This window comes from Pleurodeles waltl, chromosome 10 (assembly GCF_031143425.1).
Source record: "Pleurodeles waltl isolate 20211129_DDA chromosome 10, aPleWal1.hap1.20221129, whole genome shotgun sequence".
NCBI lineage: Eukaryota > Metazoa > Chordata > Amphibia > Caudata > Salamandridae > Pleurodeles > Pleurodeles waltl.
Window position 1 is genome coordinate 640,713,463 of NC_090449.1, and position 72,089 is coordinate 640,785,551.

The following is a 72,089-nucleotide window of genomic DNA, read 5'->3' on the forward strand; positions in this document are numbered from 1 at the left end:
ATAGGCTCGTTGATAGCCCTGTAGACCAGGCTAATGTCTCTCTCAAGCAGCATATGTCTCCCATCCTTTATCCCTTTTCCCATGTAGATAAAGAGGAAGAGAGTTCCACTTTGTCGACATCTGAAAAGCAAATGATCTGCTGCCCTGGGAAGAGTTTCTTGATCAACGGGATCTTGAGAAAATAAACAGAGTTCTGGAGAGAGAACAATGGATGAACAAATAAGTGATGAATGCAAGGCTTAAAATATGTAAGGCTTGAAACCAAATGCATAGACTTTTGTAATGAACTTGTATCTTCACTGGAAGCCAGTGAAGTGAGCACTGAAGATCTGAGATAAGACCATAATAAGGAAGGTTAGCTAGCAATCTAGCAGTGCAGGTTTGCACCAGCAGGAGTAAGTGAAGCTGATAGTCAGTGAGACCCAAGCATAGGTCATTGGCATAATCCAAGAAGAAACTCATCAGTTCCTGAATGACTGGGAAATGGCCTGAGATAGGAATAAAAAGCAAGATTTCAGGATCTTGAGTTGATGAAAGCAGGAAGCAGTCACTTTATCAATTTGTGAAGTGAATTATAGAGTCATCCACAATAACTCATAGATTTCTGATAGCATGAACTGGAAAAGCACATGAACCAAATTCAGCCAGCCAACTATTGTCACTCCAAAGTGAGAATGGATTACCTAGAATGAGCACCTCTGTTTTTTCAGAGTTTAACTTTAAGCAGTCTGCCACTCCTTGTATCCCTGAAACAAAATTGCTTGTTTAGAGTCCCCATTACCATCACATCTCAGTAATGCATAGAGGATGCATGATTGCTGATGGTTCCACATGAAATCTGAAAGAAGTGACTCATACAAATCAAATCTTGTCAGATTCAGAGATGATGTCCGGAGGACACCATAGTTAACGGTCACAAATGATGATATGAAGGGTGGCATGATTACTGTTTGCCTCCTCCCAACAAGGAAGGAGCTGGCCTCTTGAAATCAGTTCCACTGATTCCAACATCCACCAGTCAGATTAACAGCTGAAGATGGGAAACTGTACTGAAGCCGGGGGTACGGCTGAGACCCTGTTTGAGAAGCATCAAGAACATAATTGTACAAAATTAATTAAATGAGATGTTTGTTCACTATTTTCTCTTCAACCTTAACTGCAAAGGGCAGAAGTGATATAAGGTGAAAGGTAGATGGGGAAGAAGGATCTAACAATGTTTTTTGAGGAGTGGGACAACACATGCCAATATGAAGGAACAAGCCAGTGTTGAAAGACTAATTCATCAAATGACAAAAGGCCTTGTGAGTGTTCGGAACACTTAAATTTGTAATCCCAAAATGATTATTATTTTAACAGCACGCCCAGGGATAGATAGGTCGGGCTGGTGTTCAACCTCAATTTCGTGAGGCAACATGCCCTGATACAAGGAACCTTTCAGTGTGTCAAAATACAATCAATTAGGTAAGGACTCAGTAAGTGAGTTATTGGGCAGAGATAGAAATTTATATAGATTTACTGCACACATTCAAAAGGGACAATACAGAAATTATAAGGTGCAGACCCAGAAAGAATCAATGCCATTAATGCTCTCTCAGTAATAGCAAAATACAGAACTATGAACAACATCAGAATTAACCTTTTTCAATGGGCAGCAAAATAATAAGAAAATGGACAGTATCCCTATTAGTATGAAAAAGTCTTCAGGAAAGCTCTGGTTTACCCCCCAAAACAAGGGGTTTATGTAAAGTGTTTTTACATAGCAAAGTAATATTTTCTGCAAACTGTTTTAGAAAATCATAGCAAATATTTAATAAACATTGAATTGTCTTACCATTTAAGAACTATCCCACTTCATGAATATTGATTTTGCCCACTCTATGTTAATATCATCTGGTGATGGCAGGATAAATTAGTTAAAATATGTTTGACCTGGCCATTTTTACAGGGTCAGCCCAAAACTTTTTTGCCTTCCTCCTCCTATTTTTGTTGGACCCTTTTTGTTGACGTTAGGACTCTGGGCACTTTATCACTGCTGATCAGTGCTAAAGAGCATGTGCTCTCTCTTGTAAACTTGTACGACTGGCTTATACCTGACTGGCACACTTAAGTTACCTGCAAGTCCCTTGTTCAGTGGTATGCCCATACCCAAGGCCTGTAAATTAAATGCTAATAGTGGGCCTGCAGTGCTGCTTGGCCCACCCACAGAAGTAGCCTTTCAAACCTGTCTCAGGCCTGCTAGCACAGGGCTTGTGTGCACAGTTTACTGCCACAGGGACCTGGCATCTAAGTTTATTTGCCAGGCCTGGAACACGCGTTTTACTACATATAAGTCACCCCTAAGGTAGGCCCTACCTAGCCGTATGGGCAGTGTGCTATGTATGTAAAAGGCAGGGCCTGTGCCTAGTTGTGTGACCTGCCCTGGTAGTGACAAACAGCCTATTTGGTTTCTCACTGCTTTGAGTGCTGCCTTTCTCATAGGATTGTATTGGAAATGCCTTACCTTATGTCTGGGTGGTATTGTCTGATCTATGAGGGGTAGCGTAGGCATGTTTGGTATGGTTGTAATGGTAGTGTGAAATGCTGCTTACTGGTGTAGGTGTATTTTGTATTACCATAATAGAAATGCCACTTCTAGAAAGTGAGCATTTCTCTGTGCTTATTATTCGGGTGTTTTGCAGCTTGGCTCCAATCCATGTTTGGGGTAGAGTGACAGCTGGACTTGTGCATACTTTTGAGACACCCTGGGGCATATTTATACTCTGTTTGCGCCGCATTTGCGTCGTTTTTTTTTACGCAAATCCGATGCAAAACTAACTCCATATTTATACTTTGGCGTTAGACCTGTCTAGCGCCAAAGATCTTGGAGTTTGTGTCATTTTTTAGCGTGGACACCTTCCTTGCGTTAATGATATGCAAGGTAGGCGTTCCCTTCTAAAAAATGACTCCGAGGCATGTGCGCCGTATTTATACTCCCGGGCAAAAATGACGCCCGGGAGTGGGCGCGTCAAAAAAAATGACGTCCAGCCACTTTTGCGTCATTTCTTAACGCCTGGTCAGGGCAGGCGTTAAGGGACCTGTGGGCTCGGAAGGAGCCCAGAGGTGCCCTCCCATTCCCCCAGGGACACCCCCTGCCACCCTTGCCCACCCCAGGAGGACGCCCAAGGATGGAGGGACCCATCCCAGGGAACTTAAGGTAAGTTCAGGTAAGTATTATTATTTTTTTTTTGTGGCATAGGGGGGCCTGATTTGTGCCCCCCTACATGCCACTATGCCCAATGACCATGCCCAGGGGACAGAAGTCCCCTGGGCATGGCCATTGGGCAAGGGGGCATGACTCCTGTCTTTGCTAAGACAGGAGTCATGTCAATGGAGGGTGGGAGTAAAAAAAAATGGCGCTAATCGGGTTGAGGCAGATTTTTTGCCTCAGACCGACTTGCCCCATTCTTTGACGCCCAAGCTCCATTTTCCCCTACGCCGGCGCTGCCTGGTGTGGGTCATTTTTTTTGACGCACACCAGTCAGCTCCGCCGGCTAACGTCATTCCATAAATAAGGCGCCCGCATGGCGCTTTGGAATGGCGTTAGCCGGCGTTAATTTTTTTGACGCACAACTGCGTTGGCGCAGTTGTGCGCCAAAAAGTATAAATACGGCCCCCTGTACATAGGGAGGTTGGAGGTGTCACAGAGGTACATCTGCATATTGAATGGTCTTCCTGGGCTGAGAGAAGGAGAGGCGGGGCACACCTGAATTTGTAAAGCCCTTGTTGCCCTGCTGCCTGGTGGCTACTGTGTGGTACAAAGGACTCATCAGGATCGCTTTTCTGCCTGTTGCCCTGCTGCCAGTGCTCCCTGACTTGAACTTCCCTGGCACTAGGGGACTGCCAGGAGGAACCGCCACTGTTTACTCTGGTGTGCTGGCCTGCCTGCCCCCTTTTTGGTGCCCCCTGCAGGGCCTCCCGAGGAGCCCTGCATGGGGGGGAGTGCTGTGTCCCGCTTCTAGGGCCTTTTCCCAAAATTAGTGAAGGAGGAGCGCTCTACTTTCCCCTATTCCTGACCCCCTTGTTTCTTTATTCTCTCATCTTCCTTTTGGGAAGGTGCAGTGCACCCAGCTTGGAGAGTGCATGAAGCACGCTGGACAGTGTTGGGGAGAGCCCACGAGACTCCTTTAGTGAGGTTTCCCTTCCCCTGGCTCAAGAGCAGTAACAAGGAGCCTCTGGAGCCGCGTGGTCGAGCGCGCCCTTGGTGGTGCCCCGGAGGCACAAGCAGGCCGTCCTTTCTGGAGGGAGATCCATGTTGCGAGCCTGGGAGGGCTCAGGAAGAGCCCAGGAGAGGTGGAGAGACGTCCCGCCTCCCATTATGACCCAGGACTGGCACAGGAAGCTGCCTCTCTACCCAGCCTCACAGAGAAAGGCTTCGGCAGCGAAACGTGGACCTGGCACTGGTGAGATCGCTCCAACGGCCATGTGTGTCACGTGCGGCTCGGAAAGACCAAAGGAGGTCTTTCCCACCTGCAGGACTGGTGCCTGACAGTCTCTTCTCCCACGAGGTATCCAGGGAGGATTCCTCGCTGATTTTAACCACTGTGGGTCCATTCCCTCTTCTTTGCCTCAGGGGAGGGGTAGCACCACCGGTGTCGGGTAGAACGTTTGCCACATTAGCATTCTTGGGAGCACAGGATCTTCCAATTCGGGACCCGTGCATCACCTAAATTGGCAATCTGTACAGTAGTGGTACTGTCAGTATAGGACCTGAGTCCTAAGGAAACGCCTCCATGCCTTGCATAGCTATGGTGGTGATACTGGTGATCTGCCATTAGGGGAATATTTCATGTCATGTGCATTCCAGATGATTTCTTATCGTGTTCATTCTGACATGTAGATCCCTGGTGGTAATGAAAACCAGACCATTGCATGTATTGCAGAATAACCAATAACCTTTATTTTTACCTGACTACTGCTTAACTTCGCAGTCTACCAGTAACCCAAGTAATGTTCTAACAACTGCTTGTGCAGCAGGGTATTACTGATACATGTTGTGTTTGGTCTACTAATGTTGTGTACAATACAGTTTATTTATAGATAACTTGGTGTTGTGTTTCCTTTGTGGTGGGGATAGTGTGTCACATGTGTTGTGTGTGTTGTGTAATCGCTTTACACATTGCCTCTGGGATAGGCCAGACTGTGCGTGCCAAGCTAGCAAGGGGGTGAGCAGGGATTGTCTTGGGTATGTAACTCCTTTTCCCTGACTAGAGTGGGTAGGTTCTGCCTGGCTTAGGTGCATACCCTAGCCAACCAGAAACACAATTTCTGACAAAAGAACAGCAGAAAACTATTGTGAGTGAATGCAGAACATTGAGCTTGTGGATGGAACCTGAGAAACAGCAACATTACTGTGTCCATGTTGGAAAGTTCTGATTGAGAATAGTCAAAACAATGTCAATGGAAATACACAAACCTGGCTCCGCTTGACTGTGTGTTGCAGAAATGATAAACAGTGACCAGTCAGGAGGAGACATCCATTTTGAACAATCTGGTGTTGAGGCCAAACTTAGGCCTAGTTTACATAAGCCAGGAAAAAGCACTTTAACACATCATAGAAAATTTGTTTCAAATGCAATAACACAATGTTAGTGTGTACATGTAATTTCGAGAATAAACCCATGTTCTGCATATTGTTAATGATGCACAAAAACTTTAACAGCCTCTACTATGTATTGGGCTATCAGATAGAACAATCTGGTTTAGCAGAGATCATTTGCAGAAACAGATTTAACTGATTTGAACAACTGTATCATCAAATCAGACGTAAAGGAATGAAAGAATGGCAAACAACAGACTGGATCTTCATGCTTACCTGGAAACAACCTGGAAACAACATAGTAAATGTACTGGGGTTTTCAAAATCTTGATAGATCATTTGAATCTTTCCAATAAAAAGTAGAACAGGAATCTGCCCTTATTTTTAAAGTAGCACCTTTGTCCGAGACAAGTTGCCATTTGAGAATTGTTTTACAATTTTAAAGAAATTAAGGGGGTCATTCTGACCCCGGCGGTCATGGACCGCCGGGGCCAGGGTTGGCGGGAGCACCGCCAACAGGCTGGCGGTGCCCCGCAGGGCATTCTGACCGCGGCGGTTTGGCCGTGGTCAGATGTGGAAAACCGGCGGTCTCCCGCCGGTTTTCCGCTGCCAATGGCATGGGCACTGCAGGGGCCCCCGTAAGAGGGCCCCACTTTGTATTTCAGTGTCTGCTTTGCAGACACTGAAATACGCGACGGGTGCCACTGCACCCGTCGCACCTTCCCACTCCGCCGGCTCCATTCAGAGCCGGCGTCCTCGTGGGAAGGTTGTTTTCCACTGGGCTGGCGAGCGGCCTTTTGGTGGTCGCCCGCCAGCCCAGTGGAAAACCCAGAATCACTGCAGCGGTCTGACGACCGCGGTGCGGTGTTCTGGCGGGGGTACTTTGGCGGGCGGCCTCCGCCGCCCGCCAAGGTAAGAATCACCCCCACAGTTAGGTATTATCACTTGACAGAATTCAATTGGCATAAAATTCTGAGCTGGCTTTGTAAGCCGTACATCATATAGCTCAGGGAAGATTTCCTTCCTACAGCTGTGGGATGGCGGTGGTGGAGAAATGGTGTATTTGCAGGTGTGTGCGTGCATGCATGTGTGTGTGGAGGTGTGCAGTTTTATTTCCTTACTGGACCTCTTCTGTATACACAGGGGCTTTCCTGGTGCTGTATCTACCTCATAATGTGGAAACGTTTCCATGTTGTCCACATTATACCTGTTCGTGTGTGTTAAAAGAAAGATTGAATGACTCCTGCCATACTGCACCTGTGAATCCTATACTACTGCTGTTGTGCTTAATCTGTACAGTGCATCTTGTAAAGTCTGGGCTGTTGCTACTGTGCTGTACTTTGAGAAGGACTTACCCTGCTACTATCCATCCTATATCTCTTATGTTTCTGAGAAGCCTGCACTGCTCCTTCCTGTACTGTTCTAACTTATAGGGTGTATGTTGTAAGACTGCACAGCTGCTATCATGGTTTACTTGCATATGTGAGAGAAGCCTGTTCAGATGTTGACTGGTGATGTGTCTGTAGAAGAACTGATAGCTATACTCTCTAGCAAAGTTATACTGCCTTCCCGTTTGACAGTTCTACTATTTTGGCTGCTATGTCTCGATAGTGATTTATTCATGGTGTTATATCAGGTTAATATTTTGACACAAATGCATTAATCACAATTGGCTACTGTGTTCCATAGCAAAGTACCAGGTTTACTTTCAAATTTCCATCTAAAAAAGTGATTGCGTATAGTACACAACAGTATAACATTTACTCAAATTCTACAACACTACCAGCCCATTGGAGCTGAAAAAACATAAATACTCTTATTAGTGATGTGAATGGAAAAGAGGTACCAGTAGCCAATCAACAGAACAGTATGGCATAGTGATCTACTTCTCAAATAGGGAATTAAAAGTCTCCTTTTCTAAATGTTGAGGATTCCAGGACTTTTAACATTTTCAGGTCTTGGATTTAGACTGCGCGCATGCACTGTCTCGAATGAAGACATGCTGTATCTACATCATGGACTTTAGCCTGCCCACAGCCTTCCCATTTGCTGGCACCATTGTCGCTCCATTTTGCAGTATCCCCATTCATCAAGGGTATGCATACTTCATGGCTTTTCTGCTGTTTAGCCCTCCAGGAGAGCACTGGCCAACTACTGTTCACTTACGGGTGGCCATTTTTTAGCTATTGTTTCAGAACTACTGTTTTATTTTGGGTTTCAATGGGGGACCAGTCCTGCTGCACATTAGGGGGCATATTTATAAAAATGTTGACGCACATTCAGCGCAAACGTTGCCCCATATTTAAACCCTGACGCCCGAGCCGGCGCAAAAGGTAGATGACGCTATGTGCGTCAGTTTCTGGAAGCGGCACCCCGCCCTGCGTTAATGACATGCAGGGTAGGCGTTCCCGTCCCAAAAACGACGCACACAGTGGTGCGTCGTATTTATGCTTCCGGGCAAAAATGACTCCCGGGCCGTAGGCGGAGCAAAAAAATGACGCAAAGCACGAATAACGTGAAATTTTAACGCCTGGGTCAGGGCAGGCGTTAAAATGGGGCAAACACACCTGTACTTAATCAGAACACACAGAACAAACAACAGAGCAGCAGAGCAGCAGAGCAGCAACAGGGAGACATGAAGGTGCTTTTTCTTCAGCGTGCACGTAGACGCAGAGCCCTGCAGCAACAACAGCAGCTACAACAACAACAGCAGGGACCCCAAAGACAGCGCAGAAGGCAGGAGAGGATATTCCGCCCAAGAACAACCCTGCATGGCCTCAGGGAACGGGACATCATCCAGAGGTACCGGTTGAACTGGCAGGCCATTCAGCAGCTGCTGAGAAATATTGAACAGCAGTTGGCCCCCACTTTAGTGACTCCCCGCACTATCCCAACAGAAACAAAGCTGCTTGCCGTACTTCACATGCTGGCAAGTGGCTCGTTTCAGACAACTGGTGCCCTGGTTGGTGGAATATCACAACCATCATTCTCTGCATTCCTGCCTAAAGTACTGGATGCCATCATTCGCATGACACCCCGCCACATCTGCTTCCCAAACACACTGCAGGAGCAGCAGGAAACTAAACAGGGGTTCTACGCCATCAGTGGCTTCCCGCACGTCCTTGGTGCAATCGACTGCACACACGTACGCCTTGTGCCACCTGCTGCAACAGAACACCTCTACCGCAACAGGAAGCACACACATTCAATCAACGTGCAGGCCATAGTCGATCACCAAGGACTGATCAGCAACATTGTGGCTAAATATCCTGGGAGTGTACATGACGCATTCATCTTCCGTCACAGCACCATCAACCAACACTTCCAGGATGGACGATATGGCAATGGACTACTTGTTGGTAAGGACAAAAAACAAACTCATATACACACTGCACAGAAACCCTCTAGGACAAACAACACATACACCACAATAGCAACACCTAGCCAGGAACACACTGAGGTACTCACATCACTAGCCATGTTTCAGAAGTCACCATTGAACCTGTCACACATTGGAATTTACTCTACAGCTTAATGTGAAGACATTAATGACTGTGGTTGCCCAAATGTCACCTTGCAAATTGGAAGTCTCACAATAACCTGTACACTAATACAATGCATAAGTTTAAAGGTATGGGATGGCCTGGGTATGTTCATATGAACGTTTCAAATACACTTTCATGTTTCAACTCTGCATGGAACTATCATCACACCCCCAGTGAGGACACACGGACACCTGTATCACAAGTCACAATGCTAGGGAGGGCACACTGTACTGGAAAAACAAATACATACTGCTGACAAACAGTTAGCCAACAAACACTTGCTCAGCCAAGGAAAAAATCTCAATGCCAAAGTTTTCACCAACAACCATAGGTCGTCACATTAGTACACAAAAGAGTCACAGACAACACAAGACAACTACTGCCATCAAAGATCCGTACAACAGTGCCTCCTACATCTAATTGATCCCATTCTGTGTTTCTCTTTCAGCTGATCAGGGGTATGGCATCCAGCCTTGGATAATGACACCATTTGGGAACCCAAATACTGCTGCTGAGCGGGCATACAATGACGCCCACAAGAGGACACGCAGCATTGTGGAGCGGACCTTTGGGATCCTAAAGTCAAGGTTCCGCTGCCTTGACATCACTGGCGGTAGCCTACTCTATTCCCCAGAGATGGTTTGTAAGATCATACTCACTTGTGCCATATTGCACAATATATGTGTAAAAAGGAATATTCCCCTCCTTGAACTGGACCCAGACATGCCTCAGGATGACGAAGAGGAGGATGCTGGCCTGCAACAGGAGGGGGAACAACCTAACACGGCAGCAGGAGTGCGTAGGCGCCAACAGCTTGTCAATCATTTTTTTTCTTAATGTATCATAATAACTTGTATTCCACACTTGTAAATAAACACAGATAACAAACACCACATCATGCTTTGGCCTATGCATTTCTGACCATCTTTAGTTTGATATTGCTGAAGAAGAATGTCGTCTCATTGAGCAATAATGCTATAACAATCATGACAACCAAAATTAACATCACAAATGTATGCACAGAGGGTAGGATGTGACATGATACATTAACATACACAGAGGCCAACAGGAGTCCAAATGTGGCAATTACACATGCCGGATCCAAACACCTGAGACAGTCTCTCACCCAGCCCAAAAATTTAGATCATTTGAAAGTCACATCACACGTGTTCAGAGACAGGGTGGGACCATCCATGTGTACGTGACCATGTCATCAATGGCTTCTCTCAAGTGTGTGATATGAGCAATACACAATTGGAACAACATTAGCTGCCACTAACTCAGGAGGAGACCATGAAGTCACAGTGACAACATACACCCAGACAGGTGATAGTGGATCCACATTCCAACACACATGTACACATATGTCATACAATCAACCTAATATCTGAAAGTAGACCATCACAGTTGTGTCCCAGTTTGAACCTAGCAGGAAGAATGTAACATGCCACTAAACCAGGTAATGCAGAAAGGGACACAGACAACAACTAAATATTTTTCATCAGCACATCAGGAACGCTGAGAGTCTTGCAAACATAGTCATTGGAAAATGGTATGCAAGTTTGCTCCAAATCATCATTACTGCAAACGTCAAATGGGCTAATCAGATGAATGAATGGTCAACAGTCATTCATACCATATGGCCTTACATTAGCCTGCTGCTGCAGGTTTGCCATAAGATAATAATTAAAACACATGGATACAGTAGCTATTCCGGATGGTCAAATCCTAGGGTGCTGGGGGCCTAAGTCCACCTCTACCGCCACCCAAACATACAAGAATCTTGTACTTGTGAACTAAACACATGCATGAGGCACATGTGTGGGCTACATGTCAAAAGTCCAACACAAATCAGAAACACAAAATCATAATGGGACATGGTTAGCCCCATAAAAACTGTAAGTGACTATTGCACTCCCTGTTAGGACTACAGATAACAGCATCACCATCATAATTGTGGACACATTTTGGAGAAGGAATACATCATGGTATCCCATCCATCATTTCAAAATAGCCATCAGCAATTACCCAAAATATGTTGACAAATATGGTCAATACATTATTTACTGTATCCTAAACATTACAGTGTGAATGCCTTCTATACATACAACAACGGACATGTGTCATATCCAACCACAAATGTGTATCACATAGCACGTTTGACCATGACAAATCACCTTCCCCAAGTTAAAAACATGAAGACATATAAAAAAAAATTGGTCAAAATTCTACGCATACAGCATGGGCGTCATAATTTGTTCACATACATGAGTGCACAGAATGCAGAGTCAAATATAACTGTATCCAAAAGTTTCACATATTTACCCATCAAAGTATAATTTACATCATATATTTTTTTGACTCAGCATCATGTGCACTCTTTTACGTGGAAAAAATATGACGCCCATGATGTATGCGTGGTAAAAATGACGCAACATGGACAATATGTTGGTCATCTCATGTACATTAAAAAATTATTAATATTCATATCATATTTTTTGACTCAGCATCATGTGCACTACTGTACGTGGAAAAAAATGACGCCCATGATGTATGCGTGTAAAAATGACGCAACATGGACAATATGTTGGTCATCTCATGTACATTAAAAAATTATTAATATTCATATCATAATTTTTGACTCGGCATCATGTGCAATGTTATGCGTTAAAAAAAAATGACGCACAATTGTGTATGCGTGAAAATATGACGCATAACGGGAAAATAAAAACGGCGGCCATTTTCTCAAGGAAGTGATGTAATAGGATATCCTGTTTACAAAATCTGTACTGGGAGTTAACTTTCACTTTCACTTTGCAGTCTCAGATTTATCTAGACTGTGTGGTTGTGTGAAAGGTGTTGTCCTGTGTTTTACTGCTTTTGTGTCCTGTGTACCTTGTATTTTGTCTTTTTGTGAATCTATTCTTGTTGCATAACATTGTCTCAGTCTGTTTAGTCTAGTTTTGTCTATTCCTGTTTTTGTTTGTATTGTCTGTGGGAGTCTGTTGTGGGTAGCATAGTTTTTGGGGTTAGTTGGGCTATTTTTCTCCTTTTTCTTTTTCCTTCACACCTCTACCTTTCCCCATTTCCCACTTTTACTTTCTTATTTCATTTGTAAATTACTCTTGCTGTCAATATGTCAGGTAGGCCTCGCCTGTCCAGGATGGGTGAGGATGAATTGGGGGGATTCATATGGCTAGTTTGCCATTTCCTCCCACTGATGCTGGAGGCTGGGGGCCGTGTGATACAGGGGTATCACACGGAGGCAAGGAAAATCCGGTGGGAGAAGGTGCGCCATCACCTGGTCCGGGTCTATGGGAGCATGCGCAATGTCCATCAATTGAAGCACCGCTGGGCAGATCTGATAACCAGGGAACAGGACCTGCTGGACCACCTGGGAATCAGGATTGGTGGCCATGTTGGTGAGTACAAATCAATTACATGGGAATAATAGAAATCTGTGTGGGAACATGTGATGATTGTTACCCAATCTGCTAGATAAGTAGCTGACTGTGTGTAATGCTAGGGAAACCTAGGCCCATGTTTATACACATATATCCCCATTTTCACGCAAAAACAGCAGCAACTTACAACAAATATCTGTATTTTGCAAGTTTGCCCCCTCTCTGCGTGACAACATGATGCAGATGCTGCGCTACAAAGGTATACATATGTGCCCTAATGTGTATTTGTTGCACAATGTGTATGAAGACCAATGCTAGCAGTCAGATGGCTCATTTTTTCAACACATACCAGATGCCTGTAGCTGTATGTAATGTAGTGTTGCATTTGTGTCAGACAAGCAACACGTTAACGGCTCTATTTGTACTCTACAGGTCATAATGGCCAGTGAGTAAGTCATGTAGAAACAACATACCTACATATGTAGACGCCATAGCTAGACAGAAAATTTGAAACCCATGATGATGCTATACATGTGTGTTGCCTTCACGTCACATGAAGTTAGATAGGTTGTCCACAGATATGTCACATGTGTGTGTGGTTGCTGTGTGTTGAACATGTCCACCTAGCCAGTTTGATTGTGAGTGGTCATGCAGTCCTCATTGAACCAGTTTTGGGATGTCTCTCTGGGATGCACATGCTGAGATGTATGGATAACATTATTGTTGGGGCATACTAATGGAGGGTTAACTTGGACGACACCTGACTGTCCTGGCCACTGCATGTGCGTAGTAGGGTGTGTAACTGTAGCAGGAGACTCATCCAATGTTAATGTTGAATACAAAGTCATCCATGCAGTATGAGCATGTGGGAAAGTGTATCATTACCATGTCATATTCACACAGTGTCATTGTAACAGAAATTATTTGTCAGTTCACCCAGTCTGAGTATATTCTGCCTTTCATGCTTTACAGGTGGACCAGCCCCGTACACTGTGGGAGAGGTGGCACATTTTGAGGACCCCGATACCTAGAGTGAGTGTCGCCTGAGTGCTATTTTCATTGTTTGGTAATGAAGCATGATGGACTACTGTGTGTTCAAGAGAATTCATGATTTGATGCGCTGGCCGTTGATTGGCATTGTTGTGTTAGTGTTATATCAAATAGGACTTATGTTTCTGTAAAGCAATACCTAGCCATCTCTCAGATTGAGGGGCTGTAGGTCAGTCCAGTTGGGCCGCAATGGGGAATGGGATGACTCATTTGGAATACACTGGTCAATGTAAGACTTGGTCGGGGACTTGGCATGAACTGAGTCTGCATATCAGACTGACAGTCTCCCATATAGCTTAGGCACATGGCTTTGATGACAAGTGCTTCTTCCTAGTTGAGGATGGACTGTGTACACTGTAGGTTGGATCTTCCGGGGGCATGTACTTCCACAAGGTGAACTAGAAGTGTGTATGACTTGAGTGCAATGGCCTAGGTGTTCTGTCGAATCATGAGAATGGGTGTTCTACCTCCTCTGTGTGTGTTGTAAAACATGCCTCACTGATAGTATGTCACGTTGGCCTAAGTCATATCATTTGGACCTTGGATGTGACAATGTTTGGCTGACTCCAACGTGTTGCTAGCCATTCATAGGTGTTGTGTGTGAAGGAACATACTTGTTGAACTTTCTATACACTCCTGGGTGTGCATTGAACATGGGATTGTTGGCTGTTCTTCCCACACCACCCTCAAAGACTGGCATGTTAATGTGAAACAGGGTACCTAGGACTGTAGCAACCAGTATGTTACACGTACTTGACACCTTTTGTGACTTGAGTTAGTACCTAGGGCCAGATGTTGCAAACTGTTAACAAGTTGCAAATGTCATAAATTTCTGTTTGTGAGTTGCAAACGTCTGTTTCCTATTCCGGAATGTATTTGGTGATTATGAACATATTTGCTAAATGCTTTTCCAAATCCAAAATATGAAGGGGTTTTCCAGACCTATTTGCAACTCACAGTGGTATGCAATTCCATCTGCAACCGAGTACGTGGTTGCAAAGTGAGTCGCAGTTATCATCCACTTGAAGTGGATGGTAACCCACTTGCTAACTGGAAGGGGTCCCCATTGTAACCCTTCACCTTTGTGAGTGGACCTAAATAATCCTGTACAAAACAGCCAGTGGTCCAAGGGACCACAAACTGACGTGAAATTATCCAAGATTGAAGTTGTTGTAATTTATTTCTAAGTGCAGCTCATTTTCCTTTCAGGTAAACGGCCTACACTTGGGGAAAAATAACCTGCTTTATTTAAAAGCAGTCACGGCCATGGAGGTCTGCTGTTCCCAGCAGGCCTCCATCCCCGTGAGTGCCCATAGTCGCTAAGGTGGCGCAACTTGGAACCCACATCATTGATGTTAATGAGGTGGGTCTTAGCGACCCCTTAGCGACTCGCAGACGGTGTCAGAGACACCGTTCTGCATTGCACATTGCTAGTCGCATTTTCCAAATTCCTACATCTGGCCCCTAGTGTAGACATTTGGTTATGGCCCATGGGTTCAATCTTAGCACACAACTAATTCCAAATGGCATTGAGTGAGGAGTGTGATTGTTATCACATAGAGTGACATATGTAGTGAAGTCAGTATGCGGAAGAGGTGCTGCCATGAAGTCAAATGCCTTAGGTATGATTTGGATGAGTAGTTTAGGGTGATGTCATCCATCATGTAGAGACATGGATATGCTAGGTGTGATATGCCCTTATGTATGCATGCTTCACATGTACTTCCTCTGAGCCCTTCCGTGAACTATGTTGTGACAATTGCTGCAACTAATACATTTCTAGTAATGTACAAATAACCCATTGTGCTATTCCACCCAATGCAAATCCAAAGGTAAATATTTGCCTTTTCTCTTCACAGCTGCAAATATGAGTGCCGCAGATCGCAACCATTTTGAGCGGCGTGCCATGAGATACAGGCACATCCTGCAGGTGCAGTTTGGGTATCGGAGGATGGGCCGCAAGTACCAATCTGATCGGGCCTCCGGGGCGTGGTGGGCCACACCACAGGCTCCCCCGACATTGCCACCAACAACCACCAACAGCACATCCACCAGGTCTGCCCAAGTGGACCCAGCAACGTCTGCAGCAATGGACCCTGCATCTTTCTCCAGACCTGGACCCAGCCGTGTGGTGGTAGCAGGACTGTCCCGTGGCCAACCAACTCCTGCCACAACATCTACCTCCGCCGGCACGCAAACCAGCACAGACCCTCCTGTGGACCCAGCTGCCTTCCTGGCATTGACCAGAAAATTGGATAAGTTAGTGAAAAAGGTGGACAACCTGAGTGAGGACATGAGTTACATCAAAAATAGAGTCCGCTCCATCAGGCGCACACTACGGAGGGCAAACCTGTAGCACGTTTGCCCTCTTGAACTTTTACCCCTCCCCTCTCACCTCTTTCCTATTTTCTACTGTTAGTTGGGTTTTGGGGATTAGCATTAGGATAAGTATAGGTAATTAGCTTAGTTAGTGTTAGGGAAGAGGGTGGGGGGTCCTTATTCTTTCTATCTTATTTTTTTGTGGGGGTGGGTGGGTGTGATGCAATGTTGGGATTCATGTTGAAAAAAAAAAAAAAAAATAATTAAAACAAAAAAAAAATCAGAAAATTCCAAAAATATATATGTTTGTTTAGGATAGTATAGTATGTGTTTAGGTTAGTTAGTGTTGTCCTGCATGTGTCCTGTCTCATAATGGTGGGTGGGGGGTTGATGTTTAGATCGTTTCGTTACATGTGTAGAGTAAGTTTAGCTTAGGTTAGTTAGGGACAGTTGTGGGTAATTAGTAGTCAGGTTAGATTAGTGTAGGTTTACCTTTCCCTTAGTTGCCTCTTGTACTACTCGATTGAAATAAATATATAGTTAACCCTTTACATGATGCGCTAGGTGCTACTTTATCATGGCCTTGACATCAGTGTAGCAGAATGTTTTAGTATGACATTTGTGTCCTATGCTCACCATCCCCAGGAAATGGAGGTTTAACATCCCAGCTACCCGTGTGCTAACTTGTTAAGTATCCACCATTTGGGCGACCCACCATTGGTAGTGTGCATTGATCACCAAGGTTTTGTTTTGGTATGTATCCGACTTCACAAAGAGTGCTTCCAGACTTGTTAATGTGGGTAAATTGATAGGTCGGACAGCAGTGTGAAGTTCAGGGAGATCTTTGTAGATGAGGAGTTGTTCACACTCTTGTATTGTTGCTTTCATTGCTGACCTACATCATGTGTGTACTGATTCAGCATGACTTTACTTCATGGAAGCATACTCCGTAAGGGTGATTGATGCAGTGTAATTTGTTCATGATTCCTTACATTATGCGGCATTAATTCTTATTTAAGTATTGCATGGTGCCTACATTTCTCAGCCACCATTTGTTCTCTGGAATAGCGATAGATGGTGCATCATTCTGTCCAACACAGCATGATTGTGTGTGCTTAGTTCCTTCATCAGTGATTTTACTCAGTATGGTAAGGCTATGATGCAATCCTGGCCACTGCACAGATGTTTCAGTATACATGAAATCAGGACAGTAGTATAGAGAATCGACATGGTTGCCACACAGCCACTTTGGAGTTAGGTACTGCACAGTTGAAGTGTGAAATGACACAGAGACACAATAGGTGTGCAAGTGCTATTTATTTATAGGTGTTGTAGTGCAAATTGTCCATTCACCATATTTGCTGAGTCCGTTCTGGTGCATTCTTACATGGTGATCCTACAGAAGGGGTGTGGATGATGCTCATGACATGCTGGGGTGATGTCACAGACAGTGCAGAGGGACAGGAATTGGCAAATAGTAGGAGAGAGACATTCACTGGCAATGGGGACAAGTCATACAGTGGATTGCCAAACAGTCATTGAGTGTAGTTGTAGTGAGACTGGCCTTTGACAAAACGTAGGACCTTGGTCAGAGTAGGCCATGGTGCAGGGACTAGGGCTTCCGGGTACTCTTCCGGGTGAATGTTATCTGTTCCATGTCTTCTTCTTCTGATGTGTGTGTTGCCTGGTGTGTCCTTGTTGTTGTTGGTTGTGAAGGGGCAACACACACCTCAGTGTTAGAAGACATGGAGGCAGACATCCCGGGGGCTGCTCCCTGTGGAGTTATGAAGGGCAGTACAGCAGCAAGGAGGGCCTGCTGGTTTTTCAGAATGGCAGCCACATCACGATGGTAGGCAGCCAGGTCCGCCCTGAGGGGTTCTATGTTGCATTCGTGCACACGTTGACTGCCTTGCAGTTGTAGTTGTTGTGTCAACTGGATGACAGCTGTGCAGATTTCCTTCTGTGTTTTTAAAAGTTCCTGCAAGAGCGATGTTCGGGCTTGCATAGCAGCTGCCTGATCAGCAGTAGACATCATGCACAAACGCACCCCCTCAAGGCTGGCTGCCATAGTTTGCATCCCCACCCGCACCTCCTTGGCCAGCTCCCGCTGTACCCCAACGACGGTTCTTTCGAAGTTGGTGCCAGTGTCGTCAGAGTCCTCAGCTGTGTTGGAGCTGGCAGGTCTTACAATTGGGGTGGCGGGTGGTTCTTCTGTGGTGGCTGCTTCTTCTGTGCTCCTCCTTGTGACTGAAGGTGGGGTTTGAAGGCTTTCAAGGACCATTTGAATGGTCTCCTGTGGGATGTTTATGGGCTCGTCATCCATGTCTTCAGGGAACTCAGGGACAGGCATATCGGCAGGAGATCCGTGTTCCTCTGCAATGAAACAGGGTACAATTAGTGTGTCTGTGTTGTGACAATTTTGCACTAAGATACAAGCCTTTGGATGCCTTAACTTTGTGCTCTGTGTTTGTCTTGGTATCTGCTGTCCGTCATAGGGCATTGTTGTAGGCCTATGGCCCACCTGTGTGTCACATGTATGATATGGAGCTATCAGACATGTCTGCCTGATCGCCTCTAGGTGTTGCTTTGTAATTGTTTAGGAATAGGCGTGTTTTTGTCCTACTCCTCCCTCGGTGTTTTACTATTGGTGTGGAGGGACATTTTGTTGGGTGGGCTCTCATTATCCTACATGTGATTACTGGCTTTCTAGGCAGCAGGATAGCTAATGGTGTGGGGGACTAAGTCTGACCCACTTGTAAATAACTCAGTCACCGTGATATTTCTTTTTGCTCAGACTAACTAGCAGTGCCTTTGGTCTCCCACAGCAAAGGAATGTTTAGACATCCGAGCGCCTGACATCTTTGAAACTTTTCAGGGAAGTGGTGGTCACTCAGATCCTACACAATTGTCTCTTTTCCGGTATGTTCCCATACACAAATGACAAAGACAGTATTTGTTTAATATTAGGTTTAATTGTACAACTGACTTGTTGATATTTAGGTGTGAGCCACAATAACCCAAACAATACACACTGTTAGAATTGAAATAGTCCGCAGGAGAGTAATACATTAGTACACAGCTATCATGGTGCCTAACAGTTTCTACTCTCCCTCTGCTTGTTCTATGTATAGCACAGCATGTTACGTTTGGAGCTTGCCTGTCGGAATCACTGGGGAGACATCATCCCTCATATCAGAGGAATGGCCTGTGATCTGGTTGTGCATCAGCAGCAAGGCAGGCAGCATCTAGTTGTGTTTCTCAGTTTGGAAACTCCCTCTTGCGTGTCTTGGGACAAGGAAGTGATTTTATAAGTCATATGTCATCGTGATGACAAAGTTTCCCTACGCAGGAATGCCAAATCTTAACCCCTACCACATCTATCATCAATGTACCAGACTGTATCCTTGACTGGGGCACAGAGTGAATATGGTCTGGCAAATTCCAGTGCAGAAGTAGGCAAAACAGTGTGATTTGACTAATTTACGACACCCTAGGACTGGCTATTTGCTATATTAACTGATAGGAAGGCCAATGAGAAGCATTTAGTGCAAAGTGCTCTGAGGCTCTTAGATGTGAGCAAATGAGTAAAAGTACATTCAGGGTAAGGTGCACAAAGGCCTACAGCCTGAGGCTAATGCGCAATGTATACGTTACACTTGCCACAATACACTTTGACTGACTGTGGGTGTTGTGACTGCCCTGCCAGCACACTTGCCTCTCAGGACCTGCCCTATACACTTTTTATTCACATTGCATGAACTGTACATGTTACGTGGCATTACCTATGCATGTTAATGTTAGGATGTGGTATGGATGTAAACATTGTTGATGTTTGAAGATGATGTTGGGTCATGTGTGTTTAATTGGATTGGCCTGTTTATCGTATGTAGGTCCTATTTGGTTGTCAGACTTTGCAGGTGTGTTTCAGTGACCAGTTGCCTGTGTCCCCTCCTCAGGTGTTGTCTGAGCAGTATGACATTAGTGATGTAGCCTTGTTAGCCAGAAACGTGAGGGACCCTGACGTATGCAGCATGTGTGTGTCGTTAGTGCTGTGTGGCTCCAATTGCTGTTTACTTTGGCTTATGTATGTGTCAGGTATGGACATTCGGCATTTGAGTATACTGGTGCCTTTGTCTTATTTCTATGAATTGGTGCGGATGTTATCCTCACCCCCTAATTTGGGTATGTATTTTCCATGGGGAGGTTCCTGCCATTTGGTACTGTAGCTGCACAGAGATGAGAGGTGTTATTGTAAGCTGTTGTGGCAGTTACATTGCAGTTGTTATTTTGGCTACTGGATTACTGATAGGGACCTAGTTGATGTGGGATAGATTTTACAAAACAAGTGCCTGGATGTGAGTTTGAGGTAGTTGCCTTCCCACCTGTCGCTGCTTTCCCTTGGCTCTATTGTTGTCATTACAGGATGTCCCCATGGGACTGTTGTTGTTGCTGTATTTTGTCGTGCCCCAGTTTCAGTCTGTGCTGGGCATGCCCCCCTGCTGTGCCCCTTTACCCATCCCAGTTCATATATGTGCAGACTTACATGCATTGTGTAGTAGGTATTTCCCCCCCTGTTACAGTCTACATTATTGCAATTTAATTCCCCATGCGACTTACCCTGCATGTGCGTTGTGTCGTGGTAGTCTGCGCTGTCCTGTCCTTGAATCCCTGTGACGATCTCCTCCGGGATGACGGCTGCGACCATCTCCTCCATGTGGTCCAGGGCCTCCTGTTGTGCTGGACTCCCCCCTCCAGTCTGCATTGCTGCCTTCCTGTTCCTGGCCATTTTCTCTTTTGTCCTACGTTTGCAGTCATGCCAGCGTTTCTTACACTCAGTGACTGTGCGGCGTTCTTCAGCCACACTGTTGATCTTGTCCACTATTTGTTTCCATATGGCCTCTCTCCTACTGAGTGGCAATTTAGAGGAGATGAAAAGTTGGTGCTGGTGTTCCGTCACCTCTTTCACCAGGATTTCCTGCTCCTCTTCACTGAAGCGACACTTTCTTTTTAAAAAAAAAAATTCCTGGTTCCTGTATGGATCCTCCTGGCTGGTTCCTGGTCTGCTGTCATCCTCCTGGGGTCTGTAGTGGCCTCTGGGATCCATTTTGGCTCTCCTCTGCTGAAGGGCAGTTTTTGCGCAAAAATTTAACGCAATAGCGTGAAAAAAAACAGCGATTTCCGGATTGCACTGTTGTAAATCGACCCACAGTGATGTGCGTCGCCTTTATGTTGGTTTCCTTTACGACGGAACGCCGCTGTGTGCGTCACGAAATAATGACTCCCACCTGTTGGTTGCGCCGGCGTACGTCAAAGTATAAATTTGACGCCCGCACGGCGCTTCAAAATGGCGTTAGACGGCGCAAATTTTTTTGACGCAAAACTGCGTTAGCGCAGTTTTGCGTCAGAAAGTATAAATATGGCCCTAGGAGTGCTATTGTTAGTGTCGCTTGTTTATTTTGGTTTCAATGAGTGACCGGTGCTGCCACACATTAGAAGCACTATTGCTCCTGCTGCTCAGTTTGTTTCATATGGCTGCTTTCTTTTCCTTGTAGGCTTGGATGTTTAACTTTGCCATTTGTGTTTTATGAGCTGCACCATTGAGTCTGCCCTCTGTTTGTGCCTCTTTGCCCATTTTCTGCTCATTTCTTGCCCTCTGTTTGTGCCTTTCGGCTCATTTCGTGCCCTCTGTTTCTGTCTTTCTGATCATTTCTTGCCCTCTGTTTCTGCCTTTCTGCTAATTTTCTGCTTGCTTCTTGCCCTCTGTTTCTGCCTTTCTGCTTGTTACTTGTCCTCTGTTTCTGCCTCTCTGCCTGTTTCCTGCTCATTTCTTGCCCACTGTTTGTCGGCCACCAGTTTCTCACACCCCCACCTGCCCTCCTGTTCACCACCCCCACTACCCTCTCGTTCACCACCTCCAACCCATTGCCAAGGGCAATAGGTCCCCAATTGCTGAGAACTATTGGCTTTGGCAGTGCTTGTTAACTATACCCCAAAGACTACCACACGGGGAGCTGATCTTCTGGACAATATGTAAAATTCAAAAGAGTTTTGAGGGAGTCATAAATTAGAACTTTCCTTTCCTTCCCCATCTTCTCCCAGTCATCTTCCCATTTCGATGAACGAAATAAAATATATCTGGGAATCTGCCACCTCTAATGCATCCTTCCCGGCTTCCTTTCTTTCTTTCTTTAAAACCTTTTAAAGAAAAATCGCTGCCATTCTGCAACATCTCCTCACTTCTCTCAGAACCTCCCTCCTTCATTTAACTTCAAATGTTGCCAGGAATCCTGCAACACCCCACCATGTGCCTTGGTCTCTGACCCCTAAGCACTAGGCTTTCTTCTCCATAGAATGCAGATAGTATCCACCATGCTGGCAGTCACTCAGTCTGTTCTACTGATGAGAGAAGACCTGCAAACTCACCGGTACCACAGGGTGAGGAGCAGCTCTCATATGATGAATTTTTTGGGAGGTTGGCAGGTCTGTGAGGATAGCAAAGATGCTCAGCATTTTGGTACTGTTATGGGGCAGCCTGGGGAGAGGGTGACTTAACAACACCCCGTATCACCCACAGTTCCACAGAGGTTCAGCCCAGTAGTCATGACTTCACATGAAGACAAATACAGCAATATGATAATGCACAATATCCTAAGCATATGAAATGATTTAATAGGCAATATAAACACCACTGGGCATATTTAAGAAAAGTGACACTGCACACAGTGCAGAGCAACTTTTCTTGCACCCCTTAGCGCCCCCCTAACACCATCATGTGTGCGCCATATTTAAAATACGGTTCACCATGGCAGTAGTTACGGGACTAGCGTCAGAACTTTTTACGCTAGCCTGGAGCTTTGCAGGATTAGCGTAAAAAATGTTGACGTTAATCCTGCAAAGCCCATTGAGGCCCATTGTAATCAATGGTGTGCCTCCTTTTAGTGCCTGCTCTGAGCAGGCGTTAAAAGTGCCAAAACAATTGACGCAAAAAATCTGTTAGATTTTTTCGTGCCATTTTTTTGCCCTCCCAAATGAAGGAATGCCCCCTTTGCATATATTACACCTGCCTTAGGAATAATGTAGTGCAAAGGGTTACAAAGTGGCGCAACGCATGCAATGGCCCACATTCGCGTAAAAAAAAAAATTACGCTAATGTGGCACAAGGAGGCTCTTTAATATGCCCCCTAACTGATGATGAACAACGATCGGCAAAAATATATTCTAATACTAAAAATATATGCGGCAAAACAAACATTATAAATGTATAACTGAGTGAAGCACTAGATAAGCGTGGAGTTAACAGCATTCTATTTTGTTGAATTGCTCACAGATCAATAGAGGCATCAAGAGCCTGATGTTTATTGTGTTGTCAGTAGAGTTAGTTGCCAAAAGCCAACCCCATTTGTGAATACCAGACCTTCATTAGCTGCCACTTCTTCTTGAAAAATTATAAACATTGATTTAGGGATGTGTGAGGTGTCTATTTACATTAAGCCTAGCTAATTAGAAAAATAAGAGGCAAGTGCCTAATCTCTCAAAATGCTATTAGGGTACGCTTATCACACTCAAGGCTTAATCACTGAACACTTAAAAATAATTCAGGAGCATGCTAGATGTCCGGTGCAGGTTGCCAATTGTTCGTTTTGAAACCAAATCAGTTACAGTGGGGGTGACACTGAGGCAAATATAAGGGCATATTTGTGGGGATTTGGCGCAGGGCAGCGTAGCAAGCCACCTTGCTGCCCTGTGTCAAAGTGTAAGAGCACAAATGTGTCCTATCTATACCATACAGCAAATTCCTGTCCTTTCCCCCTGATCTGACCATTGTGCAAGGGTGTCTGCGTTGCATGCAGAATTGTTTTTGTGCAGGAAGGGACACCTTCTTGTATAAAACCAATCCTGGGAAGGACACATAGAAAGAGGGATAAATGAGGAGGCATAAAGATATTTCTTCTCATTGTGCCTCCCGTGGGGAGGCGTAAGGTTTGAACGCATGCCCAAGGTTTCAGGTTCTTGTAAATCTGGGCATGCATCAAAATCCATGGGTGTTGCATGGGGACACCCACCGCAATGCCCATAGAATGTTTCCCTGACACACAGTAAGCAATACAGCGATTTGGGCTGCCTTGCCTCACTCTATATTTATGAGGCCATTCAAAGCCATGCAAAGTGGCTTTCGTGTGGCCTCATAGATATGATGTGGTGGTTTGTGCTGCCGTTGTGTCATAAAAAGCGATGCAGTAGCAGCGCAAGGGGCTCATAAATATGCCTCATAATGTAAAGCAAATGAGAAACATACTTATGCTCCACAGAGAATATGAGACACAGTGTAAGTACGATATGGATGTTCTTATCATGGCAAAATGTTGCCGGGGTTTTGAGAGAGATGCCGTAGGAATATTGTAATATATCAAAATAACTTGCTGCTGAGGTTTAAGGTCCTGAACTAGGGAGTAATAGGCACAAGCCACTTGCGTGGGCCTATATAGATGGGAAGGCTTTTAATTATCAATAGAATCTAAGGAAAAAGGTCGAGAATGTTATTGTGTTATGTGATCTCCATAGGAATCTGAGTATTTACTGAAATTAAATCACAACAGTGTTTTTATAACATAGTTTATTGTTTTAGAACAACAACATAAACAATACCAAACAGGACTCAGGCCACAAGGGCCATACGTTCATGTGCCAGGAAATACACATAGGAACAATGAGAGTTGCAGTAGCACAATATATTTCCCACTCCAGTGATATAAGGATTCCCTTAATGGTGAAAAGAGCGAGTCCCTCTTGTGTACAGAAGTCATGGTCAGTACATGGGTCCTTCATACCGTGCCCAAGGAATTCATAGCTGCTCATATTTCTGAAGAACCCTCTGTGGCTTGAATACCAGCTTTTCTATTGCCCCAAGTGGTCCATTCCCCTAACCCATTCTTGCAGCTGTAGTGCTTGTTCATACCTCCAATGCCCAGCCATGTCTCTCTTAGCCACGAAGCATACAATAGCAATAAATGCATGCATGGCTCAGGACTTCCCAACTTTGTCCATGATCTCCAGCAGTACAATTTTGGGGTCTAGAGCTAAAGGCCGGCCCACCACTTGCCCAATCCAGTTGTTGATCGTTTGCCAGTACACTTGTGCAATAGGGCAGTCCCACAATACATCTTAAAGGGAGCCCAGGAAGTGGTGTCACCAAGGACACTCAGGCCACAGGACATGCACCATATGCTAGAGTTGTGCCAGGGAATTTTGGATCCTGTGGAGATACTTAAACTAAATTAGGTGAAATCACATGGAACTAGCCAGCATTCTGGGGGCCATTTTGCCTGAATCCACCCCTCATCATCCAGGGCCTGCACATCCTTCTCCCATCTTGCCCTAAGGGTCATCAGGGGGTACAGAGTGTAAACACCAGAGATTTATAGAAGTATGAGATACTCCCCCTTCCCTGGTCGCCCGTTACCAACTAACATTCTGGCAGAGTTAAATTCCAAGAGGGTGCCCAATCTCTCCCTGTATCCCTCCAGAGTATTGCAGAGCTGAAATTACCTACATAAATGAGAGGAGTGTAAATGAAACACAGCTGCTAGCACTTGGAATGACCATATGTGTCTCTCCCCCAGGGGTCCTCCGGCATAGATATACCTATAGGTCTCAAGAATAATACCCAGCAAATTCCACCATCTCTGACAGCCATGTCCCATGCCAGAGGGGAATTGCCTCCATAAGGGTACCTTACCATTTCATGTGGCAGAGGGCTGCATACCAGCACTGAATGGGGATCTGGGTGAAGGTGGCAGTGAATGAGGGGGTGACCTTCTATATAGAAGTATAAGTTAGGGGTGCAGTAGCTCCAACTCCAGCCTATGAGTGGGGGTCTCCTCTATCTGCTTGGAACCAGTCACTAATATTAACCAGCTGTGAATCCCAATAGTACAATTTAACATCGTCCAGCCTAAGCACGCCTCAAACGAGGAGAACCAACACTTCTCAAAATAAATTCGGGGTGTTTTTTCTGCCCAGAGGTAACTAGTTACATGTGCCTGTAAATTTGTAAAGAAGGTGGATAGTAACGGGTGTGTGTAGTGCTGTAAAACATACAGGAAACAAGGAAGGGACACCATCTTAAAGAGCACATCTGGTCCTGCTATTGAAAGGGGCAACCTGGACCATTCCTTATGTCCAACTGAATTCTGGCCAGCAGTGGGGAAATATTGAGTTCCCAGTACCTCTGTTGGGTGAGGGTTACAGTCATGCCTACATAGCAGAAACTATCACCCACCAACTGCAAACAAGAATCTACCCCTCCCTTGGTCCACCACCCCTCGTTTGGGCACCAGTGTCGACTTCACAATCCTCTGCTCCCCTTCCACTCAAAGACCCTTAGGGCCCAGATTTACCAAATAGTCATACAGCGCAGCAGTAAAAAATGCTGCGCTGCGTGAGGAGAAAGCAGGAAAGTGCCATGTTTACAGAAATATGGCTTTCTCCTCCCTCCTCTCTAGCGCTGGTGCTGATTTTAGTAGCCATGTGCCGCACTCAAACCTTTGTGCAATAGTGCAAAGGTGTGGACGTGAGTGTAGCATAGGTTTTGTACTGGAAGGGTACCCTCCTAGTATAAAATAGTATGCTTAGACACATTTTAAAACTTTTCCTATGTTGTATGTGTGCTGCACAGTGCAGCACGCATGCAAAGTCAGAAAAAAAAGGAGAAATTAAAACATTTCTCCTCTTAATGCCTGCTTTTAAATGGCATTAACTTTTGGCACTATACCCGGTCTACTATTGTTTGTAAACAGCATTTTGCATCACAAGGAATAGGTGGCTCCATGGGAACACCCATGTACTACCCATGTAATGCCCCACTGGTGCTACGTAACACAAAGCAATGCTTTGCGTTATTTTTAGGGTACTCCATCACCAGTGCGAACTACAAGGGGGGAAGAGTGGCCGCCCTGCCGATTGCTCCGTTTCATAGAAAATTTCTGCAAAAAGGTACCATTTGGATTGACCTAGGCCCACAGGTCCATGTACAATAGGGACACCCACTTCCGGGACCTGGGTCCAAAGGGTCCAAAGCGCTTTTTTCAAAGCATAGCAAGGAAATAAGGCCAATGCACTGTATAGAATGCCCATTGTATGACAACTAGGAGAAGGGCAGTGTCTCCAGACAGTACTTCAGAGTGGGTCAATGCCAAATGTAGTCGACGAAGGCAATGCCTATTACTTCTGCCTGGAATAAAGCCATTTTGGTCAGCGTGCCCTACCGATTATATCACCCTGGCTAGGTGCATGGCCAACACTTTAGACAGAATTTTCACTTTGAGGTTAATTAGTAAGATAGAGTCATATGACGCACAGTCCAATGGGGGATTTTCAGGATTAAGAATAACCTTAATTGTTGCACCCATGAGGTCCCAGCAGAGCCTCCCACGATTGTAGGTGTCCTCCCACAACACCAGTAGATGTTGGATTAATGAGGAGGAGTACTTCTTGTAAAGCTCCAGCGAAAACCTTTTCAGGCCTGGGACTTTCCCAGAAGGCAATGAGGAGATTGCCTGTTGTATCTTCTCAGCAGTGAGTGGAAGACCAAGATCTCTACTCTCCAAGGCAGAGGGAGTTTGCAATGGCTAATCTTAGATGATTGAATTGTCCTGTTCTAGAACAGGCGGTTTCTGGTGAGCGTACAGGACCCGGAAATGTGAAGCAAATCACCTCACCAGTAGGTCCACCTCCCTCAGTGCCCACTGCATCTGCAGCTCAGCTACAAGGCTGCACAGGTGGTCGGCTTTGCCAGTCAGTATGTCAGCTTTCCAGCCTTGCTCCCCAAGGGGTCCCCCCACACCCAGTGCACCACAAGTCAGAATGTCTTCTTAAGCAAAATGGCCAGCCCCTAAGCCCCCTAGTATAGCTTGAGTGATAGACTCAAATATCCAAGGCACCTTAAAAAGGAACAGTTGGTCCCCAGTAGCTGCGTTTCTTGGGGCATGAGAACCACTGGATGGTGCTGTTTGGCATAAACCAGGACCACCCCTGTTTGATCTTATCATTAAGGCTGTTCACATTCAGATTATTATTGTACATTTTCCTGTGGGACCTGCTACTGTTTTTGTGACCATTGTAACTGATGATGCAAGAAATAACATGTAAGAGGGACCTGATTGGGGTCCAGCAAATCAGGAACTGTTGGGTGGAGGGAGTGCTGGCTAGACTGGCAGCAGGGAAGACAAAGGAGGCAGAATACTGGTACAGAGCTGCCCAAGATCACACAGAGAGTCAGAGGGCAGAGGGGATCCAAAGGGGAAGCTCTATTCAAGGGAATAAGAGAGATAAGACTCTGAAAGAACAGGCATGCAAGAGGCACTGTGGGGCACCCAGTCTAACTAACTCCCCAGGATGAACATGCAGTAAATATCTATCTATCTATCTATCTATCTATCTATCTATCTATCTATCTATCTATCTATCTATCTATCTATCTATCTATCTATCTATCTATCTATCTATCTATCTATCTATCTATCTATATGTACAATTTCTCCACACATCACTTTTAAGGGGGACAGTGGCTTAGGCTTTTATTCCTAGAGCAATATACAGGAACGCGTTTCGGCACTAAATGCCTTCCTCAACCTGAATATTTATATATTGTACCTAGTTAGTTATAGGTAGGACCATATTTCCATAGAAAAAGCATTTTTTGACTTGCCTTTGTGTTTGGCACCATTTGTTGAATCTTCAAACATTTTTCGAAAAGAAGTGTTGTGGTTATTCTTGTGCATGGAAAATTTTGGGGTGTTCCATCAAGCGAGGGCTGAAAAAAAGTTGTGTTATCCTTGTTAATTCCCATAAGACCCTTAGACACATCTACAGCCCGAACCACTGGACGGAATAACACCAAATTTGACAGGAAGCTTGTGTTTGGTATGCAGATCACGCTTTCGCTTATTTGGTGTAAATCCTTTCAGGAGTTTTTGAGAGATCAATGGGAAAATAAATTTGTATGTCTCAGCAATGTCAGTCAGTCAGTCAGTCAAATAACTTTATTCGGCAATTGACATTAAAGTGCGAACCAGAACACATTTACCGATCTATAAATAATATAAAACAAAAATAAAACTTAAAAACCATTACTAAAAACACTGCATAAGCATCCAATCTGAAACCCCTTGACATAAACAGATAAGTATACTAAACATGATTAAAATCACAAAATCAGAAAGTACAAGTATTAGCTTAAAATGATAAACTGTACATGCATGTAAAAAAATTAAAATAGAGTAGGCCTTTTCCTAATACTTAAAGAAGCTGTAACAAAATCTAATACATGATGACAAATTTGAATATCGGGCAATCTCTGAAGATATAGTAGAGGTTCCTTGTAGTGAATGGGTCTAAGAGGACGTAAAATAGGTAGAATAAAAGCCCCTCTAGGAGCAGCATATAAAGGGCAAAAAAGAAGAAAATGCGAGGTACTCTGAGTTGATTTGGAATCACAGGGACAAAGTGGTAAATCCTTTTCCCAAAAACATGGTTCGGGGAAAGCTACCTTAAAGTGAATTAGATTAAGTCTGAAAAGTGTTAAGAGACAAATTATTCTAAAACTTGAAAACCAAGTCAAATAGGGTTCAAGGCATGGAACAGTCACAATCCGAGAGTAGGGATCGAAAGATTTAAATTTCAGGGAACTATAAAATCTCAGCTCTGATATATGCTCGGAATAAGTAGACTTCAAGACAGACCTAGAGTTTGTAGTTAACAAAAGGGGTTCATCAAACATGTACCTAAGCCCTAGGTTCTCAAGAGTTTCGCAGAAACATAAGCCAGGGAATCCTATTTGAATTTTCCAATTGTAGACAATCAGAAATGCAGTCTTGGACAAGTTTTGCCATAGGGTTTGACCAACATCTAATCCAGAGCAGTAGGGGAGCTATAGAGACCCTATCCTCCAAGAAGCGCTGGCCAAGTTCTTCATGGCAGATGATGTTTGCGATGCATTTTGGAACCAACAGTAATCTACCCAGGAATTTATTTTCAACGCTCTGGAGAGAGGGTATTTTATTGTAGCCCCAGACACCTGCCCCGTAAAGGACTGCTGCAGTGCACTTAGAGTTGTAAAGGGTTTTCATCTGTGCAGGGGGTCTGTGGCCTAGTTTATTTGAAAAGCGAAAGATTGCTTCATTATTCCTTATCAACTGTTGGAGCTTAAAATTAATGTGTGTCTTCCAGGACAAAGAAGAACTCATGTACATGCCTAGATAGCAAAAATTATTGACCTTGTTTCGAATATGTCCACCCATAATAAATTGTTTAGACTTTGTGTTACGTGGGCCACAAGTCATAATAAAAGCCTTGGGGTAATATACTTTCAAATCAAGGTTCAACATAAAGTTATAAAATGCATCCAATAGTCCCTGTAAACCATTTGCGGTACGAGCAATTAAAACTGCATCATCAGCGTATAATAAAACTGGAAGTAGTCTCTGGCCCATCTTCGGTACGTCCTTTGCATGTTTTACCAGTGAATCATAGAGCCCATTTATGTATATCAGAAAAAGAAAAGGGACTAAGATACATCCCTGTCTTACACCCCTTGTTGACGGAATGGAAGAGGTTCTCTGCCCATGTGAGCCGGCCTGAACAGAAACCATTAAGTCTGTGTGTAGGCGTTTAATAAGCTCCAATAGGGACGGATCACAGCCTAAAGCTCCCAAAATTTGCCAGAACTTTGACCTGTTGACCATATCAAAGGCACTGGTTAGATCAATAAAAGCCATATGAATGGACTCTTTTTTGACTGTCACATATTTACTGAGTATCAGCTGCAGGTTTAAAACTTGCTCAACTGTGCCTACACCGGGTCTAAAACCAAATTAAATAGGAGATAAAATCTGGGCCTCGGTCAGCCAATCTTCTAAACGGGACAACATCACGCTACCTAGAATCTTTGCCGTCGAATCGATGAGAGAAATTGGTCTGTAACAAGAAGGATCTTGTCTGTTTCCTTTTTTGAAGATGGGGACAATAATAGCCGATTTCCATGAGATGGGCACGTTACTATTTGCCACACTATTCAACACATTTGTAACTAGCAGACCCCAAAGGTCAATTTCTGATTTAAAAAGATCAGCGGGAACCCCATCAGGGCCAGGAGCCTTTCCCTGCCTTGATCTGTTGATAGCGCTTAGGACCTCATGGAGATCAAAGATAATATATGGGGCCTTAGCATTAGAGTCTAAAATAAAATGTGCAGAAGGATTATCTGTTACATGCAGATTCTCGTGAATTCCTGAACAGAAAACTTTCCTAAAATGAGTTACCCAGACGTCCTCAGCAATAAGACAGTCATTGGCCTGAGAGTGGTTATCAGAGAAGTAGGAGTGATTTATCACTTTCCAGAATTTAGAAGTATCCTTCAACTCAGACGCAGCCAAAAGTTCGCCCCAGGCCTTAGACCGAATTTCTGATTTCCGTTTATCAAGGGCGGCCTTATAGTCTGCTCTGGCTAATTTAACTAGTTGACGGGAGAGAGGAACTGCTTTAAGAGCGTCTTTGAGTTTTTTATGGGCGGATGAGCACACAGAATCAAACCATCTGTGGGCCACCGGCCCCTTCGTGGGCCTGTCCACCACCAGGGCACGTGAAATGACAGTGCTTAAAGATTCAAATTCACGAACTATACGGTCAGGATCTAACTGCTGGGACAAACACATGTGAATCGAGTCAGACCTACTTCTTACAATTTCCTGGTTAAAAAATGTAGGATCTATTTTGTCCCATTTTAAACGTAGACCACAATTTGGGTTATAAACAGTAGCAGCTCTCAAGCTTTTATTCTTAGGTGCCTGGTTAATTTTTAGGTCCAAAATAATACTAAGGGGGTTATGATCGCTTGCACAATGAGGCGTAATCTTAAATTCTTGAATTAAGTAAAAATCAGAGGAGCCAATAAGTATGAAGTCGATATTACTCCCCTTCAAATTCCCTGTAAAGGTTGGTATATTACAGGCGTCAGGAGCCAATTTCTCTATAACGTGAACCAAATCAAACTTACAAATAAAAAGGTTTAAGGCGTCTCCTTCAGTAGTATGATTGAAATGAATTAATGACTCTCTGCCCTCAGCAGGGAAGGCACACAGGTCCATGTGTTCCTTGCTACACAGAGGAGTATTGAAATCGCCCACCCATAAGATAATTAGATCACTATTCTGCAAAACATGTGATGAATCTATGAGGTCCGTTATCTCCTCCAAATGACCCATAAGAAGGCCCGAGTAATGTTATTGTAAAAATTTAAAATTAGGATATCCTTTTGTCCGCTAACAGAAACTAAAACAACCATGAAATAAGGGGAAGACCAGATTAAGGACACATTTAAAAGCGGGAGATGTAAGGAAACAAGAACTAAAAGGCCGCCGCGAGCTCTCCCCATTTGGGAGGTTAATGCCGGCTGACACAGAGAGGTAAAACCGTTTAGAAGGAACGTATCTTTAGACCAGGTCTCCTGTAGGCAAATTATGTCGTAAGAGGAAATGAAGCTCTTCCAATCCGAGTTGTCAATTTTGGATCGCAGCCCTGCTATGTTCCAGCTAAGCATTGTTAGTGGTCTAGACACAGGACATGACATTAGAACTTTAGCATTTATAAGAACTGGCAAATCCATTACAGGCTTTCCTGTGTCCCAGGTATATTCAACATGGACGTTCTCTCCATGTTAGAAGAACAGGGGTGGACCAAAGCTGTCAGTCAATCGTTCTCGTCAAGGTGATTAAGAGTCGAAAAACGATTGCTAGAGGGTACATTTACCTGTAAATGAAACCTTTCTGGGTCTGGTCTGTGAATACTTGAATTAATGACAATACGATTTGGTAGGAGCACAGGGTCGTAGAAATGACACAGGGGATGTATTTGAATCATGTTACTTGACATAATACAATGATCCAAGTTGGTAAAAAAATTGTCTACTGAACGAGGATTAGCAAAATTTGAAACAACATAATCTCCCTCCTCCATTTCCTTTGAATATCCTACCCTCCTCACTCTACGGGCCATAAGAATCTTATAATTATGAAAGAAATTAGGTTTGAAATTGGAGTTCAACCAGTGACCAGCTTTTCTAATTAGGGAGTGGGTATCTTCTTGTTTAGAACACTCCAAAGAGGGAACATTTGAGAGAACCAAAATGTACGGGTTGCAGTCAGGTGGTAAATGTAAAGAGTCTGCGTGGCTAGTAAGTTTATTTGGACCATTGTCTTGCAACCTAGAGGAGTAGACTTCCCTTGTCAGCCCTAATGCAGGGTTGTCAACTAAAATTTCTTGACCAGAGATGGCTTGTGGATCAAGCGAAGGATTACTTGCTCCTTGGGGTACAGAGGTAGAGGGAGGAATGGGTTGATATGCTGGTTCTGGGCTATGGTGTATTCCCGTACTTAATGGTCCTGGTTTTAAAAAATTAGATAGAAAACTGGTCACATCATTACAAAAGCAGTCAAGCTTCCTAGTGATCAAAGTGATAAGTTTTGCCTCTAAAGTTGCGCAAAAGGATTTGAGTGTCAAGTCAATAATACTAGAAAAGTCTTCAGGAACATCCGTGCTCAGAGGACATTCAGGGGAGGAAACCAAGGAGATTGGGGCTTTGTCACTTTGAGCCGGGAGTGTGGGTAGTCTCTTTTTGGATCCCAAGGCCTTTTTGGTATTTTGGGGCTTTTTCCCGGCTCTCCTCTTCTTCAAGGGAGGAGAATCGGCCTGAGAACAAGAGCTTTCGAGAGGAGGAATAACTAATAGGGGAGAAGAATTAATTTGATCAGTGGTAGGAAGTATATCGTTGCCCAACTGTCTGGTATTCAAAGGCAGGATTGGTAATGAAGGACCGGTTCTTGGAAAGGTGGATTTGTGGACGATAGGTTCCAAAGGGGGGTGTTGTACAGTACTTTGGACAGCCCCAATCCTTTCTTCTACATGTTCGAGTTCAGATTCAATGGCCCCCATCACAGAAGATAAATAACTAGTAATGGAGGACTGAAGGGAGCTGGGCCCGCCTTCCCCCTTTTGTACATTCATCTTTCTTTTCCCCATTATGGATAATGGACTCACACAGTACCTGACACAGCTCCCGGATGAAGTTACCACAGGCGGGAGGAGTAGACGTTAGAGGGGGGGCCCAGCCCAGCCTCTTCCAGTCGATGACGGGCAAAGGACAGGCCCGCCCTTGGCCCGCGCGCGTCCCGTGAGGCGGGAGCGCTGTGAATAATTTAAAGGGCTCCTGCCCTCAGGTGTTCTTGCCGCCTCCTCCTTCCTCACAAGAGACGCTGACAGCGCGAGCCCCACGAGGCGGGAGCGCTGTGAATAATTTAAGGGGCTCCTGCCCTCAGGTGTTCTTGCCGCCTCGTCCTTCCTCCCATGAGTCGCTGACAGCGCGAGCCCCGCGAGGCGGGAGTGCTGTGAATAATTTAAAGGGCTCCTGCCCTCAGGTGTTCTTGCCACCTCCTCCTTCCTCCCAAGAGACGATGACAGCGCGAGCCCCGCGAGCGCTGTGAATAATGTAAAGGGCTCCTGCCCTCAGGTGTTCTTGCCGCCTCCTCCTTCCTCCCAAGAGACGCTGACAGCGCGAGCCCCCTCAGCAATGACTTCACAAATATTTCACGAATAATTAACAAGAATTTGCGAATTTCCACGAATACACATTTGAAGAGAAGTGCTGCAATTGGCTGACCACAACCTGACTAGAAATTTGCGGCCCCCATTTTATTTCACATGACACAGTTTCTGGGGGGTTAAAATCAAAATTGAATGTGGCATAATGGATGAGGTGAAGGTACCCTGACCCCAGTGGTGTGATATAAGTGTGTTTTGGGTAAAATTATAGGTTTAAAATAATTTTTCATCACAATGCACGATATTCGTGACTATTCACAAAATTTGCTAATTATTCGCAAATATTCACAAACATGAAGAAAAAAAAAAACACAGACTCATTCATAGACTAATTAATTCACTCAATCTAGCACTCAGAGACTCAGGAGCCCACTCACACAACCACTCAGACACTCATGCACCCACTCAGACTCAGTCATAGACACACACGCCCACTTTCAGACCCACTCAGACACTCATGCACCCACTCACAAATCCACTGACAGACGCAGGCCCTGTGGCCAACCCGTGCTGCGCTCGGCCAAAGGCCTGCAGGTGGCGTGGGGTTGGGTGGTTATAAGGGCTTGGCTGCAAGGATAGCTACAGCTTAGGGATTCAGGAAATAAGAATAACAAAAGCTCAGGAAAAATGGGAGTAATAACTAAGGCTCCGGAACAGGTACTATGACTTCAGAAACTTCAGGAAACAAGGGTTGGTTTAACCCTGAAACAGCTACATTGACCAACGCTGGGTTGAAGGGAGCTGAGGCTTAAAAGGGCTCCCAGTAATAACATGATTCCGATGTGGGCAGGCTAACAGCAGCCAGCCACCGATGTGCACAATTCCGCCACCCATCCTCGGCCTGCAGAGGTGGAGATGAAGCATTGAGCAGGGGATTATAGATATTGGAGTTCCAAGCATGGGCAGTCCGGCTTCCACAAAACCCAGCATAGATTGGAAATGGATGGTAATTTCCAAAGAGGGTCCAGATGGCGGGAAGTAAGAATATGCAGGTCTGGAAGCATATTAGAGCATTGGAAAGTCCCAAAATTTGGCCCCTCAGTGTTGGGTTTGAGAGTGCAGGGAGTGAATTGTGACACAGAGCCACAAACCTGATAAACAAAGCAAAACTCAAATTAACTAAACAGCAACCCACTTGGGGCTCCACAACCAGTGGAAGCAGTACACCCTTCTCACTTCCTCCTTATACTTCCCCCTTTGAAGCATCTATCACTCAACTGAAAATTCAACCATAACACCTTAAACAATTAGGAAAATACCATGAGTTAGGCCTCCTATTGTCCCCGGTCAGTTACTTCAACTCAGCACGCTGTGCCTGCCAGTGGTGGTGGCTCAGAGGGCCCTGCAAACTCCTGAAGGGCCCTAGAGCTCCCCCTGCTTGTCATGTCTAGGAGAGCCCTCCATGGACGTCGATCGGAGGTGTTTGTGGCAGTATGGCATCACCTTCTCTGATACGTGCTGCCATCTGCTCCTCCTAATGCTTTGTGTCACCTACTGCCAGGCTGTGGTGGTCAAGTCATTACAGAGAGTGTCACAAATGCTCCCCAGGCCTGAGGACCGGGCGCTACTCCACACAGGGCCATGCAGTCTCCGGAGTGTTGAAGAACAATATTCGATTGTTGTGGATAACTTTGAGGAGCGCTTGAAATTGCAGCATGTATTTGATCTGCATGGCCCTAAGCTTTTCCTTAACAGCTTGGAAGGTGTGTCATTGCTGCTGGACCTTCAGGATGTAGTCAGGGAAGAGCATGACCTTGTCCCCCCATGCATTGCAACTCGCCAATGGTCCGGGCCTCCCTAAGGTTTTGTGTCCCTGTCCACAAAATGCTAAGGAGCTGTGCTATGATGGGTCTTGGGGGGCAGCCAGGTGGCGGCCGGGCAGCAAGGGAACTATGTGCCTGCTCCACTAGAAAGCAAGCTGATAAATTATCCTGGGGTATCCATGAGTGAAACCGGTCTGTGATAAAGACAGTGGGACGGGGCACCTCAGTAGCCTCCCGAACACCCACCATAAAGATGTTGTTAATTCTTAAATGTCCCTCTGTGTTCTCAGCTCTGGTCTCTTTGAGACCCACTCTGTGTGGAGGGCCACACGCATAGTGTTTAAAGTCTAAGTAGTGTCCTCAACCACACACAGCCTCCCCTCTACCTCTGAAACCCTCTCAACCGTGTTGCTGAGATCCTGGCGGAGTAGGGACAGGTCAAGACTGAGATCCCCAATCTTACCCTATAATGATGATCGTAAGTTGTGGATGGCCTGAAGAATGGAGCCTGTGGAGTCCATTGGGGCACCAACAGCTTGAGTCACATCCCCGCCACACTCTTTCCTATCCGCAGCTGGTCAGGTAAAGTTGTCTAATTTCCCCTGGGCAGGGGCTGCTGCCGTATCCTTACCCATAGTGCGACACCAGACCACCCATGCAGCTGTAGGAGACTGTTAGGGGAATGTAATGTCTCAGTTGGCTGACTGTGTGGCCAGGGGTTGTGGTGGGTTCCTGAGGCTCTTCACACCAGGATCACCTCTACACCCTGTTCCCGTCCACAGACACCTCAAGGCAGGCAGACCACATAGACTGGCAGCAATTGTCAAGGGCTGACCCCACAACTTTCCTTCCAGGCACAAAGGGACTCCCCCACTTCAAAGTCCCTACCAGAAACCAAGTGTAGCAAGGTGACAGTATTATGTGGTATGACCATGTAGTACTAGCACATTACCCAGTAGTGGACTTCGGGTTCACACCAGTAAACCTTAGCTCAGTCCTGGTAGTGTGGCAGAAAGCAGTCAGGCTACTTTGAGGAACATATGTAAAGCATTTCACAATACCAACCTGGACGATAAGTAAATGACAAAACTCAAAAGAAATCCGACACCAAGTTGGAAAAATAAAGCAGATTTTTATATAAATTTAGACACCAAAATGAACTTTTTAAGTTGCACACAACGAGTTATGAATTTAAGAAGCTTTAAAATATAGGGTATTTGTACTGGTTAAATGGCTTCCATTGAAGTCAATGGAGAAAATCAAAGTGTGCACTCGGTCACTTGCAGGGTGAGTTCCAAAAACCCACTTATACTTAAGGTTCTGCGGGGCTCTAGACCAAGAGTCAATAGTCAGTTTCTTATTACCTTGCTCAGGTAGTCTGAGTGCAGAGGTGCTTTGCCTGTCCTTGGTGCTGACGGGGTCCGCAGCTGCTGGCTCCACTTGGCAAACGGGTTCTTGGGGGTGGACACACATTCTACCCTTTGGATGTAGAGGTCATTGTGGGGCAGGATAAGGAATCAACGATTGGAACTTCGCCACCACGTCCCGGATGCTCCAGGTAGAGAGGTTGCTTCTAGCTATCAGTAATGGGAGCTGGTCATGCCAATGCTGCTTTGCTGATTCTCTCGAGGTCTGTGACGTCCGAGTGGCCATCAGTTTCCAGATTTGCAACAGACAATCCTTGGTAGCTGCAAAGGTGGTCTGTTGGCACTTCGACTACTGGAGGTGATCCGACAGGGAGCAGAAGTTTGAAACATGGCCACGCTCCCACTCTTCAGATACTGGACACTGGGTTTCTTGAGGCTCACTCACATGAGCCTGTTGGGTTGCACTTCTTTGACTGCAGCATGGCATTTGCAGGGGATTGGTACTGCCAGTCAGGGGATTCTTTCTTGGCGTTTCAGTGTCCACCGGGGTCCCTCTTGTAGGGATCAATGTGCTTTAACCACTGAAACACGTCGGTCACTCATTTCAGTGGTGGTTGCCTTAGGTCACTTTTTTGTCCTCTCTTCGGACTGTGGCAGGAATCCAGGTCCTGTTGTCGGTGATGACGTCTTCTTTGTGCCTCTTCTTTGCAAGAAAGAACTAAGGTTCTGGTGCCATGGAGACCCCTTAAATCCTGGTTTAAGGGGCATTAAGGGTGTGGGTGACAGTGGCCAAAGGGCCACTGGTCCCTGCGGCTAGCCCACCCATGTACCGACCACTTCCCGTGGGAGTGGGTCACTTTCCTACCCAGAATCCATTAAACCTAAGGGTTACTAAGATGGCAGAACCCTCTCTCAGCTATACAGACCTCCTAGCCAACCCTAAAGGTGTGGCTAGCCTTTTAGAGGTGCATACCTTCTGCATAGCTAATTTCCCACCTGTTGGGCTGGACACGGTGGGAAGAGCTTTGTCCTTGAGTGGGTGACAAGTAATTACATTTCAAGGGGGATGAAGCCTTGGAGGCTCACTGACTTGATTACCCTTCACACTAACCAGCCTGGGAGGGAGGAGGTGTGACCTCCAGCCTGCCCAGTTACTTTGCCTCTTTCCTGTGGAAGTGCTATCACAACCTTCACAAGGGCAGACTCTTGTCTGTGTTGGCAGAGGCTCAAGAGAACCCGCCAAAACAGCATAGAGCTTAGTAACTTAGTGGGCACCCTCTAAGGGTGCCACCAGGGCACATGCTAGTTACGCCTGAGCATGGGCATCATGCTCAGGGTTAAAAATCAAGGTGTTTGATACAGAACAAGGGAGGAATCGGCCAGGCCATCATGGAGCTGGACATCTGGAAACTGCCCAGATGCCAGTCCACATTATCCTATAGACAGGCGGTTATCATGGTAGCATTACTTTCTTAATGCTATCACAGGGTCATATGTGCTCATGCATATATGGCTCACTCATAGTACAGTGCACCCTGCCTCCTGGGCTATAGGAGGCCTGATTTAGGGGTGCCTGACCAGTACTATGGGCAGTAAAGGGACTCCACCTGCACCTGGTGCAGGCAAAGTTGCACTCAGCAGTGCACTGCTCGTGCAGGCTGACATGGCTGCTCTGCAGTCTCACTTTTACTCGGGTCACACAGGGTGGCACAATCAGTGCTGCAGCCCTGGTGACTCCTTTGCCAGACTGGTCCTGGGTACCACTGGTACCAATTACTAGGGACCTATAGGAGTGGTAAAGTCCTTGCCAATTTGCCTATGCAATTCGACATACAGTTTAAGGGATAAGTACTGAGCACTAGTTAGCAGGCCCCAGTACACTAACAGGTCGAAAACAACAACATCAATCAGCAAAAAGTGGAGGGGGTGACCATCCAAAAAGGGCACTTTACAACACTAAGGCAGCAGCTCCCGGCCACGTAGGCATGCCGGCCCCTATCCACACCTCCTTGGGCCACGACGTCATCCAAACTCCAATGAGGCCCAGGCTCCTAGGCTAATGCTGACACTGGCCTGGGTCGTACGCCTCCTTTGCCAGGCACGGGGGCTCTCCTCTCTGAAACTTCCACCTGAGTCTCACTCTCTTAGGGGACCACTGCTCAGCACTACTCCTCTGGCTTGAATGGTGCTACCTCAGATGTCACTGCCAGGGGGCTGCAGCCATCTCTCAACCCCCTACAACCAGGGGTGCCATAGGCTGAGCACCATCATGGAGCTGCCGTCTATACCCTCTGCTTCTCTGTCAGGGTCTGCTGCCACCCTGCTCCTCACTGTGGCCACTCTCCCCTCCGAGCTACCCGGTGCTGTTGCAGATGTCTCCATCAAGGGAGTGCAGCCCCCGAGTGTCAGGGCACTTTGGCCGAACACCACCGTAGTGCTGATGCTCCAGGCCCCCTCTCTCCTTCAGGTTTCACGGCCTGTCTCCACCTTACAGCAGTCACTCTCCTCTCTTCACCGCAAGGCCATGTGAGTGTGGGCCGTCACCCCTCCAGGTGCAGGGCCCAGGGGCTGGAAGGTGGTTCAATTTACCCCTGGAGGAGATGGAGATCATTGACATCTCTCTCCACCCCAGTTCGCAGGCTCAAAGTGCCGGATGATAACAGATTGAATAGGGGCTGTGGCGGAACTCAAAACTTTGTGGCTCTCATCTTGGCACCTCGCCATGCACCCCCACAACAGTGGTTAACCACTGTTGTTAACTCACTTTCTTTTCTTTCAGCTGCCTCACCCAAGAGAATGTGGGTGATGTTCTCCCATCACGTATCTTCTCCTTTGCCCACATGGGTCTCTGTTGATCTTTGCTGGGAGGAAATTTGAAGCTGAGCTGTCAAGCAGCTGTCACAAAGCTGCTGCCAGCATAGTGTTTGCACTCCGCCCTCAGTGAGAGAATAGGGAGTGTGGCTGTGGATGGGGAGGTGGTGGGAGTGTGCCATGGGTGATGTCTGTGGGTGACAGGGGACAAGCTATTTTTTTCAGTTTGTGGGGTAGTTTGCAGAGGGTAGTTTGGGTGGGAGGCCAGGTATTTATTTTGGCAAATTTTCTTGGATTGGAAAGTGAGGTGGGTATATGCAAAAGGTTGTGTGGGTGGGTGGGAGAAGGACACACATTTATTTCATATTTGCAGTTGCAGTTGAATGGGAAAGGGTGTTTTTCCACAGGATGGTGGGGTGGGTGGCAGGAGGCCAAGTAGTTTTCTTATTTGATGGACGTTGCTTATGTGTTGAGGGTGGCAGAGGTCAGTGGATGGAGGCCAGGTTTTTGTTTCTTTTTAAAAAATACATGTTGTATATATTTCTCCCATTACTTCTTTGCCATTGCGTATAAAATGGAAGAAGGGGCAGATGTTCTGGGACTCCATACTCAACATGAAATTGTAGATGGGTAAAATGTGAATAACAATGTTACACACCCTGGGGTTCTGAGTGACATCATTGCCCAGCGGTACTTAAGCTGTGGTTTGTGAATCTATGGTGGGGGGCGCAAAACCTACTCAGAATGTCTGCGGCTGGTTTGAAACTTAAATTATATTATGTTCTCGGATTAACAAAGTGTATATACTTATTGAACCAAAACTGACATTTTCAAAACAGTCTGTAAATGTGAAGGAATTTGAAATTGAAAGCTAAAAATGAAGTTGATGTCCTTATTTGATTCATAGGAGCAATGGATTTACGCAAACAGAATCCAGTATGGACATTTGATGGCATCAATTGAAGCAGGACTATACACCAACAAAAAGACAGCATGCATTACGAACAAAAAAGACAATGTGATATACTTCTGTCATAGTGCTTCACCATCTAGAAATAAAACTACATTTTGAAAAGTTCTAACCCTCCCATTAAAATACAAATTTAGATTTTTGCTATTTTTGTGTTGGTGAACTAAATAAAATATTTCATTATTTGTGTACGTTTGATGTATGACTGGTTCAGTATTGTTGTGTGTTTTTTTATCTTCAAATCAGAAATTGTGGGAGTCCACAGAAGTTAAAACTTTAAGAAGCGCTGTCATATATAACTTTAGCTCGTTCTTGTTGTCTTTTTTTCATGTCACTCAGGGTTCTGACTGAAATCATAGACAACTGGGCTTTGCTTGGCTTCACTCTCATTCTTTATTTGATGTCACCGGATAGCTATAAAATAATTGATATATGGAGTACATGAAGGAGGAATTGCCCTACTCGTCAGTCATACGGAAATATTATTGAGCATCCCAGTAAGCCAACATTATATGATTGGATCTATGCAGTGCAGACTGAGCTGGCAGGGAGGATGGACGGACATAAAATAGGCAACAGATGTTATTCCGTGGCACTCTATAGAAGTGCACCCTGTGTGACTTGCCCACTCACAATAAAATTATGATCTTCATATGGTGGGAGATTACAGCCAGCCTGGCTGGAGGGGAAAATTGTGGGACAGTGACATGCTACCAGCCATGGAACACTTGAGGGCTTTGCTAAATAAGACTTGGTAGGCATTTGTAAGCTGGGGGATCTGTGGGCAAAGGGGGACATGATTCTCCTAGAGACTCTTTGTAAGGAATATCATTTAGCGATGGCTGAAACTTGCCAATATCTGCAGGCCAAATGTGTGCTGGCGTCACATATCAAGAAAAGGATGGAACTCCCAGACTCCTCGCCTCTTTGGGAAGGTGTGCTCACAGAACCCTTGCCCAAATGAAACATATAATTCCTATAAGAAACATCATGAACTTCTCTCCTAACAAACCACAGACCCTCAAGGATGCCTGAGCAAGTGAACTTGCTACGTTTCAGGATGGGAGTAAGCGCTAGAGAACCCACAGGTTATAGCAATATATTTGGGGTTCCGAGTTGTGCAACTCCACATTCTACATCAATTCTACTACTCTAGAACAACACTAGTCGAGATGAGGAGGTACACATAATCAAAAAAAATAATTTAAAATAAGTGAATCACTATGTCTACATGTCAAAGGCCCAAAAAGAGATTTTCTTAAAGACCTTCATCCATATGTTCACCCCCAACAGTGTATGTTATCTCCGTTAGGGTGATGTCGTGGGCAGCATTATAATAGCTTACCATTTCCTAGTGTGTCCAGTTCTTGAAGTGAACTTATCCTCCTACCTTGAGGAGAACCGTCAAAGTGAAGGCATGTGGTTTAAAATTACCTCCTATCCTAAAAATTGTATTTATTCACAAACAAATAAAAAGAATAGGCATACGGTTGAAAACAAAGTGATGTTGTGAGGACAAATTATTAATCATACACATCTGATGATTTGGTCAATATGTTCCAGCCATGTATGGCCGCCATGAGTCCGTGGCTTTCGTCAGGCCCATAAAGAATGGATTACTTATAATTTGAAGTATATTCCAGTAAGTATATTAATTTACAGACCATCATATAGACTGCAATGGCTCTATAGATGTCGCAGTATTGGAGGCACCAATTTGTGACCTAAAAAAGAAGAAGAAAAAAGGGAGAACAAAATGAATTAGTTTTAAGACCTCATTACTTTCTATTCCCTGCATATATTATTCTCCTTAGGGCCCAATGTGAATGCTATAGGAAGTACATCTTGTCTCTTTGTGCTAATATGTAGATTATGGGCCTCATTACGAGTTTGGCGGACTGACTCTCTTAAACGACCCCTCCTAAACATATGAGGTGATAGTTCGATCCAAAAATATTTGGAAATTTAGCTTGTATCTAATTGTGGCAAAATTAAACATTGCTCAAAACTGAGGGGTGGGTGGTCTACTATCCCTCGAAGACTGGGGAAGATATATGTACTGGGGCGTGCTGCTGAAAAAACAATAAATCAGTGCAGAGGCTGCTCCAAGAAATTGGAAACATTTGGAATACATAGGGAGCTAATTGGGACTGTCAAACGCTCATAAACAATCATACGCAGCCATTCACCTAGAAGAACAGATCAGGAGGAGCACCTTGTAACGGGGCAGACAACGGGTAGGAGGTGTTCACTGGGATGCTACCCCAAAACGCAAGGGTCCCTTTGAACATGTATGATTTGCTGGTGGTGCAAACTTGTTGCTATTGTTTATATGAAGTGCTAATAGAAACAAGGTTAAATATGTATTGCGATGTGCATTTTAGTTTGCCATTGCATAGATTTTTAGCCCTCGAGACGTTTCTGGAGTTTTCCAGTTTTAGGGAGTTTCCTAGTTTTCTTTTTCTCGATACTTACCATCTTAAGGTGTTAGATTTCACAATAATGATAACCACTAGTGTCCAACAAAAATCAGCGCGTGATTGAGGACACTTGAATATTTGCATCATATTTCTGCTGAGAAATCTATGGCAAATGTGTCCTACTCAGGCTTATATTTTGCTAACAGAGCCCATGCACAATTACCTTGCAGGACACTATTTGTATATTCTGCTAAGGATATCTTCTGCAAACCATCTTTATAGAGTAAGGATAAGAATATTTGCGGGATACAATGTGGCAAAAGTCATATTTTTGCAGATGTCCTGATGACAAAAAAACACATTGCAACTTTAGACATTCCCAACATGTAATAAAGGAGCACAAGGAGTCACTGGTACGCACCGTCCTTTGGCTTGTCATGAGGTTTGCCCAGGTAGACTGCATTGCCTTTTCTATGTCCTCTTCTGATAACCATCATGGTACATCTCACAAGAAGATGGGATGTGTGGAGGGCCTATCAACATCCAATACAATAGTGACATAGTGTGAGAAATTAGCCTCTTTCTAACATGGTTCCCCCCACTTTCGGCCTGTTTGTGAGTGTGTATCAGTGTGTTTTTACTGTGTCAGTGGGATCCTGCTAGCCAGGACCCCAGTGCTCATAGATAAAAACCTATATGTCAGTGTGTTTTGCCTGTCTCACTGGGATCCTGCTAGCCAGGACCCCAGTGCTCATAGTTTGTGGCCTAATGTATGTGTTGTCAGTAGTGCTTGACTGTGTCACTGAGGCTCTGATAACCAGAACCATAGTGCTTATGCTCTCTCTGCTTTTAAATTTGTCACTGTCGGCTAGTGACTTCATTTACCAATTTCAATTGACACACTGGACCCCCCCTTATAAGTCCCTAGTAAATGGTACCTAGGTACCCAGGGCATTCGGGTTCCAGGAGATCCATATGGGCTGCAGCATTTCTTTGCCACCCATAGGGAGCTGAGACAAACCCTTGCACAGGCCTGCTATTGCAGCCTGTGTGAAATAACACACACATTATTTCACAGCCATTTTCACTGCACTTAAGTAACTTATAAGTCACCTATCTGTCTAACCTTCACTTGCTGAAGGTTGGGTGCAAAGTTACTAAGTGTGAGGGCACCCTTACTCTAGCAAAGGTGCCCCCACATAGTTCAGGGCCATTTCCTCTGACTTTGTGAGTGCGGGGACACCATTACACGCGTGCACTACAAATAGGTCAATACCTATATGTAGCTTCACAATTGTAACTCTGAATATGGCCATGTAACATGTCTAAGATCATGGAATTGTCCCCCCATTCCAAGTCTGTTATTGGGGATCTAATTCCATGCATCCTAGGGGCTCCACCATGGAACCCCATTACTGCCAAACCAGCTCTCTGAGGCTTGCACTACAGCTACAGCTGCTGCCACCTCACAGACAGGTTTCTGCCCTCCTGGGGTCTGGCCAACCCAGTCCCAGGAAGGCAGGACAAAGCATTTCCTCTGAGAGCAGGGTGTTACACCCTCTCCCTTTGGAAATAGGTGTTACAGGCTGGGGAGGGGTAGCCTCCCCCAGCCTTGGAAATGCTTTTAAGGGCACAAATGGTGCCCTCCTTGCATAAGCCAGTCTACACTGGTTCAGGGACCCTTGCCCCTGCTCTGGAGCAAAACTGGAGTGATCCCTCCCCAGTCCATCACCACCCCAGTGCCCAGAGCTCCTCCAGTGTGTCCCAGACTTCAGCCATCTTGCTTTGCAAGGTGTAGGGGCACTCTGGAGGCCTCTGAGTGGCCAGTGCCAGTAGGTGACGTCAGTTACCTCTCCTGGTAGGTCCATACCTGATAAGGTAGCCAATCCCCCTCTCAGGGCTATTTAGGGTCTCTCCTGTGGGTTCTCTTCAGATTCTGCTTGCAAGTTTCCTTCAGGAATCCTCTGCAACAACTTCAGCTTCATCTGACCTCGGATAAACCGCAGCCTGCTCCAAGAAACGCTGTAACTGCAACAAAGTATACACAAGAGATACTTTTCTTCTGCAACCTCAGCTCCAAGTCAGCAACTGCAACAGTTTCCACGGTGTGCATGCTCTGAGGAATCCCTGTCTTCATCCTGCACCAGGAGGACCAAAGAAATCTCCTGTGGGTGACGGAGTCACTCCCCTGCTCCAGCAGGTACCTTCCAAGACGATGACTGCTACCCTTGGACTCCTCTCACTGTGACGAGCATGCTCCTAAGGACACAGAAGGAGGACATCATTGACATAGACTGTCCTGAGGTCCTGCTGACGCAATTTGGAGGAGGTAAGACCTTGCCTTCCCAGAGAGCGATAGTACACCTGTGTACTGCGTCTTCTTCACCTTCTAAGGCCTCTGTGCCCTCTTTGCAAAATTTCTTCGTGCACAGCCTGGCCCAGGTCCCCAGCACTCCATCCTGCGATGCTCAACTCACTGAGTTGTTCTCCAGCGGCGTGGGACCTTCCTTTGTGGGTTGCATCAACCACGTTTTGTACCTCATTTGTTCCCATGTCCTGGGACCTCTGGGGGTCCTGGCTGGCATCCTGAGGGCTCTCTGAAGTGCTGAGAGCCCCCTCTTCCTCCTCACACAGAGTTGAGACCCCCAGGTCCCTCCTGGGTCCATCCACCGCCATTTTGACTCAAAATGCACTTTTGTTGTAGCCAAGGCTTGTTGGTGACTTCCAACACAAAATTATATCTGCAACGATCTTCTCATCGTGAGACATCCTTTGCATCATGCAGCAACCCACTGGCATCTTCCTAGGGTGCTTCTCTGCAGTCTTTGACAAACCGTGGACTCTTCTTTTGCACCCTCTTCTGGGTTGGCATGGGCTCCTGTCCTCCTGGAACTTCTTTTGACTTCTGGACTTGGTCCCCTTCCTTTGCAGGTCTTCAGGTCCAGGAATCCAGCAGTTTTTCTTTGCAGACCTGGTTGGCTGCTGCAAAATCCCAATCACGAGGTGTAGTGTGTCCTAAGGAAACTTGCAGTACTTTACTCCTGCTTTTCCGGGCTCTGAGGTGGGGTAATTTACTTACCTTTTCTGTATTCTTACTCTCCCAGCAATTCTGCACACACTACACTTGTCTAGGGGGGAATTTGTGATTCGCATTCCACTTTCTTAGTGTATGATTTGTGTTGCCCCTAGACCTATTTTCTCCCAATGCATTCTTTAACATTTTCTACTGTTTGCATTGTTCTATGACAATTAACTTGTCTAATTTTGGTATCTAGTGTATATATTGTGTATAATACTTACCTCCAGAAGGAGTATTGTCTCTAAAATATTTTTGGTACTGTGTCATCCAAATAAATACATTTTTTGGTAAGACTGAGTATTGTCTTTACTTGTGTTTAAGTACTATATAACTATAAGTGGTATTGCAGGAGCTTTGCATGTCTCCTAGTTCAGCCTAAGCTGCTCTGCTATAGCTACCTCTATCAGCCTAAGCTGCTAGAACACTACTACATTTCACTAATAAGGGATAACTGGAACTGGTTTAAGCTGTAAGTACCCAGGGGACATACTACAAACCAGGCCAGCCTCCTACACATGCCCATTATAATGGGATGAAGCTCTTGTGATATCAGTTAACAAATGTGTGCAGCAGACCCCTTCCTTGAACTATTGCCAATGCTTAATTGGTGCTGGTGGTTGCAGGAGGGGCTGACCGCCACAAACGTTTGGGGGCTGGCACTTCTTTTTCTTTAACAAACTTTGAGCCAGAGCAAAAGAGAGAAAAACACAAAAGTGGGAAAGAAGGAGGTAATTAATGACGGAAAATCAGTGCAAAGGGGAGAAAGCAGGAGTGAAAAAGAACCTCCATATGTGAGATAAAGAGGCAATGAGTGGCTGCTGGTGGATTTAGGATGACTGAGGGTAATGAAGAGTGTGCACCCTAGTTATTCAGGAGCCTGACCATCGATAGCACCAACCCTGGACTTCTGAACTGTAGGAGGCTGGCCTGGCTTATAGTTGGTACCTTGTGGTACTTACATCTTGTGCCAGGTCCAGTTATCCCTTATTAGTATACTAGAGGTGTTCTAGCAGCTTAGGCTGATAGAGGTAGCTATAGCAGAGCAGCTCAGGCTGAACTAGGAGACATGCAAAGCTCCTACTATAACACTTATATCATATAGCACTATAGCACAAGAAAACACAATACTCAGAGTTACTAAAAATAAAGGTACTTTATTTTAGTGACAATATGCCAAAATGATCTCAGAGGATATACTCCCTTAGGAGGTAAGTAATATACACCAAATATACACAGAAACCAAAATCAGGTAAGTAAAACACTTAGAAAAGTAGTGCAAACACTGTAGAAGGCAATAGAATGCAATAGGAGACAATAGGCCTAGGGGCAACACAAACCATATACTCCAAAAGTGGAATGCGAACCACGAATGGACCCCAGACCTAGTGTAGTTTGTAGAGGGTCATTGGGAGTGTAAGAAAACACTAAGGGTGTCCAAGATACCCCACCCCAAGACCCTGAAAAGTAGGAGTAAAGTTACCCTACTACCCCAGAAAGACAGTAAAGTCGAGATAGGGGACTCTGCAAAGACAACAACTGACTGCAAAGCACTGAAGACGGATTCCTGGACCTGAGGACCTGCAAAGGAAGGGGACCAAGTCCAAGAGTCACGCAAGTGTCTGGGGGGGCAGGAGCCCACTACTAAACCCCAGATGAAGGTGCAAAAGGGCTGCCTCTGGGTGGAAGAAGCTGACAATTCTGCTACAACAGAAGGTGCCAGGAACTTCTCCTTTGGTCAGAAGAGGTCCCACAGCATGCTCGAGGATGCAGGGTTGTTTCCATGCAGAAAGACCACAAACAAGCCTTGCTAGTTGCAAGAGTCATGGTTAAAGGTTTTGGGTGCTGCCAGGGCCCAGGAATGACCAGGAGGTCGCCCCTTGGAGGAGGAGACAGAGGGGGCACTCAGCAGTAGAGAGAGCCCATGCAGAAGCAGACAGCACCCGCAGAAGCACCTGAACCGGCATTCAGAAAATCTGAGCACGGCGGTCATCTCAGCACAACAAAAGAGGATTCCACGAAGTCGGAGTCCAACTCAGTGAGCTGGGCAATGCAGGACGGAGTGCTGAGGGCCTGGGCTAGGCTGTGCATGAAGGAAGTTTTGCAAAAGTGAACAGAAGCCCTAGCAGATGCAGTTCACGCAGTACATAGGATTACTGTCTGGCGTGGGGAGGCAAGGACTTACCTTCACCAAATTTGAACAGAGGGGCCACTGGACTGTCGGGGACACTTGGACCCAGCTCCTGTGTTCCAGGGACCATGCTCGTCAGGATGAGAGGGGACCCAGAGGACCGGTGATGCAGAAGTTTGGTGCCTGCGTTGGCAGGGGGAAGATTCCATAGACCCACTGGAGATTTCTTCTTGGCTTCCAGTGCAGGGTGAAGGCAGACAGCCCTCAGAGCATTCACCACCAGGAAACAGTCGAGAAAGCCGGCAGGATGAGGCGCTACAATGTTGCTGGTAATCTTCTTGCTACTTTGTTGTGGTTTTGCAGGCACCCTGGAGCAGTCAGCGGTTGATCATTGGCAGAAGTCGAAGAGGGAAGTGCAGAGGAAGTCTGGTGAGCTCTTGCATTCGTTATCTGGTGAGAAACCCACAGGAGAGACCCTAAATAGCCCTCAGAGGAGGATTGGCTACAGAGAGAGGTAAGCACCTATCAGGAGGGGTCCCTGACGTCACCTGTTGGCACTGGCCACTCAGAGGTCTCCATTGTGCCCTCACACCTCTGCATTCAAGGTGGCAGAGGTCTTGGACACACTGGAGGAGCTCTGAGCACCTCCCCTTGGGAGGTGCTGGTCAGGGGAATGGTCCCTACTCTTTTCTTTGTCCAGTTTCGCGCCAGAGCAAGGCTGTGGGGATCCCTGAACCGGTGTAGACTGGCTTATGCAAGGAGGGCATACACCCTTGACTTTAATACCATCTCAGAAAGTGACATTATCATGACCTTTGACCACAGCACTTCATAGAAAGTGATGCCACATGGCCATTAAGGTGCTTATACATTATATCAAGGGAACTTTACCAGAGATCTTATTTCTTAACTCCTTTCTCTTTTTAGTATGGAAAAAAGGCGTTTGAAGAGAATATAGTGCTACAAAGCAATGAATAGTACCGGGAGCCTAAATTATTCATACCACACACAAAGAGCCATGGTTTAATGGTTCACCATACTATATGCCCCAATGGGATTGACATTAATAGAGCATGGGGAGTATTTAAATTCACATGTATACATTGATTCACACCATATATTGAATATGAACTATGCTATTCCTTATTATCAATACATTTTGTTTGCTGATCATTTGTAAAGCACTACCATTTGTGCAATTTCCAGAAATGAGGATTTTTTCACACACATCATTTTTCATGTATTAACAGTAAGAAAACAAAACAGCAACTTGTTCAAAAATGTGTTTGATTTTTTTTATTTAATCAGAAGAATGTGCATTGCATCACTGAATGACTGGTGATCTTTGAAAGTGGCAGGGCGTAATACTTGACCTGAATTTTAACAAGAGTGTGAAGCGAGTGAGCTGGACTTTTTGTAAGGGGTATTTGGACAGGGTAATTCCCCCCAAAAAAGTGTGAAACATAATTGGATCAAATAGTGCATTTAAAACCATGATTATGACATAAATTTGCTAAAATGACATATGTTTTGAAAGGGCAATCATTGAATATTACATGTCCATTCATTATGTGCAAGGCCAATGAAACCTGGCGCTCTCCATGACACAGTTTTTCACAATGTGCAACAAATGCCTCTGTATGTCAAAATTGCTTCTATTATACCAGAGCCAGCATTGTAGCATGGATGCCCCCTCCCTCCCATGTGCCATGGGTGCCTTCTTAGACAAAAAATAACATTCATTATGCCAGTGCCACAATTTTGCCACTAGTGCTGTCCATATACATGGGTGACCCTCAATTGAAAAATTACGCTTTGTATCTTAGGATCAGAATTTTGTCATGGTTGCCCTCCTCACAGTATACCATGGTTGTCCTTCTTAAGTCAGGAATTACCATTAGTCAGAGACAACATTTTACAGTGGGTATCACCATGCCACCAATTTGCTCCATTATGCCAGCAAATGTGTTTTCCCATGTGGGTCCCTATATGCTAAGTATAACTTTAGCAGGCTAGTGCCAGTATCATGTTAAGAATTGTCTGTAGAATGCTAGCACAAATATTTTACCAGGCGTGTCTCTGTAAATCAAGAATTACCTTCAAAATGCCAGGGCCAACTGCAGACTTGCAAGCACAACAACATATAAGCTGTCATACTCACTTACATTCACTCACTCATTCAGGTACATTTTCATTCGGATATACTCATAATTTTCCAACAATCACTTGGACTCACTGATTCTTTTACACCCAGACTCAACCTCACTATGACTCAAACATTCTCAGTCTTTTGCACTCATTCTCACTCACATTCAATCTTTCTCATACTTTATCACTCCGCCAAACTACTTTGAATGCAGTCTTACTCTTGTTCATTTATTCACACTTCTTCCCTTCACTGTGAAGCATTCATTCTCACTTATAGTTATATTGATTCACTGTCATGTACTCCCATTCATGCTCTCTGATAGTCTACACGCTTACTTTTAGTCATTCTCACTAACTCACCCTTATTTCCAGTAGATCTCTCTCACCAATTCTCACTCGTTCGAACTCACTTAATAACTTTCGGTCTCACTCATTCTCACTATCACTCACTCACTCCATCTCACTTTAACACACACTCATGCTCACACATACAAATGCTCTATCTCACACAAATGGAGTCGCACACACTGACACTACATACATTTAAAAGCATTTACCTTTGCCTTTCCGGCTGTCAGCAAATGTCAACCCATGAGGGTGATTATCACTCTGCTCATGGCACTGATCGTGCCATTTCAGAGGCCAGTGGTCTCAGAAAAGCAGTATCAGGGGTAGCAAAGAGCAAGCCAGGTTCATAACTGCTTCCTGAAATCCTCTAGTTGATGCTGATTCGTCCGTTTACCCAAATGTCTGCTCTTCTTTCTATCCTGCCTCCCTCTCGTGCCCTCTATGTTTCTATCTGAGTTTTCACACACCATTCTCTCTTAATCACTGCTGTAAGTGCTGTTTCCTACTCTCCAATTCTCTCTTTGAACTTTGCCTCACCTCTCTCTCACCTATCAACCCTTTCTCTCAAATGTACCTTTTTCTCAAGTTTACCCTCCATACTTCTCTTTCTAGATTGTTTCTTTGTCACACCTGCCTCTTCCTTTATTTCTTTCTCTCTTAGCTGTGTCTTTCTCATTTTTCTGCTTGTCACATTTCTCACCTGTTTTTCTCTCTGCCTCTGTAGTCTCTTTTTTGCAGTTGCTGTTATTTTTCATCTTTCTGTTTTTCTTCCTCTCTTCTAGTCTCTCAGCTAGTCCTGGTTATCTATTAATGCTTCCCTTTTCCTCCCTCTCACCTGACAGTGTATGAGAGAGTAAGAGATATTTAGGCTCCTTTTTTGCCAGTCCTCTCAATAGCAACATTGAATCAATTATGTTGCAACAGTTAGTTTCACTTTGAGGACATGCCTTCAAAACACACTGCTAATGCAGCTCATAACAGGGCCCCTCCTTCAGAATGGTGAAAACATTTTGCTTCCTTGAAGTGTCAGTTTCACTGCTGAGTTTATTTCTGTCAGCCAAAGGTTCCCATTTGCTGAGGTTTCTAAGGTTTAAAAAAGGTTCACAAAAGCACTGTTTAACTTTTGTTCCTGACTAATGGCCTTTTATGCCAGGGAACGCAATGCCTTTGCCAGGGGTCACAAGGGGCAATTCAGGGGTCGCAGGCACGACAGCTGGCGACCCCCAAAATATGCCTTTATGTGCAATACAGTGTAATATGCCCTTCTCTAACCTGAATGGTAAATGCCACTTACCGCCATGCTGACTGCCGCCAACGTACCACTGCCGCGGCAGAAATCAGTTTACCATATTATGACACACACACACCAATCCGTCACTATTCAGCCACAGACACAACTCCGCCACACCAAAGGTCAGTGATAAACTGTCCGTATCAAAACCCACACCGTCACGTCAACAGAACTACGCCCATCACATTAAGACTCACAAATCACCACAGCGGACATTCAATGGCGGTAAACCATTGGCGGTACATACCGCTGTGCTCAAAATACACACTCTTACAAAACAGCACCACTTTGGACAATTCAAACTACACACACCTGACAACCATACACACACCACACCCACACCACTATAAAACACACACCCACATTACCCACAACCCTTTACCATTACAAACAATTGCGTCAAGATAGACATCATGACCACAGACAAGACCAGTGCCACACACCACCATCACCTATACACCACTCATGCACCTCACAACACACACCCCAACACATCACCCTACACACCCTCACCAACACTACTCACACAACACCCATGGCGCCACAACGACCCCCCAGATTCTCTGAGGAGGAGCTAAGGGTCATGGTGGAGGAAATCATCTGGGCAGAGCCACAGCTATTTGGAGCACAGGTGCAGCAGATATCCATTGCTAGGAAGATGGAGCTATGGCGGAGGATCGTGGACAGGGTCAATGCCGTGGGACAGCACCCCAGAACAAGGGAAAACATCAGGAAGAGGTGGAAACGACCTATGGGGGAAGGTGTGTTCCATTGCAGCAAGACACCAACTAGCTGTACAGAGGACTGGCGGTGGACCCCCACCTCCTCCCCCACAACTAACAACATGGGAGGCGCAAGTCTTGGCAATCATGCATCCTGTGGACCTGGCAGGAGTAGTAGGAGGACTGGACTCTGGTAAGTCAAATCTTTACTACTATCACCCCTCTACCTGCATGCCATCACATACCCCCACCCTCACTCTCATCACTCCACTCCTTCCCACACACCCTACCATCACATCTCACTCATCCCAATGCCAAGCCCTGCATGCTCTACCAATGCATTGACACCCCTCACAGCCCTGCATGGACACCTATCTCTAAAGCATGCACACTGCAGAGAATCACCTAGCCCACCACATACCAACTCACAAAAGTTAAAGCTGCCAGGCCAAATACATCCAAACAGGACAACCCTCTTTATTTTATTTTAATTATTATTATTATTATTATTATTATTATTTTTTTTTAAGGCAATATGTCGCACACAGAAATAATAACACTGCATTTACATCCCCAAAGGTATCCCAGTCAATGTCACCGGAGAACAGGTGCCAGCACTATCCAGTCCCCCCACAGAAGAGGCCCACAATGATGACAGCAGCTCTGGTCACCTGGATCTGGATGACCAACCTCGCCCATCAGGGACCTCCGGACACTCAGTTACCCATGCACAGTCACACACCACCACAGAACCTCCCACATCAGGAAACACCACCACACCACCCACCCAGCGTACCCATACCTCTGTCCCCAGGGCACGTCAATCAGCAGTGTGTCCACCACTAAATGTACCCCAGGGCACACCAGGTACCCAAGACAATCAGGGACCTGGGGTCAGTGGCAGTGGGCACACGGTTCAGGGGACAGAGGCACAGGACATCTGGGAAGCTGGGAGGACTGCTGTGCGCCAGAGGGAGGACAGGCCCAGGGAACTGACTCTCCAGGAGGCACTCACCGAGATCTTGGGAGCATACAAACATTCCCGGGATACGCTGGGCCAGATCCTGGACAACGTGCAGGAGAACAGGCAGCTGCAGAAGGGACGGTACCAGAGGATCAGGGAGGGCTTGATGGCCATTAACAACACCCTAGTCTCCATAGCAGGGGTGCTGGCAGACATGGCCAACATTATGAGGGAGGCAGTCTTATAACAGCGGGCCCCTGCCACTAGCCAGACATCTGAACAACCTTCCACCTCCGCTGCCGCTAGTGGACAGGAGGCCCTGCCATGGGACTCACAGGCCACCAGCACCCCTTCCCATTCAGAAGGAGAACCACCCCGCAAATGTTCCCTGCGATCCTGGCATAAAGCCAGACACTATTGCCAAGACCCCGCCAGGAAATCAGACTCTCCTGATTGTCACCCTTGTGTCCCACTCTGTCACCCTGTCCACCTTGAACTGCCATTGCTCTCCTTCCTTTTCACCCTTGGACAATACACCTGTGCTACAAATAGACCAGAACAATACCCTGGACTTTCCTCCATCATCACCCCAGCCCATTGCACTTCCCCCTTTTCTTCTTAGCACTGCAATAAACACACTTTGAACAAATACAAGTATGGAGTATGTCAAATGATTTGAGTATGAATTTGTGTAACAAGGTTCAAAATTGCAAATTAACTGTACAGTAAGGTGCACATAGGATAGACCTGTATTGGCTGCAGTGAACACACCAGAAGCGATAGTGGAGCACCAACATCTGCAAAAAGAGTTGCCAAAGGGTACAGTGAGTGGGCATAGAAGTGGGAAATAACAGCCGGCCAGTGACAAGGTTAAACAAAAAAATTACAATGAAATGTGAAGTACCACTGTCTTACCTGTGTGTCATTGGAAATATTGTAGAATCACTGCAGTTCTGTTGTCCTCATCCTCTACCTCCTCATCATCACTGTCCATAGGGTCCACTGCTGCCAAACAGACATCTCCACCCTCCTCCTCCTGCAGAAAAGGCACATGGGGTCTCAAGGCAAGGTTATGCAACACACAGCATGCCACGATTATCTGGCAGACCTTCTTGGGTGAGTAGCACAGGGATCCACCTGTTAAATGGAGGCACCAAAACTTGGCCTTCAGGAGGCTAAGTGTACGTTCAATTATCCTACTTGTTCACCCATGTGCCTCATTGTAACGTTCCTCTGCCCTCGTCCTGGGATTCCTCATAGGGGTCAGTAGCCATGATAGGTTGTGGTAACCAGAGTCACCTGCAAATATGGAGGGACAACATTTAGCCACACACTATCCCTTATGACCCACACCATACCCATCCACCAACATCCACTTGGTGGGAACCAGGGCTCATCTATTAGCCACACACACAGTGCCTCTGTAGTTGGCCAATCACAATTGGGATGCTGCTATTCCTCAGGATAAAGGCATCATGCACAGGCCCAGGATACTTCACATTGACATGGGAGATGTACTGGTCACGAGGCACACCATCTGAACATTCAGGGAATTAAAACTCTTCGATTTTTGAAGACCTGTTCGTTTTGACAGGGGTACAAATGCAATATGTGTACCATCAATCGCCCCAATTATGTTGGGGATATGTCCCATTGCATAGAAGTCAGCCTTCACTGTGGCCAAATCTTCCACCTGGAGAAATACAATGTAGCTGCACATGTGCTTTATCAGGGCAGACAACACTCTTGTCAGCACTATTGAGAACATTGGCTGTGACATTCCTGCTGCCAAGCCCACTGTCACTTGGAAAGAACCAGTTGCCAAGAAATGGAACACAGATAGCACTTGCACAAGAGGGGGGTCCCAGTGGGGTGACGGATAGCAGATATCAGGTCAGGCTCCAGTTGGGCACATTGCTCCGTGATTGTGGCCCTGTCTAGTCTGTAGGTGAGGATAATGTGCCTGTCCTCCATTGTTGCCAAGTCTACCAGTGGTCTGTACGCGGGGGTATGTCTCCATCTCCTGTTCATCTGCAGCGGTTGCAATCTATGGGGCAAAAGAGTGAGGAGCCAGTCATAAACTGTACATTGTAGTCACAAAAGTAAAATGCATGTTCTTATTTTGCAATGTATATGTGGCATTTGTCCTGTTTGTACAATTGTGAACTGTTACGCAGTTATAATCCAGGGCTTGCTCCCCCACTGAAATGGCTTCCCCCTGTCCTGTGTGGAGGGACAGGTGGAATTGAGGTAATTCTGCTGACGTTGAGTGCCATCGTTGGAGGTGGCTGGGAACTGCCGTGCAACTCCTCATTTGATAATATTGGGCCCTATGGGGTACAGTGGCCAATGGTGATGTATGCCGGCGGTGACTGTATGCACCGCTGCGGAGGTCATCACCATTTTCTATTTGTACACTCAATTGCTACCTGACCTTCAACAGGAGAGAACCTACACTGCATGTGCTGCTGTGACCTGTGTCTGGAACCTACCATGGCCTGTGTGACTGGGGAAAGGGCCCCTGCCTTCACCTCGGCGGAGTTAGAAAGACTTGTGGATGGGCTCCTCCAGACCAACAGGTGAGTACACTGTGAGCACGATGCATGAGGCATGAATGCATGGAGTGGTGTGTGTGAAGGCCTCGTGTAGGGTGGGGTTGATGGATGTCCCCTGGGCGATGTGCAGCTTGTGTGCTGGGCCATGTCTGTGCAAACGGGTATGGGAAGGGGTATGGTGGGCTACGAGTGTAACAGGCAGGACGGTCTGACTAATAACTTTCCCTGTGTGTATTTCCTCTGCAGGTCACCACCCATCAAAAGAAGGGTATATGGCGTGCCATTGCCAGGGACGTGCCAACCCTGGAGGTCTACGGCAGGTGGAGCACCCACTGTCAGAAACGGTGGGAGAACCAGAGACGATGGTCAGGGAAGACGGCGGAGGCCCAGCTGGGGATGGCCTCTCAACGAGGATGGGGTGCCTGTCAAACCCTGACACCCCTGATGGCCCGCATACTGGTGGTGCCCTATCTGGAGCTGGATGGGCGCCTGAGGGCATCAGAGCAGCCACAATGGGGTGAGTACAGTTGCCATCATTACAACGTACGCATGGTAGGGTGGCATCTGGGTGGGGGATGTGTGTCTGTGGGTGCCCCTATGCCAGGCCTGACATTGCAGAGTAGTTCCCATGTTGGGCATGGTTCTGATGTGATATTCCTCCTACCTAGCTAGTAGGCATCCACTTCTGGGCAGGGCTGTGTGGGTCCCAGGTGTGCTGCAGTTGGCAGTATGTGTCCCTCCCTATGCCCTGGTGACTAGCATTGTTACTGGTAGTGCACTGCATAGTGCGTAGGGCTGTTCCCTGTGTCTGAGTGTGCTGTGTACGCCAACAGTGGTGTTGGTGCAGCCATTGATCAAGTGTTTCCTTTGTCTCTTCACCCCTTTTTTGTTTTGTCATCCTGTCCTTATGTGCATTAGCATCATCTGGCGGAGGAGCAGAGGCAACAGGACCCAGAAAGTCTGCCGATGGTGAGGGCACAAGTCGGACAGAGGGCGAGGGGAGTACCACAGAGGAGGGGACAGTTTGGACCCAAATACCTCCTCTGATGGAAGCTCCCTGGTGGTGGTGGACACCTCTGTGCCCACCCCAGCTACAGGTACAGAGCCACCTCTGTACCAGCACTGCCCTCCATACAGCCCCTCAGCGATTTTCCTGTGCCTGCTCACCCAGGAGGATGGGCATCTTCTTCGCCCCAGGCACCTCAGGCCCTGCTCCAGTTAGCCCTGCTGCCTTGAGTGAGGAGGCTTTTGACCTCCTGAGATCCATCTCTGTTTGGCAGTCAACCATTGTGAATGCCATCCAGGGGCTGGCAGCCCAAATGCAACAAACCAATGCATTTCTGGAGGGCATTCACACTGGCTTGGTGGCCCAACAGAGATCAATCCAGGCTCTCACCTCCTCTCTGATGCAGCCATTGTCCCTGTTTCTACCCTCCCCCCTCCAACTTCGTCTACCCAATCCCATTCCCCTCAATCCCAACCTATCCCAAGCATACAGGCAGACCAGCATGCACACAAGACAACACACAAGAGTGGTTCAGGCAAACACCAGCACCACACTTCATCCCACAGGCAGTCACGCAAACACCATCCAGATGCAGACATACCAACATCCACTGCCTCCACTGTGTCCTCCTCCTCCTCCCCCACCTCTCTCCCAGTTCTGTCTACTCTCACACCTGCATGCACTGCATCCTCATCCACTACCGCCATCACCAGCACACCTTGCAGAACACACACCTCACTGGCAGACACCACCCCAACAACCATGCACACATCCCCTGTGTCCTCTCCCACTGTGCCTGTGCCCCCCCACCCAAGGTACACAAACGCAAGCACTCAGACACCCAACAGCCATCCACCTCCCAACAGCATCCAGCCCATGCCCCCGCACCCAAACACAGCAGACAGACACCTCCTACACCTACTCCCTCTTCCCCCACTCCCAAACCTTCTCCCTCTTCCCTCCCCAATGTCCCAAAGAAGTTATTCCTCTCCACCATTGACCTCTCCCCTACTCCTCCCCCTGTCCTTCACTTCTGGCCAGGGTGGATAAAACCCAAGCAAGCACCTCAGTTACCCAGTCCACGGGCCCAGTAGTGTCCACAGCAACTTGTGGTGGGAAAGGATCCAGGGCACCAGGCACTCTCATGGAAAGGGTGCCTGCCCTAAGCGCTGCACAAAAGGGCAAGGAGCCATCCCCAGCTGCTGCCAGGAAGGGCAAGGGGCCTGCACCAGCTGCTGCCCTGAAGAGCAAGGAGCCATCCCCAGCTGCTTCCAGGAAGGGGAGGGGCCTGCACCAGCAGACAGGAAGGACAAGGGGCCTGGTACAGGGACTCAGTCGGAGCCCCCACCACCAACCATGGTTGTGCAGCCGTCCGAGGCTGCAGGGGATGAGCAGGAGCTTCCCCCCCAACACCACCACCACCGGCACCGCCACCACCAGTGGGCAGCCGTCTGAGGCTGCAGGGGCCCGGCTGGAGCTTCCCCCCACCAGCAGCAGCAGCAGCACCAGTGGGCAGCCATCCGAGGCTGCAGGGGATGGGCTGGGGCTTCCCCCACCACCACCACCAGCAGCACCAGTGCCACCACCAGTTGGCAGCCGTCCGAGGCTGCAGGGGATGGGCTGGAGCTTCCCCCCACCACCAGCAGCAGCACCAGTGGGCAGCTGTCCTAGACTTCAGGGGATGGGGAGGTTCTTCCCCCCACCACTACCAGCAGCAGCAGCTCCACCACCACTGAGCAGCCGTAACCGACGGCAGACAGTCTGTAGTCCTGCCTCCATGGGCTGTTGTGTGGCCTGCACCCTGCAAATCCTGTGGGTATGAAACCGAGCTGAAAGACTGTGACCTTGCACTCCCGAAGATCTGAATCACAGGACACGATTCCCCCTCCTGAACCAGTGGGTATGGCACTCACTCACGCTATCCTCAGCAGGATCTGAAGCACAGGGCACAATGCCCCCTCCAGAACCAGTGGGTATGGCACTCACTCACACCATCCTCAGCAGGATCTTAAGCACAGGGCATGATGCCCCCTCAAGAACCAGTGGGCAAGTCACCCACTTGGGAGACTGTGGCCTACCACTTCCCAGAGCCAAGAACAGGGCATGTTGCCCCCTCCAGAACCAGTGGGCAAGTCCTCCACTTGAGAGACTGTGGCCTTGCACACCCCAGGACAAAGAGCAATGGACATGTTGCCCCCTCCAGGACCAGTGGTGTTGTTCCATCTGCCGGCTGAGGTGCCCCCCGTTCCCTGTCCCCCTGAGGTGCCTGCCTATTTTCAAACGGATGCACCTGTAGTGTTTTCTCCATGTTTTTGCAGGAGACAAGTGGGGCCTTGGACTTTGTCATGTGGCCCACGCACATTGAGGACTGGGCAGTGTCCCTTGATTTGTACATATGTATATACTTTTAGATTGGATGTACGTATTTTTGATGTATTTATGTTATTACACTGACTTTCATCTGTTAGTGTTATCCTTGCATTATTCCTGAGGAGTACGGGGTATATATGTTTTCTTACTGCATCTGATTGTGTGTATGGTGTTGAGGGTGGGGGGTGTGTGCATGGTGTGTGTGTCACTCTCTTTATCCTCCCCCTTCCCCTGTGTGCTAAGAGGCAGTACTCACTGTAGTCATCTTCACCGTTGTTGGTGTTCGTGGTGGAGCAGGACGTACAAGATCATTGGGAAGATCTGCAGCTCTGGCTCAATGGTGGCGTGGTTGTTCCCTGTGTCTCCAAAGGTGAGTTGTTTCACTTCTGCAAGGCTTTTGATGTCATTGTTACCACCCCGGAAAAGGTGGTGGATTGGATTGTCATTATACAGTGGGTGGAACATTGTCTTCCACCTGGCTGTAGGCGGCTACTGCAGTGGTGGCTGTTGTTTCCGCCCTGGCGGTCGGTGTGGTAAAGTGGCTGTCTATCTGAGATCTATCTGCCATGGTCATAATTTGGTGGTATTTACCGCCAGCCTGTTGGCTGTATTACCGCCACTTTATCACTGACCGCCAGGTTTGTAATGAGGGCTGTAATGTCGTAGGTAAATTGTGACACTAAATAGATAAAATCGGATTTGCAATTTGTGGAATCAGGCCATCACACTTACAAATACACATTTACAAATTCAGAAGGTTTGACCTTGCCTCATCCTTCTTTAAAATGTGTATCAGCAAAGATTTACCTCTCCTGGGTTTCAGAGAAGGAGAGTTGACTAAGTATGTGTACTAGCATACGCATGTGTTACATATGTTGACTTTCACTGATTTTTTCTTCTCTGTGAGGATCTGTGAAGGACTCAAAAACAGTGACTGGGGAATACACAACATGTGTCCATGACACAACACAGTAATGTGGATTAATTACCCGTGTTGGAGCGGGGATGTTTATCTCTCAATCTTCGGGTGTAGTCATTAAAAAATTCCCGCCACTGGTCACACGGACCTTTGCTCATGACCTAAGAGAGTTTAAAAGGATCAACCATTCACATCAAACTTTCAGTATCACCAATTAATTTGACATCTGTAAAGTCAGTAAAGAGAAATTGTGTGAGTTGAAGGGTTTTATTAACAATGTAGTGAATTTAATCTTATTTAGGAATTTTCTTCTTTAGTCATTGTTCTTACAAGTTCAAATAATTCATTAGATGATATTTCAAAGCAAGATAAGAAATAACATTAGTGAAAATTATATTCAAAACAGTAATAATGCAAGAAGAGTGTTCCATTAAGAAATGTCTGTAATCTAAATTCAAATTGAGAATAAGGTGTCAGTTCTGAAACCCCTGAAAAGTTCTGATGGGAGAATAAAATGAATAAGCATGAAGCCTTTGAACTTCAAATAAAAGAAAATTTTAAGCTGGAAGGTATTCTCAGCTGCAAATCAGCAGACATCTAGTACATGGGAATAGGCTCAAAAAGTAATCCCTCATGGTCTCAAGAAACCCAGGAAAGGATCTCCAGAATGTCACGACCTACTCTAGGATGCAATCAATATAAATGCAGTGAATTATGAACTGAAGCAAGTATCACTTTCTCCATTCACAGCATCCACTAGGAATCCAATAAACTCTCTGGAGTAGGTAAACTCCCCAGTTTTTCACTTCTTCACAAAGGGCCACAGATACAAGCCCTTGAAAAAGATAACTCGTCTACGTTGTGCGGTTCAGACAGTTCTTCTAATTAATCATCCTGTTGTCTCCTCAGCTCCTGGCAAGAACCTCACAATCAGTTGTCTAATACAAAACAAATGCCCATTAAATAACTAATAAATGACTTCTGGAAAGTTACAGCATCTGCAGTGGAATTTATCATAGATGTTTGCAATTTTTTATCTAAATGTGTTTTTATTTACAACATCAAAAAATTCACTTTATCACCCCTGATAGTAACGTGCCAATGCAATAACATGCATCATTGGTATTCGGCAGCACATGTATCAGGCACATTTGCCTGACCCCTTAAAGTACATGCATCAGTGCAATAAAGACAACAGACAGTACCAAGCATTAACAGTTTACTTAGTAACAAGCTTTGATGCATAATTCAGTAGCATTCATGGCCCTACAATAATGACACCATACAGTAAAACATATTAATGACGCCTTGCAAGGAGCTTCAAGTGTCTCATTATTAAGAATGTATAGCCCTAGAAAATGCCAAGCTTTAATGGTACCACATCACATTAGAAGCCACATGCAGTAGTAGGTGTGAGTGATCCAAGCAGTAATGACTATTCGAAGACCCACATTGTAACAGACATTAATAATCTCTATTACACACAAGAATACACGTTAATGGTCATGTATTAGCAAGCATTATTGACCCCAAACAACAATAACCTTCTATAGTTGCCCAAGACAGTAACTGAATAAACAGTATCACGTCACCAGATCTATGACTGCTTGAGTCAGGAACAAAGATTCTATTAAAATGTGTAATGCTTTATTTCTGGTCCATGTTAATTAGGACCTTTGAATTGAAATACATGTTCGTTTCATTCTCTTAAATAATGTGCCCAATCTATCTTATTAAAATCATCCATCTTTGATCAAGGTTAAAAGAACATCGTTACCCCATCATGTAGGTATTAAATATTGCAGAACATCAAGCACACTAATGTGCAAAATTTGTTCTGACACATGAATCCTTTTAAATGCCAGTTAAATATTTTACAGTTTGTACGCTTATTAAATATTCACCGCATTTTTTTTAAACATCAGCTTCATTTCCAAACTTGTTTCTGACAGAAATGGGGTCTTTGGTTTGCAGTCAGGTTACCCCCTGTCTAAGCAAGGACCCTCACTCCTGTCAGGGTAAGTCACACACAATCCAAAATATCCTGTGCCCACCCTCTGGTAGCTTGGCACTCAGCAGTCAGGCTTAACTTAGAAGGCAATGTGTAAAGTATTTGTGCAATAAATCTTGCAATAGCACGTGAAAATACCACAGAAAGACACCACACAGGTTTAGAAAAATATGAGTTATTTTGATCTGCGGCTGAAAAATTGACGCACCACCGGCTTCGTTGCTGAAAATCTATGCTCACCTGCAACGCGACCAGAAGATCGATGCCCGCAGCTGGAGAAACGACGCACAGCATTGCTGATGGAGATCGCAACCAACACTGCAGGGTTTTCTGATCATGCAACTATCACTGAGGGGCATATTTATACTCCGTTTGCGCCGAATGTGCGTCAAAAATTTTGACGCACAATCAGCGCAAACGTTGCCCCATATTTTAACCCTGACGTCCGAGGCCACGCACGCGAAAAATCTGCAGTGTGCGCTATTTTCTGGAAGCGGCAACCCGCCCTGTGTTAATGATATGCAGGGTAGGCGTTCCCGTCCAAAAAACGACGCACACGGCCGCGCGTCGTATTTATGCTTCCGGGCAAAAAGGACTCCCGGCCGGTAGGCGGAGCAAAAAAATGACGCAAAGCCCGATGTGCGTAAAAATTTCACGCCTGGGTCAGGGCAGGCGTTAAAATGGGGCAAACACACCTGTATTTAATCAGAACACACAGAACAAACAGCAGAGCAGCAGAGCAGCAACAGGGAGACATGGAGGTGATTTTTCTTCAGCGTGCACGTAGACGCAGAGCCCTGCAGCAACAACAGCAGCCACAACAACAACAGCAGGGACCCCAAAGACAGCGCAGAAGGCAGGAGAGGATATTCCACCCAAGAACAACCCTGCATGGCCTCAGGGAACACGACATCATCCAGAGGTACCGGTTGAACTGGCAGGCCATTCAGCAGCTGCTGAGAAATATTGAACAGCAGTTGGCCCCCACTTTGGTGACACCCCACACCATCCCAAAAGAAACAAAGCAGCTTGCCGTACTTCACCTGCTGGCAAGTGGCTCGTTTCAGACAACTGGTGCCCTGGTTGGTGGAATATCACAACCATCATTCTCTGCATTCCTGCCAAAAGTACTGGATGCCATCATTCGCCTGACACCCCGCCACATCTGCTTCCCTAACACACTGCAGAAGCAGCAGGAAACTAAACAGGGGTTCTACGCCATCAGTGGCTTCCCACACGTCCTTGGTGTAATCGACTGCACACATGTACGCCTTGTGCCACCTGCTGCAACAGAAAACCTCTACCGCAACAGGAAGCACACACATTCAATCACATGCAGGCCATAGTCGATCACCAAGGACTGATCAGCAACATTGTGGCTAAATATCCTGGGAGTGTACATGACGCATTCATCTTCCGTCACAGCACCATCAACCAACACTTCCAGGATGGACGGTATGGCAATGGACTACTCGATGGTAAGGACAAAAATCAAACTCATATACACACTGCACAGCAACCCTCTAGGAGAAACAACACATACACCACATTAGCAACACCTAGCCAGGAACACACTGAGGTCCTCACATCACTAGCCATGTGTCATAAGTCACCATTGAACCTGTCGAACATTGGAATGTACTCCACAGCTTAATGTGAAGACATTAATGAGTGTGGTTGCCTAAATGTCACCTTGCAAATTGGAAGTGTCACAATAACCTGTACATTAACACATTGCATAAGTCTTAAGGTATGGGATGTCCAGGGTACTTTCATATGAACGTCTTAATTACACTTTCATGTTTTAACTCTGCATGGAACTATCATCTCACCCCCAGTGAAGACACACGGACACGTGTATCACAAGTCACAATGCAAGGGAGGGCACACTGTTATGAAAATCAAAATACAGACTGCTGACAAACGGTTAGCTAACAAACACTTGCTCAGCCAAGGAAAAAACTCAATGCAAAACTTTTACCCTACAAGTATAGGTTGTCACATTAGTACACAAAAGAGTCACAGACAACACAAGACAACTACTCCAATCAAAGGTCTGTACAAGAGTGCTTTCTACATCTAATTGATCCCATTCTGTGTTTCTATTTCAGCTGATCAGGGGTATGGCATCCAGCCTTGGCTAATGACACCATTTGGGAACACCACTACTGCTGCAGAGCGGGCATACAACGACGCCCATAAGAGGACACGCAGCATTGTTGAGCGGACCTTTAAGATCCTAAAGTCAAGGTTCCGCTGCCTTGACATCACAGGCGGTAGCCTACTCTATTCCCCAGAGATGGTCTGTAGAATCATACTCACTTGTGCCATATTGCACAACATTTGTGTAAAAAGGAACATTCCCCTCCTTGAACCAGACCCAGACATGCCTGAAGATGACGAAGAGGAGGATGCTGGCCTACAACAGGAGGGGGAACAACCAAACACGGCAGCAGGAGTGCGTAGGCGCCAACAGCTTGTAAATCATTTTTTTTCATAATTTCTTATATCAACACTTATTGCACAATTGTAAATAAACACAGATAACAAACACCACATCATGCTTTGGCCTATTCATTTCTGCCCACCTTTAGTTCGAAATTGCTGAAGAAGAATGTCGTCTCATTGAGCAATAATGACATAACACTCATCACACAAAAAATATACACCACAAATGTCTGCACAGAGGGTAGGATGTTACATGATACATTACCATCCACAGAGGCCAACAGGAGAACAAATGTGGCAATGACATATGCCTGATCCAGACACCTGAGACAGTCTCTCACTCAGCCCAAAAATGTAGATCATTTGAAAGTCTCATTACACGTGTTCAGTGACAGGGTGGGACCATCCATGTGTACGTGACCATGTCCTCAATGGCTCCTCTCAATTTTTGATATAAACAATACCCAATTGGAACAACATTAGCTGCCACTAACTCATGAGGAGACCTTGAAGTTACAGTGACAACATACACCCAGACAGGTGATAGTGGATCCACATTCGCACACACATATAAACATATGTCATCCAATCAACCAAATATTTGCAAGCAGCCCATCACAGTAGTGTCCCAGTTCGAAACTAGCAGGAAGAATGTAACATGCCACTGAACCAGGTAATGCATAAAGGGCCACATACATCAACAACCTATTTGTCATCAGCACATGAGGAACGCTGAGATTTAGCAAACATAGTCAGTGCAAAATGGTATGTCAGATTGCTCCAAATAATCAATAGGGCAAACGTCAAATGGGCTAATGAGATGAATGAATGGCTAACAGTGATTCATACCCTATGGCCTTCCATTAGCCTGCTGCTGCAGGTTTTGCATAACAGAATAAATGAAAGCCATGGATAAATTAGCAAATCTGGAAAGGCAAACCCTAGGGTGCTGGGGGCCTAAGTCCACCTCTACCGCCCCCCAAATATACAAGAATCATGTACTTGTGAACTAAACACATGCATAAGGCGCATGTGTGGCCTACATGTCAAAAGTCAAACACAAATCAGATACACAAAATCATAATAGGACATGGTTAGCCCCATAAAAAGTGTAAGTGACTATTGCACTCCCTGTTTGGACTATAGATAAATGCATTACCATGATAAATGTGGACACATTTTTGAGAAGGAATACATCATGGTATCCCATTCCTCATTTCAAAATAGCCATCAGCAATTACCCAAAATATGTGTACAAATATGGTTAATACACTTTTTGAGGTATCATAAATATTACAGTGTGAATGCCTTCTATACATCCAATAAGGGACATGTGTCATAGCTAACCACAAATGTGTATCACATAGCACCGTTTGGTCATGACAAAGTTCCTTCCTCAACTTTAAAAAATGAAGACATAATTAAAAAATGCGTCAAATTTCCACGCATACAGCATGGGCGTCATAATTTTTTCACGTACAGGAGTGCACAGAATGCAGAGTCAAAAAATATGATATGAACAATAATAAATTAATAAGGTACATGACATGTCCACCATAATGTCCATGTAGCGTCAAATTTCCACACATACAGCATGGGCGTCATAATTTTTTCACGTACAGGAGTGCACAGAATGCAGAGTCAAAAAATATGCAGCATGGGCGTCATAATTTTTTCACGTACAGGAGTGCACAGAATGCAGAGTCAAAAAATATGATATGAAAAATAATAAATTAATAAGGTACATGACATGTCCACCATAATGTCCATGTAGCGTCAAATTTCCACGCATACAGCATGGGCGTCATAATTTTTTCACGTACAGGAGTGCACAGAATGCAGAGTCAACAAATATGAAATGAAAAATAATAAATTAATAAGGTACATGACATGTCCACCATATTGTCCATGTAGCGTCAAATTTCCACGCATACAGCATGGGCGTCAAAATTCTTTCACGTACAGGAGTGCACAGAATGCAGAGTCAAAAAATATGATATGAAAAATAATAAATTAATAAGGTACATGACATGTCCACCATAATGTCCATGTAGCGTCAAATTTCCACGCATACAGCATGGGCGTCATAATTTTTTCACGTACAGGAGTGCACAGAATGCAGAGTCAACAAATATGAAATGAAAAATAATAAATTAATAAGGTACATGACATGTCCACCATATTGTCCATGTAGCGTCAAATTTCCACGCATACAGCATGGGCGTCATAATTTTTTCACGTACAGGAGTGCACAGAATGCAGAGTCAAAAAATATGATATGAAAAATAATAAATTAATAAGGTACATGACATGTCCACCATAATGTCCATGTAGCGTCAAATTTCCACGCATACAGCATGGGCGTCATAATTTTTTCACGTACAGGAGTGCACAGAATGCAGAGTCAAAAAATATGAAATGAAAAATAATAAATTAATAAGGTACATGACATGTCCACCATATTGTCCATGTAGCGTCAAATTTCCACGCATACAGCATGGGCGTCATAATTTTTTCACGTACAGGAGTGCACAGAATGCAGAGTCAAAAAATATGAAATGAAAAATAATAAATTAATAAGGTACATGACATGTCCACCATAATGTCCATGTAGCGTCAAATTTCCACGCATACAGCATGGGCATCATAATTTTTCACGTACAGGAGTGCACAGAATGCAGAGTCAAATATAAATTTTCATATATGTTTCTCATATTTGCCAGGAAATTATAATTCTACACTAGAACTGTAAACTCAGCCTCACAATAATGTAAGGGAACAATGAAGAAATTACTTTTGACTCTGCATTATGTGCAATGTTATGTGTTAAAAAATATGACACACAATCTGTATGCGTGAAAATATGACGCATAACGGAAAAATAAAAACGGCGGCCATTTTATGCAGGAAGTGATGTAATAGGATATCCTGTTTACAAAATCTGTACTGTGAGTTAACTTTCACTTTCACTTTGCAGTCTCAGATTTACCTAGACTGTGTGGTTGTGTGAAAAGTGTAGTCCTGTGTTTAACTGCTTTTGTGTCCTGTGTACCTTGTATTTTGTGTTTTTGTGATCATAGTCTTGTTGTCTAATATTGTCTTAGTCTGTTTAGTATACTTTTGTCCAATCCTGTTTTTGTTTGTATTGTCTGTGGGAGTCTGTTCTGGGTAGTTTAACTTTGGGGTTAGTTGGGCTATTTTTCTTAAGTTTTCTTTTTCCTTCACTACTCTACCTTTCCCCATTTCACACTTTTACTTGTTTGTCTCATTTTTCACCTTTCAATTTGTTAATATGTCAGGTATGCCTCGGCTTGGCAGGATGGGTGAGGAGGAATTGGGGGGATTCATTTGGCTTGTTTGCCATTTCCTCCCACTCATGCTGGAGGCTGGGGGCCGTGTGATACAGGGGTATTACACGGAGGCACCTAAAGTCCGGTGGGGGAAGGTGCGCCATCACCTGGTCCGGGTGTACGGTAGCATTAGGAATGAGCATCAACTAAAGCACCGCTACATATCCAGGGAGCAGGACCTGCTGGACCACCTGGGAATCAGGATTGGTGGCCATGTTGGTGAGTACAAATCAATTACATGTGAATAATTGAAATCTCTGTGGGGACATGTGATGATTGTTACCCAATCTGCTAGATAAGTAGCTGACTGTGTGTAATGCTAGGGAAACCTAATGTGTATTTGTTGCACAATGTGTAGGAAGACCAATGCTTATATTGGCCAGTGAGAAAGTTATGTTGAAACAACATACCTATATATGAAGACGCCATAGCTAGACAGAAAATTGAAAACCCATGATGATGCTATAAATTTGTGGTGCCTTCACGTCACATGAAGTTAGCTATATTGTCCACACATATGTCACATGTGTGTCTGGTTGCTGTGTGTTGAAAATGTCCACATAGCCTGTTTGAGTTTGAGGGGTCATGCAGTCCTCAAGTAACCAGCTTTTGGATGTCTCTCTGGGATGCACATGATGAGATGAATGCAAGCCATTATTGCTGGGGAATACTAATGGAGGTGTATCTTTGACAACACATGACTGTCCTGGCCACTGCATGTGTGTAGTAGGGTGTATAACTGTAGCAGGAGACTCATCCAATGTTAATGTTGATTAAAAATTCATCCATGCAGTATGAGCATGTGGGAAAGTGTATCATTACCATGTCATATTCACACAGTGTCATAGTAACTGCAATTATTTGTCACTGCACGGAGTCTGAGTATATTCTTCCTTTCATGCTTTACAAGTGGACCAGCACTGTACACCGTGGGAGAGGTGGCACATTTTGAGGACCCCGATACCTACAGTGAGTGTGGCCTGAGTGCTATTTTTATTGTTTGCTAGTGATGCATGATGGACTACTGTGTGTTCAACAGAATTCATGATTTGATGCGCTGCCCGTTCATTGGCATTGTTGCTTTAGTGGGATTTCAAATATCACTTCTGTTTCAGTAGACCAATACTTAGCCATCTCTCAGATTTAGGGGTTGTGGGTCATTCCAGTCGGCCCGCTATGGGGAATGGGATGAGTCATGTGGAATACACTGGTTAATGTAAGAGTTGCTCTGGGACTTGGCTTGAACTGAGTCTGCATATCAGACTGACATTCTCCCAGATAGCTTTGGCAAATGGCTTGTATGAAATATGCAGCTTCCTAGTTGAGGATGCACTGTGTACACTGTAGGTTGGATCTTCCGGGGGCATGTACTTCCACAAGTCGAACTAGAAGTGTGTGTGACTAGAGTGCAATGGCCTGGGTATTCAGTCGACTCATAATCATGGGTGTTCTTGCTCCTCTGTGTGTGTTGTAAAACATGCCTCACTGATAGTATGTGATGTTGGCCTGAGTCAGAGCATTTTGACATGTGTGGACCTTGGATATGACAATGTTTGGCTGACTCCAACGTGTTGCTAGCCCTACATTGGTGTTGTGTGTGGAGGCAAATACTTGTTGACCTTTCTATACACTCCTGGGTGTGCATTGAACCTGGGATTGTTGGTTGTTCTTCCCACCCCACCCTCAAAGACTGCCATGTGATTGGGAATAGGGTACCTAGGACTGTAGTAACCAGTATGTTACAGGTACTTGTGACCTTTTGCAACTTTGTTTAGAACCTAGGGCCAGATGTAGCAAACCGTTTGCAAGTCGCAACCGGCGAAAATCGCCGTTTGCGAGTCACAAACGTGTGTTTGCTATGCAGAAATGCATTTTGCGAGTCGGAACCGACTCGCAAAATGCATTTCTGACTCGCAATTAGGAAGGGGTGTTCCCTTCCTATTTGCGACTCGCAGTGGTATGCAATTCCATTTGCGACCGAGTACGCGGTCGCAAATGGAGTCGCAGTTACCATCCACTTGAAGTGAATGGTAACCCACTCGCAAACTGGAAGGGGTCCCCATAGGACCCCTTCCCCTTTGTGAGTGGACCCAAAAATATTTTTTCAGAGCAGGCAGTGGTCCAAGGCCCAGAAAAAATCAGAAACTAAAGGTTTCGTTTTTTTTTTCTAAGTGCACCTTTAAGGAAAACGGGCTACACTTGGAAAAAAAAAACCTGCTTTATTTAAAAGCAGTCACGGACATGGAGGTCTGCTGTTCCCAGCAGGCCTCCATCCCTGTGAGTGCCCATAGTCTTTATGGGGGCGCAAATTGCGACCCACCTCATTAATATTAATGAGGTGGGTCTTTGCGACCCCACAGCGGCTCGGGCTCGCAAATTGCAAGTCGCAATTTGCCGTCTTCCTACATCTGGCCCCTAGTGTACACATTCGGTTATGGCCCATGGGTTCAATATTTGCAAACAACAAATTACAAATGGCATTGAGTGAGGGTTGTGATAGTTATCACATAGAGTGACATATGTAGTGAAGTCAGTATGCGGAAGAGGTTCAGCCATAATGTCAGCTGCATTAGGCATTATTTGGATGAGAAGTTTATGCTGATGTCATCCATCATGTAGAGACATGGATATGCTAGGTGTGAGATGGCCTTATGTATGCAGGCTTCACATGTACTTCCTCTGAGACTTTAAATAAACTATGTTGTGACAATTGCTGTAACAAATACAGTACAAGTAATGTACAAATAACCCATTGTGCTATTCCACCCAATGAAATTCCCATGGTAAATATTTGCCATATCTCTTCACAGCTGCAAACATGAGTGCCGCAGATAGACACCAATTTGAGAGGCGTGCCATGCGATACCGGCACATC